This window comes from Thalia democratica, chromosome 4 (assembly GCF_965202585.1).
Source record: "Thalia democratica chromosome 4, ktThaDemo2.hap1.1, whole genome shotgun sequence".
In the NCBI taxonomy this organism is placed as follows: domain Eukaryota; kingdom Metazoa; phylum Chordata; class Thaliacea; order Salpida; family Salpidae; genus Thalia; species Thalia democratica.
Genome location: NC_139168.1, coordinates 30,898,474 through 30,965,962, shown reverse-complemented (window position 1 = coordinate 30,965,962; position 67,489 = coordinate 30,898,474). Strand labels below are relative to the sequence as shown.

Genomic DNA, 67,489 nt, shown 5'->3' with positions numbered 1-67,489 from the left:
AATTTACAAAAGAACAAACACTTTTTATTTTAACTGTACTTTACAATGTATAAAAACAGCTTAGCTAAATACTAAAACTATATTTAGACCAATACATTATAAAAGTTGAATATTTAAAGTTAATTAAGTTTAATAAATATTAAATAAAAACGAAAATGCTCAAAAAAAATTAGGCTTAAAGACCTGACTGTACGAAAACACTATCAATTAAGCCACTATCAATTAAAAACTACAATGAGCGTTAAAAGTTAACACTTAAACATAAAAAAAAATATGAAAGTTACATTTGTGTTTATAGGGTAAACGTTGTTTATATACAGCAAGTTTGTCCACCAAGTTTCAGTGCATCCCGCTGTCAGATACTCTGCTGTTTCGTACCAAATTGGACCATCACCAATGCGCGTGTAAATCCCAGCCGTGAAAACCATGACAAAAGCAAGAGTCGGTGTAAGCCTGGAAAATTAAAGTTTCGCATAAAAACGATGGTATGCATGTTTTATTATATACAACTTAAATTAATTAGTCTAAACAATTTTGTACGCCACAACTTATGTATGATATTGCAAAAAAAACGGTTTCAAAGAGTTGATTTTATTTTATAAAATATTCATTTTATATTAGTTACCTTAGATATCGCTGTAAGTACATCAGAGGAATGTTAAACGATTTTCCATTTGTTTTTGCTAGATGCTTTAAAGTTAAGTAAGAAGTAAGTAATCCCCCTATGCAGAAAAACGTGTCTACTGAAAATGAGCCATTAGCAATAGCCATTAAGGCAAACTTTTCTCTGTAAGCTTGGTACATTGTCGAAATATTATCTGAATAAAAGAAAGTTATAAATAAAATTATCAAGAAAATATAAGCAATATACTTTGTTCTAGTAGATTTTTAGTCAAAACATTTTTTTAAATAGGTTTGAATGTTAAATCTAATTATTTTTACTTTTCTTTGCATTTAAAATATTTTCCAAACTACCTGCGTAAACTAATGTAATACCAACATTATGGCCAAGAATAACCCATGTGGTACTAATTGTTCTAATTCCATTAATTGCTGCTATATTTCCCGATGCTTGTTTTGTGTTTAGTATCTTTTCACCGTTTGTGATCACAGAAAAACACAACAAGTAGCTACCTGGTTTGTTAATAATCATTTTTTTAGTTTGTTAGATAATATTTTTATTTTATTATTTAAGGAGCCTTTAAAATTGTTATAAACTAAAAAAAAAGTTAATTCTTATTAATAAACACTATGATTAATAGTATCTTAAAAAAATGTTTAGTTTATTAAAAAAGCAGTTCTAATTATAATTTGAAGGTATTTTAAAATTTGTTTTAAACTAACCAGACTTTTTATTTTTGTTTCTGATATAAAGATCATAGCAGGTTCCAACTATAGCTGCTAAAATAAAAAGTCCAGACAAAACTCTGCATAAAACAAAAAAGTAACATAGAATTTTTGAAATTATTTAGGTATTACTATAAAATAAATGCATATTAAACTTTAATTAGATAGTCTAACAACAAACTAGTATGGTATAATATTTCTTAATTTTTTAGTTATCTTATAATACAAATTTTCTTACTTTCTCACTAAGAAAGTTTATTTAAAATATTTAGATTTCAAGTAACTAACAAAGAGGCAATATCGAAGCTTGTGTATTCTTCATATTTACCAGGACACACAGTCTCAATTGCAGGTGAAAATATTTCATCAGAAGTAACTTCTGCTGTTAGATTCTTCACAATAGAAGCATCACATGAACTTGGAAAGCAAGATGCAAAAGTTATATCGACTGGAATTCCGTTGGACATTGGCTATAAAAAAATAAAAAGTAAAATATTTACTTTATTTTTTTCCAATCAGAACAACTACTTGTATAGTAGTTATATATTTATTTTTAGTTTTTAAATTAGAATTTTATAAAAAAGTTTTTGTACTAGCAATTTAAACACAAACATTTTAGAGTATTCATTATAAAAATACTATAAAATATTTTTTGCTTAGAAATTAGTAAAATAAAAAACTTTTAAATTCAATCAATTAACATTTATATTTTTTCTCTATAAAAATACTTTATAACTTTTTGATAAAATTCAGTATGAAATTTTAATCAAAATATATAAAAACATTTAGTGATTAAAGCTTTTATTATAGTTTTTTCAAGTTGACAAATGAAAAAAAAATACTTATGAGCGTTTTTTAATCATTTTAGTTTGTTAGTTTTGTTTTAATACTTAAGTATCTAAAGAAAATAAAATATTTTCTAAATATTAGATGAATTTTACTTTATATACAAAATGTATATAAAATATTTAAAACGATTTATTACAGTTCAAAATTTACTGTGAAAGTCAAATATTTTATAAACAGCCAAAGGTCTTTATATAAAATAGCAGCAACTAACAACATATTGAAAGCCGTAATAACTAGTGCAATATTTTCCACTGAAATTAGCACTGATGGAATTGATACATTCGTAATAATGTCCGGTCCATCTCACATTTCCTTCAAGCATCCCTCCTTGCCTTGAAGCCCATGAATCTCTCACTTTAAAATAATTTTAAAGAAAAAGGAAATATTTAATTAGACTACTAAACTAATAAACTAGTTAAAATGTTTATAAGGACAAAAACTGTAGTACAAAAGTTTTAAACTTTAAACTTTTTACTTTGTAAAGCATACACTTCTTTTGAATTTAGCCAAGCTTGTATATGGTCAAGACATATTTCATCTTCTATCGAAATACCACTACGATCGTACTTTTCAACTGCTCTGTTTTAAGTATTTGGTTAAAATAAATCTAGCTTAACCTAAGCTTGAATTTTACTTCAACTCAAAATTGAAAAGTTTTTTGTCTCTTAGTTTTATACTATAAAGTCATATTTGTTTATAAATTTATTCAATAACTAGTTTTTATTTTGACTTCAAACTAGCTTTTTGTACACTAGATATGTTTTATAAGAACAAATTAGAGTTCTCAAGCTGGTTCAAGAGATTAATACAACTTTATTATTTCAAAAAGTACTTTTATAAAACAATAATTCTTCCTGTAGTGTTTTATAGTTATAGTTTTATATTACTCATAAATTGCTACAACTGATAATTAAATTATAATTTAATAAGAAAATAGTTATAACTGAAGACCCTTACAAGGCGAAACATTGTTTTTAAAAAGTATTTTTACTAACTAATAGGGTTGTTTCATTATATTTTTGTTTATAGTATAATCAACAAACTTAGTTTACAAAAATTACTTACGATTTTAATGGGCTTTTAACAAAAGTTTTTGATGAATGAACAGAATCTAGCAAAGTTGAAATTTTATCAGCAAGTTTTATTTTTGCTTCTCTAAACTCATATGTGTTATTAACTGCATTTCTTGAGAACTTTTCAATAAAAGGCGAAGTAAGTCTTTGCAATCTCTGACAAAAAACTTTTTCTGACAAAAATACAATTAAAACAAAAGCTATAAATAAACGAACAAGCATTGTCTGCCGTATCTGAAACTAAATATAAAACTTAACGTCAGTATACTTTAATCACTTTTTTTATTTAGATAAGCTACACAATTAACTTACATTTATTTGCTTAATGCTGATATTTACAAACAATGCATGATTAAAAAATGTTTGCTCAGATGATTTAGCTTGGTTACGTCATCAACTATTTAAGGTTGTATAATTAAGTCGAAGTTTTTCTTTCTTTATACATTTGTAGATTTATACATACTTAACTTCTTGAAAAACTTTTATAGTGTAAATTTAAGTTAATTGTTGCAATAATTTATTTATATTAAGTAGATAAGTAGTTAGATTATGCATTTTTAATTTTTTAAACCAGTTATCTATGGCATACATAAGTTAGGATACAACAAGAACCTGATCCGGATCTAGGTAATATGAAGTTTTCAAAACTATTAATGTTAAATTTCGCTTAGAACATTACATTTTTATATTCTTTAAACGGATTAAATTGAAAAACTTTTCTAGTTGGCAGGTTAGATTTGACAGAAAAGTTTTTCGTTAGGTGGACATGTTTGAAAATAAATCTAGGCGAACTGCGTAGTTTTGGAAACGTATATTACGTTTTTTATCTTTAAGTACAAATTGCATTGAAATGATGATTTAGTAAGTATTGGTTTAAGTCTATGTCAGAAAAGTTCAGTCTGCTATGTACAAAATGCTGCCACATCTAGCCAACCTGCAACAAAAATTTCCCATTCTTGTTAAAGAACATTGAAAAAAGAATCTAAAAGTTACTTTATTTAGTTGTAAAATTTTTTATTGAAGTTGAAAACAGTACAAAAACTTGAATGAGAAAAATTTGTGTTATGAGAAGAATAAAGCGAAACTATTAGGAGTATATATTTCACCTAAAGTTTGTTGATTTAATTGAATAAGCCATATTCTGATTTTAAATAAAATGAAAGTTGAAAATACACCTTTAAATTAAAAAAATGTTTTTGTTACTTCTATACCAAAAAAAAAAAAAAAGGTTAATGAAAGTTTGTAAACTTGCAAAATACATCTATAATTAGAAATATTTCCTAAAATAATTAAAAGCTTTTAATATTCTACATACACTTATTGCTTATGCTTGATGGTTTACTTTCCAGTGAAGTTTTTGTTATAACTTTAGTTATGTATTATTTAGTGTTAAAATTTTGTGTCTACAGACAAAAGTTTACTTCTACTGCTTTCGATCTTCTAAATCTTTTTTTTAGACTAGGGTCTGGCCCAATTCAGATCTAATGAAAAGCATCAGGAAATGATAGAATACCACTAAAAACTTTTTTTTGAACTACTTTTTTAAAATAATTTATCATAGCTTTTTTTTATTTATTAGGTAAAACAATGTAATTTTTTTTAACATAAAAAGTTAACAATCGTAACTCGAATTTTTTATCGAACTTTTTATTACAGTTAGCTTCAATTTGATGTTGTACAAAAATTTAAAATAACCACCAACCTATTATCGTAAAATGTAGCATTTTAGAAAATAATTTAGAAATAACGTTAATTATTTAAAAAGTTTCGTTTAAAATGATTTTATTATGTAAATAATATGTATATATTATAAAGCATATTATATTTTTTATATATTATGCTTATTGTGTTTTATCATGGTAGGCGCTTCAAATAAGCGTATACTTCAACTTTTATTGTGTTTTTCAAAGTGAAAAATTGGTGAACAAATAAATTTAGTATTGGTTTTTTTTAAACGTAAAATCGTTTTTGTGATGGAATATAATAGTAAGTTAGCTTCTAAACAACTAAATTGAAAGTGTATAAAAAGTTTAGTTTATGTTAACTATCCTTTTGTTTTTTCTATATTGTATTAGTTTGATAAAGTAGGCAATCTTTTGTTTTAATAACAACCTTTTTTTTTTAAGTATAGTAAAGTAATAAGAATTTAGCGCTTTAGTTTTTGCTTTTATCTTAGTTTTCTAATTTAATTCTAAAAAGTATGCATTATCTGGGTAGGTGTCAAACTTGCACGAGCGGACAAAATTGCACGAGGGGACTAAATTGCACAAAGATAAAATTTCACGAAGAACTTTTGCACGAGGGGACATTTCTGCACGAGAGGACAACTTTGCACAGAGACATTTTTGCACGTTTTAAATTTTTTAATTATTTTAATTTCTTAATTATTTGATTAATTTTATTATTTTTTTCTTACTATCACTGTTACCCCTAACCCTTACCGTCGGTTGGTAACTTATTTTATTAATATATTAATTAATATATATATATATATACCTTTTTTTTTACTATCACTGTTACCCCAAACCTTTACCCTCGGTCGGTAGCTTTTTTTTCTTTTTAATTATTGTTTGTTATTTATTCTTTTTTATTTTTTTTTTTTAATAATAATTTTTATTTTTTATTCGTTTATTTTTATTTTTACTACCACTGATATCCCTAACCCTTACACTTTTTTTCTTTTTATTATTTTATTACCTCATTGTTTAGTTTTTTTTTTATATATATTTTTCTGTTTTTTTTACTCTCGTGCAAAAATACCTTTCGTGCAAAATTTTAACTCGTGTAATTTTATCCCCTCGTGCAAATTTGTCTTCGTGCTAAATTTACCCTTGGTGCAATTTTGGTCCGTTTTTGCTTTATCTATCTAGTTTAAAGTGTTTTTCTTTCATTTTATACAGTCTATGTACTTTGTCCGTTTCTTAATAAAGGAACCTTAAGTTCTAAATTATCATATATAGTTATTTGAATCTATTTGTTGTTCTATGCAATAAAATAATTTTTTTGTTATTGGTTCAAAAGTAAGCTTTTATTTTGCTCTTAGAATTAATAAAAACTTTACTGATTTATACAGTTTTGAATCTGAAGATGTTTTTAATGTTTTTTTGAACTCCCAGAAAATATATAGATCATATTAATAACTAGTTCAAAACTGATTTTAATTTTCTTCAAGGGTTTGTATACTAACATAGAAAACCTTTCTTAACTCTTCTACATAGTTTGAACAAACTTCCAACAAACAATTTTAATAGACATTTATATGTTTTTTGCCATGTTTCGGAAAAAATAAGTGTTTGAAGGTTATGTTAAAGTAGAGTTAAAATATTAAAGTGAAAAATGTATAAGTAGGATTCAAAAGCTGTTTAAGTGAATAATTCCCGCTTTTAAACCTATATAACATCAAAAGAAGTTTCAAACGCTTTTTCATTTTATAACTGGTTTTCTGTTTTTTAATTTTGGTTTATTAAATGTATTTATATTGTGAATATATAATGGAAATTAAAAAAAAAAAGTTGTAAAGTAATACTTTTGTATAAAATATCTTTTAACCGGTATTTATTTCGGAAATCACAAAGAAATTTGAGATGTTTTGAGCCATCCATAACAAATAATGAACTTCACCAAAAGGCCATCGACAACAGTATCTGAGGCAAACCACGACCGGTTTTGTCCTTATTATGACTCAATAATACCATGGAGAAGTCAAAAAATGACGAAGCTGCTCCTCGAACGCTTTTGTTGTTGGTCACGTGGTGAAGTTCATTATTAGTTGTAAAACAAGTATTTTCTTAATAGGGATTACTACAAACCAAACAACTCTTAGTTTTCAAGTCTAATAAACCTATTTTTAACAAAAGGTATAAACGAGTTATAACTACTTTTTTAAACTTTGTTAAGTTAACTTATGTATTGCGCAGTAAATATAAACGAAAAAGTATCACGTGAATAAAATTTAAATAATTTCTGATTTGTTTTTAAGTAGCTTAATAAAAAACTATAAAGCTTTTGTATATTATGCATGATTTTAATACTTTCAAAACAGCTATAAACTATTTAAAGTGTTCATCTTAGCAAAAATTTCTGAGTATTAACTTCAATTTTAATATTTTAAAGGCATTTAAACAAATTAAACGTGAAACTGATATAATAATTCTAAATTTTAGTAGAATAGATTTCATTCTTAGTTTCAAATGCTTCGTTGTATTTTCCTTCTTTATTGTTTAAACGTTCAGTAAAAAATGTTTCATTCTTTTCTGAGTAGCTTGATATTGACGACAAACTGAAATCTTCATTTTTTTCTTTCTCATTTTTTATTTTAGGTGGTTTTTTACCTGGTAATAATTTCCTGAGTACTTCTTGGCAAGGCCACTCTATCATCAACGCGATCAGAAATCCGAGTCCAAAAGATACAATAACGTGACCTTAAAAAATTTTAGACTCAAAATTAATTTTGTCCTGTCAGTTAAAATATAATTTTCTCTATAGCTTAACTGCAGTATTCCTTTTTTCTAAGTTATAGAAAATAAAAATTAATTAAGTGTTTCAGCATGATAACTACAACTAAAAACTTTAAAAAGTACTTGAACCAGTATTTAAAATACTAAAGTGTTACACCAATGTAATAGTTTTTAGAAGAAACTGCATCTAAATATTTTATTTAAAGTTTGCAAATGCACTGGAATTTAAGTATAAGTTTTTGCTGTTGTAAAGTAGTCTAAAACTGTATAGATATTTAAAAAAGATTAGATTAGAAAATTTGATTTATCCTTTTATACTAGTACTGGTAACTTTAGTAAATAAAGTATAAACTCTGCTTTGAAATATAATGCAAAAATTAAAAGTAGTTTCTAGTTCTTTCTTTAATAAAAAATATGTATAATTATCTTTGCTTATTAATAAAAATTCGTATCGGTTATAATTTTTTTTCTTTAAGAAAAAAGTCAAACTTCTTATTTTAGGATAATTGTTATATTTAGGCACTTTACTAGTAAAAAAACATTATATTGTTATAAAAAGTTATTCACAAGGACATCTGTTTTGTCGTTGTTCTAATAGTAGTCAAAAGCAAATATAAAAGTAATAAATATTCTATCATGTTTGCTTAAATTACCAATGTACTACAATATGTCATTCGTTGGTTTATTTAGCGCAGGTTGAACTTGTATATGACTTATATTCAAAAACAACTGACCAATGAAATTGTAGATAAGCCAATCATTAGAGTAATGAAAGTATCTTTCCATAACTCCGGTACGCCAGTAAATAACATAAAGATGAATCAAGTATGTTGAATATCCTAGTCTGCTCAAGGGCACAAAGAATGACCAGTTTAAGAACACAGTAACGGGACCTAAAAAGTAAAGGAGCACCACAAAATAACTCCTAATAAAACAATAGTATTTTGAAATAGTAGATACAATCTAAGAGTGACTTCAAATATTATTAAGTTGATTAGCACAATTAAGCAAAACCAGCGCAAAACTGAATAAAGAACAGCTTATCTTAGTAATTTATAATAAGAAAATAAAGTTAAGTACCTATAGTTTTACTGTACAGTTTAAATAATTTTATGTGTGAGATTTATTTTAAGAAAATAATATATTATGAATACCTCCATAACCGGAAGTACACGCAATGATGACCCAAGCAACACAAACTCCCCACAGTGGTCTACTTACGGCATTGTAAAATGCAGCTACTTGGACGGTTGTCATTTCTTGTTCACTTGTCACTCCATACAGTCCGTATATCAAACTCAATGCAACTCCTGATGCTGTCAGCCAACCAACATACACAACAACCTTAAAAATATTGTGGAAATTGTTTTATGACAATAAATTAGACAGGTACTTTTGTAGAAAATCCAAGTTTAAAAAGTTTAAAGAAAGTTTTGTGTTTTTAATAATTGGAGTCATTGTTTAAATCTTAAATTATTATTTTTTTTAAATTATAGTCCCGGTTTACCTAAAGCTAAGATTACTTATAACGTTAAGAAATGTTGACCAAGTTTAAAGGTTTTACAGTAAATTTTTTAGGAAGTAAGTATTAAATATTTCTAAAAACATCAACTTATTCATATACTCGAATAATATTAATAATTAAAGTATCATTTTTTTAGCTATAAACTATATTTCAAAAAGTAAACTTTATTTACTATGAAAGTTTTAAATTCTCTTCAAAAAGCATAAGTCACCTTCACATTTGTTAATAAATATTCTATAATGTTACTTATAACATATTGAGATGCTGATGTTTTTAAAGCAGAAAGCTTAAAATGTTCACATAAGCTAACAACCCAAATTAAACTAGATTGTTTTTACACTTTAAGCTGATAACAAGAATATTTGCTTATCAAATTTTCGACCATATTGTGATGTAAAAATAAAAGTTTGAACTTTAAACTGTAAAAAACGAGTTTTACCTTTGACATTTTTACTTTCCCTTTGCTGATATGCAAAATATATCCAGCAAAAAGTCCTACTATGTACACGCATATTCTACACCAAGGACTAAAGTAAAGGTCGGAAGAAAACTTTTCTTCGTAAGATTTATACCCGGACTCAGTAACATCAACAAATATTGCGATTATCCTAAATACTCTATAAAAATATGTTTACAAAAGTTAGGACAAAACAATAAAAACTGAAACTAATTATGTCAAACATTTTAATTGTAAAACTAACATGCCTGGGAAAAAAGCTTGAGTAACGGCCATTGCTTGTTGCTCCGAAGATTGAGACAAGTACCAAGTAGTAGCGATGCTACCGCACAAAATTGTACCTAATACGGCAATTCCTACGTACTTTTTTCTGAAAACAACCTTTAGTAGCTTTTCTTTTAGGTAAAAGCAGTTTAAATTAAACTAACTTGTAGAGAAGATAAATAAGAAATGGTGCTAGCAGGTAAAACTGCATATCGCAAGCGAGATACCACGAATGTCCAAAACACTGCAAATGAAAACGTCTTAAAATATTTTCCGTGAAAAAAATGAACAACAGTAGCAATAATATATAAAAAAAAGTAAAACTTAATGAATATTATTTTAATAATAGAAAAAAAATTAAACGGTCAAAAACATGTTTGCAACAAAAATCTAACAAAAAAACAAAGATTTTTAGTTTATTAAAATTTCACCTAAAATATTAGAAAGTAGGCTTAAATGTTATATATTGACCACTAGTTAGTTTTATGCTATGAAAACTCAAAACTAACAGTATTGTTTATAGGGTATACATTGTTGATGTACAAAAAATTTGTCCACCAAGTTTCATTGCATCCTACTGTCAAATATTCTGATGTCTCGTACCAAACAGGACCGTCACCTATGTGCTTGTAAATCCCAATCGTAAAAATCAAAACGTAAGCTAAAGCTGGAGTAAGCCTGAAAACTACTCTTGATTATATATAACTAGTATATGTTAATTAGTAGTACAAAACTTCGGTCAAACTTAATACATATTTTGTATAACAAAAATTATAAACATTTTGGTAGAAGATATTATAAAACATTATAAAAGTAATTATTAATAAAATAACAACTCTACCTAAACAAATAATTAAACATAAAAAAACCTTAGATAGCGCTGCAAGTACATCAGAGGAATATTAAACGACTTTCCGTTCGTCTTTGATAGATGCTTCAAAGTTAAATAAGAAGTAAGTAATCCTCCGATGCAAAAAAATGTATCAACTGAAAATGAACCGTTCAATATACACATCAAACCAAAAGTTTCTCTAAAGGCATGGAACAATGTCGATGCGTTATCTAAGTAAAAGTTTCATTAGAAGGGTTATTGGAAAAATGTGTAGTTACACATTGTTTTGAGAGTTACTACTTAAGTTCTATTTTTTAACGATTAGATACTTGAGTTTTATTGAGAAAACTTGTATTAGAAAAAAACTTTAAAAATATAAGTATTTTTTGAATTACCTGTGAAACTAACTGTATGTGCAACAGTGTGACCAAGGATAACCCAAGTGGTACTAATTGTTCTAATTCCATTGATTGCTGCTATATTTCCCGGCTCTTGTTTTGTGTTTAGTATCTTTTCACCGTTTGCGATCACAGAAAAACACAAAAAATAGCTCTCTGGTATCATTATAATCATATTTTTGTCAGTGGAATTATTAAGTTGCTTACTAATAGAAAATTAACTATAAAAAGTCAATTAATAGTTTAAAAAAAAAATTGATATACGCATCAATGTAATTCTTGAGCATAAATAACAAACCTAAAATCATTATTTCAGCCAGTATTTCCCAAACTCATTTCTATTATCGTCCCTCAACAGAGAAATTATAAAACAATTCGCCATTAGCTAGTGAGTCAAAATTTACAATTTTGCTCCCTTATCGATTATTGCTCGATTGGGGCAAAATTGCTACTTTTTAGTTAAAATAAAGCTTCTTACTTTATTCGAAAATGGTTTTGTAAGCATTATCTGCTTGTTCCGAGAGGCTTAAAAAAAGAGAAGATTTTTTAACTTCTGCTTAACACTATATAAAGCCAAGCGCAGCTTAAGAGAAGATTTTTTTTGCAGTTTTTGAATATTCTTCATTAGAATGTTAAAACTTGCGTCGTAGTTAAGCGTCACAGCTTTTTTGTTTAAAGCGAGTGCGCTTTGCATTTGCAGGTTCATCCGTTTTTGTTTCGGCTAGCTATCGTTGTTGGCAAGAATAGTTACAAATAGTTATAATTAAAGCAAACGCTCTTTTGTTTTAGCAGACAGTTTTTTAGATTCTTTGTGAACTATTTTTTGTTAGAATCGTGTATTGTTAGACCAAGTAACAAACAGGACCTCGAGAAACGTTTACCAAACGTGTTTCGGTCTAGTTTTGAACCTCACTTAGATTGTATTCTAGACTGTTACTCAGCATTGCACTTATATTGTAGTCCACTGACTCCAATAAACACCGCTGAGATACAAAATCAAGTGTAATTTAATTTTTCATTGATCGCTACAGCCGTTTTTTCGAGCTCTACTTTTCTACAGTGAGTTATTTCCCTTTAAGAATCGCTGAATAACTAAAGCAAGTGTATATTGGTTTGTATTTAATTCTAGCTTTCGTTGTTTTTAACAACCGTTTCTCAAGTAGAAACTTCTATTGTAGTTCAACCAAAGCGGACTTTTAGACGTTTCATACGCTCAAGTCCTAGCTTGGTTCTGACTTCAGTAAGAATTGCTATGAACTGTAAACATATGCTAATACATGTAATAAAAGTTGCCCTGCAAACAAACCATCGAGCTCTGACTTGCATGTGTGTGAATGTTATCTTTTATTGCTTTTAGTAACATTGTAAAATAAGCTTAGGAGTGCCGAACCTATACTTTTAGTATTAACAGTAGAAGGTAGTTAAGTAATTTATAATATTGATAAAATGTGTGTATCGTACTTTGTTCTATATAAGTTTATATCGTAAGGTATACGTTGAAATCACTAAGACTAAATTAAAGATTTACTTTCTAGTCTTTATTAAGATTATATATCTAGTACATATTAGATTCATCATAGACTTAGTTAAATAAGTACTATAGCTCATATTAAAAGTTTTATCAAACGTTTCATTAAAAAATATCTTAAGACCACTAGTTAAACTTAAATAACTACTATCTAGTTTAGTAACTAACAATATATTTAACTTTTATTAAGCTATGAGTACTACTAGTGAAAAGCCCAAGACGCTTTCGGCCAATAGCCTTACTAAGCTAGTTTCTAAGCACGCTACGCGTGCCCAACCGGCCAAGAAGATGTCAGGTACTAGTAGGAAGGTAATAGTACGTAAAAATAATCCAAAGCTTGATGCAGTTCCTGACCAACAAAATGTGTTATCAGACGAAACTGTAACAGCAGAGGTTAATAGTGTTAACTTTTAGAAGTCTTAAGCTAACTGAAAATTTGTTTTAAACTTACGAGACTTTCTATGTCTGTTTCTGATATAAAGATCATAACAGGTTCCAATTAAAGCTAGTCCAACAAAGAGTCCAGACCAAACTCTGCAAAAAGAAATAACTTACGCATTAAAAAAAGATAACTTTTTCAAAAATTACAAACTTACTGTTTTAGCAACACTAATAAGAAAATTTTACGAAAAAGAATTATGGCATAATTTTCAACGATTTAAGTGTTACAAACATACATAAATTTAAATTATGAATCATTTTTTAATTACTTATTTCTAAGAATTTTTTAAATAACTAACAGAAATGCGATATCGAAGCTTGTGTATTCTTCATATTTACCAGGACACACAGTCTCAATTGCAGGTGAAAATATTTCATCAGAAGTAACTTCTGCTGTGAGATTTTTCACAATAGAAGCATCACATGAACTTGGAAAACAAGATGCAAAAGTTATATCGACTGGAATTCCATAGGGAATTGGCTGCATTTAGTAATAGAAAAACTGTATAATATATTTTGGTTTTAAGAAAACAAATAAAGAGTTCTCAACTACTAGAGGAGAAAAAATGAATTTATTCTTTCAACAATTTATTTTTCAAACTAAATTTTGGTCAAATACCTCGTCAGTGCTTAAATAAATCTAAAAAGATATGTGACAGTCATGGAAAATAGTATTTAAACAATAAAAAAAAAATTTACTCGATGTTTTTTTACTTAAAAATCTAAACAAGCTAAATTTTAATATTAAGATTAAGTTTAAGGTAAAGTTTAAATTTTAGTTTAGTTTTAATATCAATATAACAACAATAATAGTATTAAATGCAGTATGTAGCTTTCTTTTTTCTTCTAGTTAATTTTCAAAGTAAACATTGCAGTTAATAAAGTGAGCTTAATGTTGGGATGCATTTTAACGTAGCTTACTTTAATAGTGACGTAACTATTGAAAATTTAAACAATCTTGTGCTTGTAATAGCTATGAAAATTTTAAATCCTGCCCAAATGCTTTATATAAAAACTTATAGTTAAAACAAATGTTTACCTAAAAACAAAACAAGTTAAATTATAACATGAAAATTGAATATGTGGCAAAGTTTAAATTTTAATTAAGTTTCAAAATCAAAACACAAATAATAAAAAAATCTGTATGTAGCTTTCTATTTTCTTATAGTTGATTTTCAAAGTAAATATTGCTTAAATAAAAATGTAGTTAATAGTAATAAGTGAGCTTAAGTTAAGATGCATTTTAATCAAGCTTTTAATCAATTTTATTGTGACTTGACTATTGAAAAATTAAGTAATTTTGTGCTTGTAATAGTTACAAAAACTTGAAATTTTGCTTGGATTATTTTTATAAAAAACTTTTAGTTTCAAGAAAATTAGAGCTACACAAAAATTTATTAAAATCATCCATAAAACCTGTTTTAAGGGCAATTTAAGTTTTGAAGTGGAGTTTTTGGAAGTGCGGGCAGGAATAAAAGAGCTCGTTTCGTTTATTTAGGTTGTCGTTTCTGTCTGCTTTGGCGATCGGGACCGTTTCTAATATGCAAAAACTGCAAATGCTCTGTGGGTTTTTGGCTTTGCCAATATGGTGGATATTTTCCCAGTCTATTTTATAGTCAATGTTGTTATTTTTAAGCTTCCATATACACTTCGATATTTCTGTTCCGTTCTCTTTATAGTTTTTAAAGTTACTAATATGGTTGTACTATCTTTTTTTGAAAATGCCACCAGTTGAGCCCAAATTGTTTTTTTGTTTTGTTTTCCGATCTGATTGTCACTTTATATATTACACTTTCAATTAAGCATTTATTCTAAGGAGACATTTGTTTTTTGTTCGACAGGTGCAAAGTGTTTCATTTTGTTCATGGTTTTTTTGTTTTTAAGTTTTTTTATGTATATTACATACAGCTTTTAATATTATTATTGTTATTATATTGATTTTAAAACTTAACTAAAATTTAAACTTTTCCTTAAACTCAATTTTAGTATTTGAATTTAATTTGTTTCGTTTTTAAAGTAAAATTTTCGGGTAAAATTTGTTTTTATTTTAATTTAATCGTTTAAATGCTATTTTCCATGACTGTCACATATTTTTTTAGATTTATTTAAGCACTGACGAGGTCTTTGACCGAATCTTTTTTAATCATTTTTTCATAAAATAACTAATAGTTCTACAACATACTACTTTCAATTAGTCGTCTTTAAGATAACAGAAGTTTAAAAAAAAAAAAAGTTATTTTTAAATATATTTTTTACAAAAGAAAATACTATTGCTAACAATGAAACAAATTATTACCAACAGACATTATTTTTTGACTACAATTTTTTTTCGTTTAAGTTCATTAAAAAAAACAATTTAATTATTTTAAATCGTGTTAAATTTTAAGCTTTGTGTTTATAATTAAACGTTTTATAGATTACAAAACAATTTTCAAAATATTAAAGTAGTTTTTCACAATAAATAAAAAGTTACAGAGTACCACAGAATATCCAACTGATACTTATTTCATTTTACTTCTTTTCAAATAAACTAGCTGTTATCACATAAATAAAAGTATAAAACATAAAATAACAACAACTAACGACATATTGGAAGCCGTAATAGTTAGTGCAATATTTTCCACTGAAATTAGCACTGATGGAATTGATACATTCGTAATAATGTCCGGTCCATCTCACATTTCCTTCAAGCATCCCTCCTTGCCTTGACGCCCATGCATCTCTCACTTTAGAATGAATAAATGTTTAAGAAAGAGAAAATGTTTTAGTTTACATCATAATGTTGTGCTTATTATTTTTAGTGCACGATAATTCAAGTTTAAATAATTCTGAGTTATTGTGAAATTTAAGAAGTAGTTTTTTCAACTTATTTATACTGTTGCAATCCTAGTAATCAGACTTAAATGAACTTTTTTTTGTGATATATAGCTTAATCATAGTTTAAAACTTACTAAATTACGGCTAGTTTTATTAATTCTAAATTTTTGTTGTTGTATACATTATTAAACAAAGTTTTGTTAGTTAAAACTTCATACGGTTCTCTTAAAACTTTTTATAAGAAATTGAATTGTCAGATTTTCAATTGTCGCAAATTGAATTGTTATCAAGCCGACATCTTTATTCCTTTATTTTTCATATTAGTATCTAATAGCGTTTTTTCAATTAGATGTAAGTAGATAACTAATTTTGTCTATTTTTTTATGTTTGAATCGCTTTTAATTTTTTTGCGAATAGTTATAAATAACAAAATATTTGAAAAACATATTAATAAAATTATAATTTTATTAAAACTCAATTTATTACTTTGTAAAGCATACACTTCTTTTGAATTTAGCCAAGTTTGAATATGGTCAAGACATATTTCATCCTCTATTGAAATACCACTACGATCGTACTTTTCAACTGCTCTGTTTTTTTTAAATTTGCAACAAATTAAGCTAACAACTTGATTTAATCGCTTATAAACTGTATAAAATATAACATTCGTTTTATATAAACAAAACTTAATTTTTTTGTTTGAACTTTTGAACAGCTTTTTTATAGCTTGAAGTTCTTCTTAAGGTTTATATTAATCTGTCAAAAATATGTAATGAAATCGTAAAATTGATACATAACGAAAATTTATTAGCTTAAAAACAACTCACTGAAAATTTATAATAAACTTACTCTAATAATGGATTTTTAACAAAAGTTCTAGCACGATGAACAGAATCTAGCAAAGTTGAAATTTTATCAGCAAGCTTTATTTTTGCTTCATCCAACTCATATGTGTCATTAATTGCATTTCTTGAGAATTCTTTTACTAATGGCGAAGTAAATCTGTTCAACTTCTGACAAAAAACTATATCTGACAAAAATATATTAAAAAGGAAAACTACTAGCAAACGAACTAGCATTGTTTCCAGTAATTGAAATAACACTTTTTTTTGCTTTCAATCACGATATTTTATTTAACAAGCTTTGTTGAGCAATTAACCTTTGTTTGCTTAATACTGACATTCACAAACAACGCATCATTAAGACATATTTGCTCAGATGATTTAGCTACACTAATTTTAAAACGTCATTAAATGTTTAATGTATCCTAAAAAAAGTTGAACTGTATCGTTTTTAGACTATTGCAAACCTTAAACAGATTTTTATTTTTAGTTTTTTTAATATAAGATTTGTTGCAGTATTAGGCATATCCTGGATATATGCGTAAATGAAGTTGTTTTTATTTAAGTCTTAAATCTTCTCTTATATTAAAGTACTCTCTCAAATTTATCTAACTTTGTTTATATAAGTTATTCAGTTAAAAAAAGTTTACTTTTTATTCAAACTATGAAAAACGTTTGCCAATTGAAAACCTAAAACTGAAGTATTTAAAGACCTTGGAATTTTTATTTAAGATAATTTAAAATGGAACCATCACATTAACTATATTTACCGTACTGCATCAATTTTATCTTTTCAAATTCTAAAAAGCTTTATATCTACGGATTTAATATTTCTTAAAAAATTGTACCTAGTTTACATCCGTCCTAAGATGGAATACAACACACCTTTATGGTCTCCATGTTCTATAAAAGACATCAACCAACTAGAATCTATTCAAAAAAAATTTACGAGATTAATCTTTAATCGGTGCAACATTTCATATACGTCTTACAGAGACAGACTAACAAAGCTTAATATAAAAACTTTAGAGTACATAAGACTTGAATTTGATCTAATTACTTTTTTTAAACTGATTAACAATGAAACTACTATTGATTCTCAAACTTTCTTTAAACCTTATAAAAATAATTACTCACTCAGAGGTAATAATAGAAAATATACATGCAAATATCATTTCAACAATGTTGGTTGGCACAAATCTTTTTTTTATCGTTCGGTAAAAATGTGGAACAAACTTCCAAATGAACTAGTATCGTGCAAAAATCTTAAAAATTTTTGATTAAACTTAAAAAAAATTGATTTAAATAAAATATTTACCAGTAAAATTTATAAGTAATTAGTTTTTTTCATCTCTTTAACCATTGATTTGGTGTGTGGTATGTAGTTTATTGGTAGTTTAACATGTAAGCTACACCTTGCTCTTATAGATCTTAAGTACTTTTCAATTTTGATTTTTTGGACGGTCTATTGTTAATGTGCTTTAGGCTTTAGATTTTGAAATTATTGGATACTCAGTTGATTCCTAAGCTAGATTTGTGAATTGTTGCTGCCACATGTTTAAAGTGATTTTTGACTGAATTTGCCGTGGTGAAACTTTGAAAACATAACGAATGGCGAATAGTTGCTGAGATCAATGTTCTGCAAGATGAAGATTTCTGTCTAAAATGAAAATAAATGCTATTTTGAAAGTTCTTGTTTGATGGAAAGTGGTCCTCAAGATGGTTCCTAGAGTTTCGAAACAGGCTCTGAAGAATTTTGACAGGAGATGCTTGTTACAGGGATTTGTTGCTTTGGAATGTATAATTGGAGATTGGTGACTTTGGAATTGTTGAATATTTTGGTTGTGAAAGTTTTAATTTATTCAGTTTGTGCCTTGTATAAGTTTTATGTTTATGTTTATTTAATCACTGTAATTTGTTTTTTTTTTCCTTTTATGTTAGTGTCTTTCAGTTTAAGTGGCTTAGGTTCTAATGCCTAGGTCCTTCGTTTGACAATAAATTTCAATAATAATTGTAACGAAAAGTTTTGATTTTATTACTACATTAAGCTTCAGTTTAATGTTTAAAAAAATTGAATCTAGCCACTAACTTTATATCGTAGGTTACTTTGGAAATATATAAACTAAAATAACTATTAACCTATTAACTTGACTTTTATATAACTAATAACTTACCAAAAATGCAAGTAGCGACACTTTTGTACAAACCGAAACGTTTTTAATCACAAAAATACGATTTTTGATGAATTAGCATACATTTTTTAACTATTTGAAAACAACGTTTCAACAAAAATAACTATTTTTCTTATATTTAATTAGGGTAGTTTAATATTGTGAAAAAGTGACGCTTCGTGCAAAGTTTATACGTTTCCACTTTTAATGGTATGCTACAACATGATTTATTATGTTTTTAAAAAATTAATGTTTAGATTTAATTTAATTAATTTTGTCAGTAGACAAACTAAATAGGTCATCAACATTACTATGATTTCTTAAAACTAAATTCTAGTTTATAAATGATATAGCTTTAATAGTATGAATGGGTATTGTAAAGAAATTATTTTATAAATACTTTTTTTTGATAGTAGAATAGCAAAAGATTTAAACATTTATATTAATAATTATATGTATTTAATTTTTATAATAGGATTTTATAAGTTTGAGAACTCAAGTACACTCTTTTTTAATAAACAAAAATAATTTAGTATATATTAATTATGGTAATACTGTCTTTACATTTGTTCTGTAATTTATTTATACCATCAGAATAGTTTAAAAACAGTTTTAGCTGTGGAACAGCGCTTTAAAACTCATAAAACATTCTTAAGTAGTTTTATGCACTTTTTAAGTAAATTATAATTTTATTTTCTTCGCTTTTGTTTTGTTCCTTTAACAATATCATTTATGTCTACTTTATGAGTAAATTTTTATTTAGCCTTTAAAAGATCATACACTAGTTTTTGTTTTATTTGATGAGTATATTAAAGTTTTACATTTCAAATACTACGATTTTAAAAAACTTTTAACTTTGAAAAACCTTACTTAAATAAAATATAAACAAAAGCTTCTCAATGTTGTCATTTGTCAATTCTGACAAACAAACTTTTTACTTAAAAAATTCAATAAAATTCAATAAAAGCAAGAAAAAAAAATCATATTAATAAAGCTTAAATAATTTCTCTTCTAATTTAAAAAAATCATTTTTTTATACTATACGATCTTTAACTAAACAAGAGTAACTGTAAAAGTTTCAAAGTGTCTATTTCAGCAAAAAATTAAACAGTTTTGGACTTTACATATAACTAGTTTTTAACCATGTTAAATAGATTAAACATGAAGTAATTTTTTTAACTTTAGTTGGTTAGTTTAAAAGAGTTGAATAGTTTAAAAAACAAAAAATCAAAAAAAAAAAATTGTTTTTTGCCTTTCGTATTTGTTGTGTAAATTATAACAAATAAAGTTGTTATAAGAGACAAAAGATATCACGCTAATAAAGCTTACTCACGTTTATTTTTTTTTAAACTATCAAAAATAAAAGTAGTCATGTGTTTTTCATTGTAAATAGTTTTTAATATTATGAGAACTCATAAACCATTCTTAAGTAGTTTTATGCACTTTTTAAGTAAAATATAATTTTAATTTTTTTAGCTTTTATTTTGTTACTTTAACATTATCATTTATGTCTACTTTATAAGTAAATTTTTATTTAGCCTTTAAAAAACGCTAATAAATTAATCTATAAAGAGTTTAAATTGCTCATTTTAGCAAAAATTACAAATTTTTAGCCTTATGTTTAATAGTTTATAAACATTTGTAAGATTAGACATAAAGAAAAAAAGTTTCAAATTTTAGTAGAATACGTTTCATCCTTAGTTTCAAAAGCTTCGTTGTATTTTCCTTCTTTTGTGTTCAAACTTTCAATGTACATTTTATCATTCGAGTAACTTGATAAAGACGACAAACTGAAGTCTTCAACTTTTTCTTTCTCAATTTTTATTTTAGGCGGTTTTTTACCAGGTAACAATTTCCTGAGTACTTCCTGACACGGCCACTCAATCATCAATGCGATCAGAAATCCGAGTCCAAATGATATGATCACGTGACCTTGAAAAATTTTGCAATTAAAAAATGTTGGTAATTAAAACTGCTCCATGTTTACAACACTTGTCTGCAATATTAAAATTTTTCTTAGTACTTATTTAATATAAAAACTGATCAATTATTAATCTTTAAGTACGAAAAAAACTAAGCACCTAAAAAAAAAACATATATTTAAAGAGCTGAAATGTTTGATTAGTTTTGTCTTTTTTTTACATTTAATGTCTTTTCACAAGTTAGAAAATGCATTTTAATGTTTGATATCTCAGTCAAACGAAGGTTTTTGCTATTTTAAACGAAAACTTTATTTTTAAGTTAAACCAAATGTAAACTTGTTTACAAAATTTAATTTAATTTTATTATCATTACCTGTTATTTTAACTAATAAAATATGCATTTTAGCTCGGAAAGATAAAGAAAGTATTAAAGTTGATTTTATTTTTGTTTGGATACTTTATAATTACTTTAGCTTATTAGTGAACAATGTTCACTGATCATTCAAATCATAGTTGTTATTTTTCTACGAAAAAAACAATTAGCAAATTTTTCATTCAACAATTATGATTTTGAGTTACGTAATAAAGTTTAGAATATTTTCTCATTGGGAAACATCATATTCTTGTTTTTAAATGATTACAAGAAAAATATTTTTTAGTGATTTTGTTTTTATCTATAAATATATCTGGATATAAAAGTATTCGAAAGCAAATAAAAAGAGTAAAAAAGACCATTAAAGTTAAAAAATTATTACAGATTTTGAGTTCTGAGCTTTGGTAGATAAGGGTTAAATTTATGTGATTTTGTCATATATGTGCTTATAAAAGTTACATACCAATGAAATTGTAGATAAGCCAATCATTAGAATAATGAAAATATCTTTCAATTATTCCAGTACGCCAGTAAATAACATAAAGATGAATCAAGTATGTTGAATATCCTAGTCTGCTCAAGGGCACAAAGAATGACCAGTTTAAGAACACAGTAACGGGACCTAAAAAGTAAAGGAAATTCAAATGTTTTAAATAGTAGATACAATCTAAGAATTGTTTTAATTTAGCACAACTAATACAAACAAGTTCGAAACTGAAAAAGAAAAAAAAACTTACTCATAGATTTATAATCACAAAATACCTCCATAACCGGAAGTACACGCAATGATGACCCAAGCAACACAAACTCCCCACAGTGGTCTACTTACAGCATTGTAAAATGCAGCTACTTGGACGGTTGTCAATTCTTGTTCACTTGTCACTCCATACAGTCCGTATATCAAACTCAATGCAACTCCTGTTGCTGTCAGCCAACCAACATACGCAACAACCTTTTAAAGTTTGCTAAAACTATTTCAGTTGAAAAAGACATCAGGTTAAACACATATACTTTTTGTAAGCAAACAAAGGTCAAAGGATAAGTTATGTATTTTTAGTTATATAATGACTTTTGATTTTACATTAACTTAAACTATGTTTTTTATTGTCATGGTTTACCTAAAGTTAAAGATGTTATAAAGTTGAAGTGCTTTAACTATGTTTTAGGTTTCGAAAAAAGTATAAATAAATTATATTTTATTAATCATTTATTCATTCGTAAACTAAAAAAAATATTTAAAATTTTAATGATATACTATTTCATTTATCTAATTTTTTTTGTTTGACTATTAATTTTATTTTTTTAATAAAGTTCACATCATATAACGTAAAACTAACTTAAATTTTGATGTTTTGAAACCGAAATCATAAAATATTTGTATAGGCTAACAATTCTCTTTATAACTAAAAAATTAGTCATATTTGCACATTAAACCAATAACAAGAATGTTGACTTAGTGACTTGTTTAAATACTATATTGTGGTTGAAAATGAAAGTTGGACTTTGAACTGTGAAATACGAAATTTACCTTTGGCATTTTTACTTTTCCTTTGTAGACATGCAAAATATACCCGGCAAGAAGTCCTACTATATACACGCATATTCTACACCAAGGACTAAAGTAAAGGTCGGTTGAGAACTTTTCTTCATAACTTTTATACCCGTACTCTGCAGTCGGGTCAACAAAGATAGCAATTATTCTTATTATTCTAGAAAAAATGTTGTTAAAAGATTTTTGAAAAAATTACTGTAAAAATAGTTTAACTCTGAAAAAAAATAAACAAATAAACTAACATGCTTTGGAAAAACGCTTGAGTAACGGCCATTGCTTGTTGCTCTGAAGATTGAGACAAGTACCAAGTAGTAGCAATACTACCGCACAAAATTGTACCTGATACGGCAATTCCCACGTACTTTTTTCTGAAAGGGATGTTTAAATAAGCTGTTGTTCTGCTAGTATCAGTTTAAATTAAACTAACTTGTAGAGAAGATAAATAAGAATTGGTGCTAGCAGGTAAAACTGCATATCGCAAGCAAGATACCACGAATGTCCAAAACACTGTAAATTAAATTTGTTAAAACTTTTTTTTTCTGTGAAAAAAATAAATTAATAATAACTGAAACGTATAACTCAGGTACTGTTATTAAAAGTTTTAGAAAATTTTTAAACTTAATTAGACAGGCACATACAACTTTATAGATATTGGCGAACTATTGAAAGGGGACTCTTTTTCTAATTTAAATTTAGAATATTAAAAGTGAAAAAGAATACTAATTTTAGAATTTTTATAAATCTTGTTTTGCTTTTCAACTTTCTCCTAAACTAACATAATTGTTTAAAGGATACACGTTGTTTATGTACAACAAATTCGTCCACCAAGTTTCATTGCACCCTATTGTGAAGTATTCGGCTGATTCATACCAGACTGGTCCGTCACCGATGTGCTTGTAAATTCCAATGGTGAAAATCAAAACGTAGGCGAATGTCGGTGTGAGCCTGAAATTGTTAGTTTTTTTTGTTCAATTTGTGATAAAATATATAAAACATTAGTGCTTTGTTTTTACAGTTAAGAGAGATTTACAAAAGTTTTCAGTACATCGTTCAATACTATATGTTTAATAATTATAATTGAACATAAAACTGTTAAAAAACGTTTATTAATTGAAAATTATGTACTTAAATTAAAAAACCAACATTCTTTATAAATAACCTCAGATAACGCTGTAAATACATCAGAGGAATGTTAAACGAATTTCCGTTCGTCTTTGCCAGATGTTTCAAGGTTAAGTAGGAAGTTAGTAATCCCCCGATGCAGAAAAATGTGTCAACCGAAAATGTTCCGTTCAATACACACATCAAACCAAAGTTTTCTCTAAAAGCATGGAACATTGTCGACACGTTGTCTGAGTAAAAACATCATTAGATATTTCTTATCAAGGTTTTCAAGTTGCACTTAGTTTAGAGAAGGAATTTGTTAAAACATTTTAAACTCTATCTTCTACTTTAGATTTGATAATTTAGTTGTTTTAAAAAGGTTGTAACAAAAAAAAGTCTCAAGATAACACATGTGCAAATTTTACCTGCGTAAGTAGCTGTCAGGGCAACGGTGTGTCCCAAAATAACCCAAGTGGTACTAATTGTTCTAATTCCATTAATTGCTGCTATATTTCCCGGTGCTTGTTTTGTATTTAGTATCTTTTCACCGTTTGTGATAACAGAAAAACACAACAAGTAGCTCTCTGGTATGATAGTTAACATTTTTTTATAGATGAGTAACTGTCTCATAAAAATCACAAACTCTAACTTTTTATTATAGAAAACCAGTACAATGTTTAAATGTTGTCAAAAATAAATTACAATAAAACTTTACTTGAGAAACAAGCTCCTTATTTATTTAAAAATATATTTCAAGTTTGATAACTTAAAGTTGACTTAAAACTAACGAGACTTTTTGTTTTTCTTCCTGATATAAAGGTCGTAACAGGTTCCAATCAAAGCAGCCGCAATAAAAATTCCGGACCAAACTCTGCATAGAATTTACAAGTTGTAAATGGTTTGATATTGAATGTTTAAAAAGTTATTAGTTAGTGTAATCAGTATTGCTTTAACAAAAAGAGTTTATAATCTATTTAAAAACGTAAAATAAAAATAGTGTTTCACAATATTGAAATAAAACTAAAACAATTAGTTTTTTATTGGAAAAGGTTATCTAAGTAGTGAGTTATAAAAATATATTAAGTAACTAACAAAAATGCGATATCGAAACTTGTGTATTCTTCATATTTATCAGGACACACAGTCTCAATTGCAGGTGAAAATATTTCATCAGAAGTAACTTCTGCTGTGAGATTCTTCACAATAGAAGCATCACATGAACTTGGAAAACAAGATGCAAAAGTTATATCGACTGGAATTCCACTGGAGATTGGCTTAAAAGTAAAAGAGGATGATTTTGCATTAAAACTAAAGCTTTCTAGTAACTGTACCTATAACCATTTTTTTGCCTAAAATCGAAATTTCGCATATTTTTAATCAAAATACTTGTTAAAGAAAATTTTTATTTTTTTTTTAGGTGAGAAAGTTTATCAAATTAGATAATTAAGTAAAACAACATAACTACTTAAACGAAAACTATGATGTACATTTCTTCAGTATAAAAGTATGTCATGATTTTTTCTAAATAGGGTAGGCAACATTTTTAGTCAGTTGGCCATCGGTTGTGAATAAGTTTGGTTCTCGGCTGCTAAAAGGGGCATTAGTTTCGTTTAATTTGTGTAAATTAGTCAACTATCCATATCGCTTTGTAAAAATATTAATTCTATGAGTACTTTTTTCATATTAAGTGAATGTTTTAAATTTCTCGTAAATTATACCTGAGACGCGTTTAGCCATTCATTTTAAATCCAACAATATCTAGTGCGAGTTTCAAAGTTTGGTTTAGTCAGATTTACATGTTTGCGAACCGCAGTTTTACCTTTTCGGGCCGGATACCAATTTAAATTTTCTAAACATTGTTAGGCCATTAATTTTTACTCTACAGGCCGGATCCGAACTGCGGGTCGTACGTTGTTAAACACCTATTTCTAGACAACAAAAAAAATTGAGTAAAATATCTTAAAAAACTAGGGTTACAGCTTATCTTTAAGTTTTTTGTTAGTTATATGAAAAAAATAGCTTTTTTAAGAAAAAATTATTACAAAATCATAGCAGATGACAATATACTTTAAAGTGTACTGAAATAAGCAAACTTTTTATCAACAAAAAGTTTTGAATTTGATAAATATAACAAAAACAACGAACATAATATTTAAAGCCGTAATAGTTAGTGCAATATTTTCCACTGAAGTTAGCACTGATGGAATTGATACATTCGTAATAGTGTCCGGTCCATCTCACATTTCCTTCAAGCATCCCTCCTTGCCTTGAAGCCCATGAATCTCTCACTTACAATAAAATAGATTATAAAAACAATGATATCTAATTAACATTTTTTTGTTGTGCTTAATACTTTTTGTTTCATTTTTTATGACATGTTTATCACTTAGTTTTTTTGTTTTGATTTTGTTTCTCGAAGAGTTTAACTAACTTTGACTGAGTTTTTTTTTGTAACAGTGATATAACATATATAAATGTTTTTGAACTCAGCTTAAGTATGTGTAACATCACACGAATAAAACAAAAAAGTTATATGTATGTAACTAATTACTTTGTAAAGCATATACTTCTCTTGAGTTTAACCAAGTTTGAATATGGTCAAGACATATTTCATCTTCTATCGAAATACCACTACGATCGTATTTTTCAACTGCACTGTTATTTAAAATAGTTAAAACAAGTTAAATTTTAAACATAGTTCAGTCCACTAAAATATTTTAAACTTCAATTGCTACAAAGTTAGTTTTGTGTTTGAACTAAAAAAGCAAATAATTTTTTATAACTTACTAAAAAACTAGTTTTTTAATTTATCTATTTTGAAGTTGTGCTTAAGGTTTTTATTTAGTTATCAAATTTGTTTTATCGCCTTCAAATTTTTATAACGGAAACTAACTAATTTTTAGACAACACGTAATTAAAATTTGTAACAAACTTACGCTAATAATGGATTTTTAACAAAAGTTTTTGAAGAATGAACAGAATCTAGCAAAGTTGAAATTTTATCAGCAAGTTTTATATTTGCTTCTTTAAATTTATATGTGTCATTAACTGCACTTCTTGAAAATTTTTTTACTAAAGGTGAAGTAAGTCTTTGCAACTTCTGACAAACTACTATATCTGACAGAAGTAAATTGAAAACAAAAACTACAAAAACTCTAACAAACATCGCAAGCTTCGTCTAAAGTTAAGTGATAAACTTCAATCTCAGTTTTCTATTTAAATAAGCTTCGTTAACCTTATTTGTACAATATGGACATTTACAAACAATGCATGATTAAGAAATGTGTGCTCAGATGATTTAGCTTGATTACGTCATTAAAAACTTAATGCTATATTTTAAAAGTCTGAAACTTTTTTTTACAAGGTTTAAGAAGCTGTTGCAGTAAAATTTATTCTGGGTAGATGCCTAGTTGAAGTTTGAGTTAAATATTAAAGTTTAAAACATTCTTAAAAATTGCTTCGTACAGTTTGTTTAAACTCTTGTAATCACTTGTAACTCAGTTTTTGTTTGTCCCTTTAGCTCTTGCTTAGTCTATTTTTTTATAAGTTGAAGTAAACTAGCAACCTATTATCGTAAAATATAGCTAAAACACTTTAACATTTTACTATTTTCAATAGTTCACTTTGATATAAGTTAATAATTTGTTTATCAAAACAATATTTTAATTCAAGTTAACAACATTATGAAATTAGATAATTGATAATCATCTAAAATGTGATACTCCAAAAATCAATAACAAGCTCACACGGTTTACAAAAATAACTATTTATAATACTTGAAAAATTAACAACAGCAAATGTAAATAAATCACGTTTGAGTATTTAAAAAAGAAATACTAGTACGTGAAAACCTTCACAACTTTAATAAAACAAGGTATTTTGATATATAGCAAGCTTTAAATAAATGTGCATAGCGTCACTTATACACAGAGCGTAAAGTTTGCTCTCGTGTTGTTTTAGTTATATAAAAAGGTTGTCAATATTTCAGAGTTTTTAATAACTAAAAAAAACTTAATAATAAAAACCTACAATAATGGGTTTGGTTGAATTAAATTAATCAATTATATACTTAAAATTTTTCTTTAACTTTCAGCGAACGTACTGTTTAAAAAAAGTCAAAACTTTAAAAACTAAGTTCCATAGGATCAAGATGTATACAAGATTAAAAAACATTAAACAATTAACATTGTTTTATTTTCCTTACTTTTAATAAAAGTAATCATATAATCTAAGAAACTGATGTTTTAATCTATTAAGATAACTTTAATAATTAGAAAACATTTTTAATTTAATTTTATACGATTAAACTTCGTATTTGATAAATAAATTTCGATATGTTTGAGTATACTTTAACAAAAAATGTTTAAACTCAGAATATAAGAAAGTTCTTCAAAATATTTATGTTTTAACATTGAAACATCTTTTACATAATTAGCGACTAAAACCCAAAAGATCATGATTGTGTGCAAAATTTTTACCCTTTTAAAAGTAACACCGTCCATATTTGACCCATTCGCACTAAAACTAGTACCCCTAATCGTGTTTTAGCGCAACTACGTATTTTGTTTTGTTTTTACTACTTACGTTGTATAATTTTTAAACGAGTTAAAAAATTGAAAAAATATATAAGCATGTAAGAATACTTTAGAAATATGTTTAAACTTGTATAAATTTAAATTTCTAGCTAAGTTTTCAAATAAGTATTATTCCAAAAAGTTTATCTATTACTAACATTAAAGTACAGCTTTTTTTTTGATTACACTCAAAATAAAATATTAAGAATAAACAAAAATTTTTATAAGTCGAAACGTCATCAATTAAATTGTCTTGAAAGTTGAAATGACATACTGGTCTCTTGAAGAAAAGAAAATTGACTTTAACAGCACACAAGACATTATAAATATTTAAATCTAGTAGTAAACAAATAAAAATAATAAAAAAAGTTCTATACTAGACTTTAAAAATCATGCAGACTTTTCTCAATGATTACTTTATTGTTAACTTTGGTTAACTTTCAATTCAATACTATTTAAATGTAGTTTCAATTTAAATTTGATAAATCTTTCACGTATGGCTACATAATTAAAAATCGTTTTTAGCATAAAATATTATATAGTTTTAGTTTGTGTTAAGTTAGTTTTATTTCAGTTTCACAATTGTCATCTGTGCAAAATTTACATCGTGCAAAGTAACGCTCCAAGCAAAAGTGACGACTCATACACAAATGACACCAATTGTAAAAATGCTGACTTGTAAAAGTAACGTTCCTTACATTTTTGACTTCCTAAAAGTAAAGTAAAACAACTTTAATGTCAGTATTTTTTTTCTCTATAATAGTTGACAAAAAGTTACTACTTAGAGTGCTAGTTTATCAACTATTTATTAGATTTTGCTTCATAAAACTGAGCTTAATATGATATATTCCTAAATGAACACTTTTACTTTTTTATATGTTAATTTTTAAGCTAAATATACTTGTGCTAAAAAAATTATAACAAAAAGTTTAATTTTTTTTGACTCTTAAATTTTTTTCTTACAAGATTAAAGATATATAGTTGTTTTCTTAAATCTGAGACCCGTTCTTATTGTAACTTATTAGTCAGTGGCAACAGAAAAACTTGTAGTTTCCAATCTTCAAACGGTTTATTTTGTTTTACGATGAAGCAACCGTATGTTAGTATTGATCAGTGACGTCAGCTTTGTCTTGTGCCGTGCAACGTTTGTTATATTGTTCACTAGGATTGGTACGATCAAACACATTTGTTAACTTGTGCTTGTCTCACAGCATGCAAAAAACCGTGCCTAGGCTCTAATTAGACTATCGTCGATTATTGTAACCAAAACGGACCAAAACGATCATTTCTAACCTGCGGTATTTTCAACCCGATCATCTCTAAACAAACAACTTCTAACCCGGTCATTTCTAACTCGATTATTTCTAATCCGATTATTTTTAACCAGATCATTTCTAACCAGATCTTTTCTAACCGGATCAGTAAAGGTTTGACTGTTTTAGATTTAGACTTTGACTCAATTAGTTACCATTATTGACAATGGCACTCACTTTCTACTACACTACTCAAGATCAGGATCTGACCGGGTCACCCTGTTTTCTACTGAAATGAAATGGGGACCGGTCTGTTTTGCACGAATTTCAATTTTGCACGGAGTCACTTTTTAACGGGTGTAATTTTAGTACGGTTGGCTTGTTTGAGTTTCGCAACAATCGTCAACTACCGCTCGCCAAGCCGGCAAAAAGATCTGCTTACCGACCAAGGGTAAGGGTTGACAGTAATGGTAAACCACCGCTAAACCACCGGGTTAGAAATGATCGGGTTATAGATAATCGTGTAAGACATGATCGAGTTAGAAATGACCGCGAGTTTTAAATAATAGTAAAGTTTTTGAAAATCATTAAAATCACTTTTAATCCTATTTTTAATTATAAAAAAAGTTTTATTTTGTTTACTTTGTCTCTTAAACAAATACTTTTTTTTTATTCAATGTGTTTATCTATTTAAGAAGTAAAGTTAAAGTTTATTTTCCAAAATATCCTATTTAAGTTTTTAATATAAAACATGATGATATTTATAGATCAATTAGTTTACAATTTTTCTGTAAATAATCAAAATTCAATAAAAAATACAAGCAACTTGTTCTTGTTTTTATCTTTATGTTGGGATAAGTGAAATTTTGTTTTACAGATTGAAAAGCAAAAAAGCATAAGAACAAAAACCAAACACTTTGTATTTTATAAAATATTTAGAACAAAAAAAAATCTTAATTTTATTTTAACACTAAAAAATTAGTTTTAAAAAGTTTAAAGTGTTTATTTAAGCTACTTTTAAGTTTTATAAAATTTAAAAAAAACTTGATGCGAAGAAAGTTGTAAATTTTACTAACAGTTTATACAAATTTGAGAAATTAGACATTAAGTAATGGTTTTAAATTTTAGTAGAATACGTTTCATCCTTAGTTTCAAAAGCTTCGTTGTATTTTCCTTCTTTTGTGTTCAAACTTTCAATGTACATTTTATCATTCTTTTCCGAGTAGCTTGATATTGACGACAAACTGAAGTCTTCATTTTTTTCATTCTCAATTTTTATTTTAGGCGGTTTTTTACCTGGTAATATTTTCCTGAGTACTTCCTGACACGGCCACTCAATCATCAATGCGATCAGAAATCCGAGTCCAAATGATATGATCACGTGACCTTGAAAAAGTTTAAATTATGTTGGTTTTTTATTGTTGACTATATTTTATCTTGTCTAAAAGACGTATCTACAGTTGTTTACTTTATACTAAGCTTTAAAAGTCTATATCAAAAGTTTACAAATCTTTTAAGTATGTCAACATTTGATTAAGTAAAAACATGGTTACTAAGATAAGATCATAAAGTGAAGAAGTTTATGACAAGTATTGTAGTTCTTAGAAAAAATTACTATAAAAAAACTTTATAAGTTTTCGAATGTATCACAGGTTTCTGTACCTTCGTCAAGTTTAAACACTGCTGGAATTAACGAACGCTCAATTTCTACGCTAGAAAAAAACTTTACAATAATTAAACTTTATTTTCTTATCATTACTTGCTCCTTTGATCAATATAGTACAATCATTTGTCTTGAAATAGAATAAAATCATAGAAAATTTTAATGCTGTTATTACTTATCGTCAAATATAAGTCAAATGTTAGTAGTTACTCAAAAATAAGTTTTTATTGATTATTCAACAAGTCTTATTTTCTTGTATGGAAAAAAATACTTTATACTAAATACAAAGCTATGTAGTTTAAAAAAAAATAATTACGAGAAAACATACGTACTTAAAACTGTTTAAGTCTTATACTTCAATATATTTAAAATCAAAGTATAGTCAAAAAAATAAAAAAAGCTAAAGACAACAATATACATGATCAATTAAATTCAAAAAGTGACTCGAACCACTCTGCTTGCATAACACATACATGAGTCTATCTGTGTTTTATAATATATACAACTTACCAATGAAATTGTAGATAAGCCAATCATTAGAGTAATGAATGTATCGTTCAAGAATTCCAGTACGCCAGTAAATGACATAAATATGAATCAAGTATGTTGAATATCCTAGTCTGCTCAAGGGCACAAAAAATGACCAGTTTAAGAAAACAGTAACGGGACCTAAAAATTTAAGGAGAAAAATGACTTTAACTGCAGTGTTTAAAAAGTAAATAGACGCAAAGAATTATTTTTAATCGAAATAATTTATTAAGCATCACTAACTAAAACCACCAAAATTTTTAAAATATTATCACTTAAATAACTATTGTATATATAATAAAAAATAACCTCCATAACCGGAAGTACACGCAATGATGACCCAAGCAACACAAACTCCCCACAGTGGTCTACTTACAGCATTGTAAAATGCAGCTACTTGGACGGTTGTCAGTTCTTGTTCACTTGTCACTCCATACAGTCCGTATATCAAACTCAATGCAACTCCTGTTGCTGTCAGCCAACCGACATACGCAACTACCTTTTAAAATTTTTTGTTGAAATACTATTATTAAAAAACCTTTAAGTATACACTTCACGTATTAAAAAAAGTTAACAAAAAATTAAGCACTTACTTTAACGTTTTAAGCCGTTGTTTTCTATTTGAGAACAAATAGAAAAACTAGTTTTAATTGCAATGGTTTACTTGAAAATATTTTTAAATAATTTAGAAAAAAAATCACCACAGTTTTAATTTTTCATAGTAAAACTTTAAAAGAGAACAAAAAGGTTTATAATTTAATGTCTTATTCATGAAGTTGTGCAATACAGGTTAAATTATATTATCGAAATAAACAACTTCAGTGTCAACTAAAAAGTCTTAATAGAACTTTGAAACGTAAAATTAAAATAATACTCTAAAACTTTTTCGGGAATCTAAATATTACCAAACATTTATAAGAACATTAACATTAATTTTATTAAATTTCTTTTATTTTACATTTATTACATAATGCTAAAAATTACAAAAACACTAAGTAATAACAAACAATAGATGTTTGTTCAAGCCTAAAATTCTCTACACTATCACTAAACCTCATCATACTTGCACTTTAAACTGATATCACAAATATATTTTTACGTAACTTGTTTGAATAGTCATAATTTGGGTTAAATTGAAAGTTTTAATTTTGAACTGTGAAATACGAGATTTACCTTTGGCATTTTCACTTTCCCTTTGCTGACATGCAAAATATATCCAGCAAGAAGTCCTACTATGTACACGCATATTCTACACCAAGGACTAAAGTAAAGGTCTGTTGAAAACTTTGCTTCATAACTTTCATACCCGTATTCGCTCAAATCAACAAAGATAGCAATTATTCTGAGTATTCTGAAAAAATACATAGTTTAAAATAATAGATAAAAATATTTAAAGTTTAGATTTACAAGAATAGATCATTTAAATTGCTAAAATAGTAAGCTAACATGCTATAGGAGTACGCTTGAATTACAACCATTGCTTGTTGTTCCGAAGATTGAGACAAGTACCAAGTAGTAGCAATACTACCGCACAAAAGTGTACCAGATACAGCAATTCCTACGTACTTTTTTCTGAAATAAGTTAATTTAGTTACCAGAAAAATTTTTTGCGACTAATTTTAGTTTAAATTAAACTAACTTGTAGAGAAGATAAATAAGAAATGGTGCTAGCAGATAAAATTGCATATCACAAGCAAGGTACCAGGAATGTGCAAAACACTGTGAGCAAAAAAGTTATTAAAATGTTTTGTTAGTATAAGTAGTAATAAAAATAGAAATTAAAACTATAGTTTCGACTCTACAAAGTAATTATAACTCATTTAGACGAAAGACAATAACTTTTGTTGATAATGAACACATTATGGAATGGGCAATTGTTATGAAGTTAAAAGATACTAAAAAAGTGTTATACGGAATAATTAAAGCTTAATTTTTTGTTTTAAATTTTTTTACTGCACACTTAAATAACTTACATAATTGTTTAAAGGGTACACATTGTTTATGTACAACAAATTCGTCCACCATGATTCATTGCACCCTATTGTGAAGTATTCTGCAGATTGGTGCCATATTGGTCCGTCGCCAATATGCTTAAAAATGCCAATGGTAAAAATCAAAACGTAGGCAAGAGCCGGTGTAAGCCTTAAAAGTTATTACATTGTTTACAAAAAGTTAACATACATTAGCTTAATATTGATAAAGGTTTTGTATATGTCTCATATAAACTTTTAGTTAGCAAATTTTTGTACAAAAATTCGATAAAAGACTTAACATGTATATTTAATTTCCGCGTTTAACTAATCAAACGAACATTCTATATTAGTAACCTTAGATAGCGCTGTAAGTACATTAGAGGAATGTTAAACGATTTTCCATTCGTTTTTGCTAGATGCTTAAAGGTTAGGTAAGAAGTTAGTAATCCTCCGATGCAGAAAAACGTGTCAACTGAGAAAGTACCATTAGCAATAGCCATCAAACCAAATTTTTCTCTATAGTCATGAAAAATTGTCGACACATTATCTGAACAACAAATGTCATTATATATACAACATTTTAGTATAATTTCAGTTTATATTTAAGTTGAGAGGTTTTTAGTCTTAAAGAAGAGACTTTTTAAACGATTAGATAATTCAGTTTTTTGAAAAAGACTTGTACAAAATACCCTTTGAAAAGTTCTTAGTATTACCTGCGTAACCTGCTACCATAGCAACAGTGTGACCAAGGATAACCCAAGTGGTACTAATTGTTCTAATTCCATTAATTGCTGCTATATTTCCCGGCGCTTGTTTTGTGTTTAGTATCTTTTCACCGTTTGTGATAACAGAAAAACACAACAAGTAGCTCTCTGGTTTGTTTTTAAAATCAATCTTTTTTAGTTGAACTTTTGAGCAACTTACTCATAAAATCATAACTTATATATAATAAAACAATAAAATTATGTGTTCCTAGTCAATTAATGGTGATAATAAAATCATAATTAAAAAACATACGACTTACTTTTGTAAAACTTTTGTAAAAAAAAAAACAAACTATAAGAGGTATTTAGTTTTTTTTTTCAACTAACGAGACTTTTTGTTTTTGTTCCTGATATAAAGGTCGTAACAGGTTCCAATCAAAGCAGCCGCAATGAAAATTCCTGACCAAACTCTGCATATAAAACAGGTTAAATTTTATATTTTTTGATAAAAACGTTTGAAAAAAAAAACAATTTACTTCAAGAAATCCTGTTTGAGCAAAACTGTTGGGATTTTCGTTTATAAGTGGTGTGGCACAGTATTTGTATACAATTACAAATTAAACGAAAACGTACTTGAAATTAAAGAGAAAAAAAAAAGCTATTGACTTACTAAAAAACTACTTTTAAGCAACTAACTAACAGAAAAGCGATATCGAAACTTGTGTATTCTTCATATTTACCAGGACACACAGTCTCAATTGCAGGTGAAAATATTTCATCAGAAGTAACTTCTGCTGTTAGATTCTTCACAATAGAAGCATGACATGAACTTGGAAAACAAGATGCAAAAGTTATATCGACTGGAATTCCGTTAGAAATTGGCTGCATTTTTGAAAACATTAAATTTAATTGAGTATTATTTTATAAATTAAAATATTTTAAGTACCTTCTTTTTTTAATCAAACTAAATGTTTCTATAAACTTGAACTACTTCACCAAAAAAAGTAGTTATTTTTTTAACTGAATAACTACTATAATGTTTTATAACTGAAGTAAATTAAATATCTGATTTGTTTCATAATATTCTTAATAAGTGTTTTGGTTAACATTTTGTAATGCTATATTAAAATAGTTTTTAACAGACTATATCACTAAAAAGTTCAGATTTAAAGAAACTAGTTATAACTTTCATAACACACTGACTTTGCATATTTTTTATTTAAACAACAAATTTTATTAAAACAATAAAATATTATTTAAGTGTTTAAAAATTAAAGTTAATTTTTGTTGTCTTAAACAGCAGCAACTTTTGAGTGAAAGGTATAAAAAGAGTTTCGTGATTAGAATTTTTCTTAAATTTGTGTAAGTAAAATGAATAATAACATGGTAACTTAGGATACTTTTAACCTAAGTAAGTGCTTTCTTTCATTTTTACACCTATAGTATATGTAGTAGGTAACAAAAAAAGAGTTTTTGAAAACTTCAAAACAATATAAAATACAAAAAATTAAAGTTTTTTAGAGCCAACAAACTACTTATCAAACAAATAAAGGTAAACAAGTAAAATAGCAGCAACTAACGACATATTGGAAGCCGTAATAATTAGAGCAATACTTTCCGCTGAAATTAGCACTGATGGAATTGATACATTCGTAGTAATGTCCGGTCCATCTCACATTTCCTTCAAGCATCCCTCCTTGCCTTGAAGCCCATGAATCTCTCACTTTAAAACAAATAAAAAAGTGTAATGAAAGGAATAGAACTTAGTTTATATTTTTTTGTTTGCTTAATACTTTTATTCCCTTTTCTCCATAACACTATGCCTTGTAGTGTTGTTTTCATTTATATTAAAACAATCAAAACTTAGTAAGTTTAGCTCAAGTCCGTGTAAATCATATCATTAGAACAATATAGTGAAATTTATTTAATTAATTACTTTGTAAAGCATACACTTCTCGTGAATTTAACCAAGTTTGAATATGATCAAGACATAACTCATCATCTATTGAAATACCACTACGATCGTATTGTTCAACTGCTCTGTTATTCATACATATATATATTAAAAACAAATTAAACTCAAAACTTAGATTGTTTTTTATAAACTTAAACCGCAATTAAGTTAGTTCGTACTTGTTACTTTCTGTAACTTCTTTAAACGTTCTGAAATAACTGGCTTTTTAATTTGTTTATCTAGTTTAAAGTTGTGTTTGAGGAATTTCTTAAGTTATCAAATATGTTTATAAACAACAATCAAACTTATATAAAACTAAATATAGTTAACTAGGAAAAAATCATTTTAATTATTTTAATTAAACTGACGCTAATAAAGGATTTTTAACAAAAGTTCTAGCTGAATGAACAGAATCTAGCAAAGTTGAAATTTTATCAGCAAGCTTTATTTTTGCTTCTTTAAACTCTTCTGTATCATTTATTGCATTTCTTGAGAATTCTTTTAATAAAGTTGACGTAACCCTTTGCAGCTTCTGACAAACTACTATATCTGACAAAAGTGCACATAAGACAAAAACTACAAACAACCGTATAGACATCATCACTATCTGCTTCTGAAAATGAGTGATTTGTGTGCAATCACAGATTTTTATTTAAATAAGCTACGTCGGCTACTTAACTTTGTTTGCTTAATACTGGTGTTTGTTTTCAATTTAAATAAGCTTCGTTAAACACTCAAACCTTATTTGGATAATATGGACATCTACAGAAAACGCATGATTAAGAAATGTGTGCTCAGATGACCTAGCTTCGATAACTAAAAGTAATCAAAAAATAATTGTTTGTACAATAAAAACCTTTATCAAATTTCGATATCTAAATATTTTGTCCAAACCTGTTTATTAAAAACTGGATGCTTAATTAGCTGTTACAGTTTTAAATTTATGCTTTTCAGATAGTTTGAATATTTTTAAAAGCTCGTTATTACAAAAAAAGCAAATAATAGTTTTATTAGTAAAGTTAAACACATAAGTAACAATTATAATAAACAGCTTTGAGCTCGAAAAACAAACCAACAAGTTTGTCTGCTTTTAAACAAATTTAGAACAAATTCGTACAGAAAGTCGAAAACTATCATGTAAATGAATTTGCAAATTTTAATTGCAGTTATTAATTGAGACTACTTAAATTAATACTATATTTCCTTTAAAACTAGCTTTAAAGAAAGATGTTTTTGAAGAAAAAATTAATAAATTAAACGTTTTATTTTGTCTCTTTATTTTTCTTTCTTACATACAGCTTAAAAGTACTATTCTTACTCTAAACCGTCTTATTATAATATAGTGTGTTTTAGTTAGTTATTAAAAATAACTTATCAAATAAAAGGCATGTTTAATATTTCGTTTAAAAAACAACGATTTAACAATAATAAATGCATGATTTAGTATTGCAATAAAAAGCTGTGGTGCACAGTAAGTACAACGATAAGGTACGCACTAAATACCAAAAATTAATAAAAATAAAGTTAAAAATAGTTTTTAATAAGCAAGAATAGGCTGTAACTTTATAAAACATGTAGATATTAGCTATTATTCGGTGTAAGAAGATAAAAATCAGTCTCAAACCTATAAGGTTCGTATGCTTGCCTTTGTTCAAGATGCGTATTTTATTAATGTCTGTACTCTACGTTAATTTTTTATTTAACTTTTCACAAAACTTTTGCTCAGTTTAAAATCAAAGTGTTGAAAGCTACAAAAGCAGTTTTCGCTTTATTAAAAAGCAACAGCTTGCTTTTGTTATCTCATATTTTCAAATATTGCAAACTATTACTTTTAAAAAATATTCCAATTTAATTCAACTTTTATTGGTTGCAATTTAGTATTGTAATATTTTTATGACTTTACGATAAGCTTTTAAAATCAACATAAGTGGAGCTTCCTAGTATTTTGCCGAAAAGTTATAACAACTGCTGTTTCTCACTAAATAAATAACTTGTTGTAATATTCCAATCTACTTATATTAGGTTACTCATATTTTAAGAACCTTATGAATTCTTAAAAAAATCAATAATTAGGCTAACAACAGCTTATGTGGTTTCATAAGTAAACAAAGAAGAAATTTTTCTGCATATGTAACTTTATAGTTTTTATGAAACTTATTATTTTAGGTTAATTTTGCAACAAAATAATATTTTAAAAATTAAAATTGCTAAGGACACAAAGTTCATAATCTAAAATGTTTATTTAATAGAATAAAAGGAATTAAAAAAAAATTATATGTATTTGAAAATCAAATTCTTATTTATTTTGTCTACAAAATATAAAGTATTCAATTTTCTGTATTTTACAATAAGAGTAATTAATCAAAAAGTTTTAAGTTAGATCCTAGAACCATAAGTCAAAGTTTTTTTTTATCAAGAAAATCGTTTTATCTATCATAGGTTTTTTAAATTCATAATTATTCAAACGTAGCTAGGAAAAAATAAAACTATTTTTTTAAGTTGGTCAACTGTTGGAATATATATATTTACAGTAATTAAAAATATATAGATATAAAACGAAAGCATGTTTTTTTTTGAAAATTTGAGATGATTTTATTGCATTTCTAAAGTACTTAAAAATTAAATGTTTTAAAAAACCTCATTGTTCTACATTTTCCAAAGACAAAAAATGAACAACAAAATTATCTGAAAAAAAAGTTTACTTCTGTTTGTAAGTATTGTTTCACAAGTTTTTATACTCTGTCAAAGTATAAATGCGCTCAGACGACAGACTGTTTTGTTCTTGTGGTAGCCACAACTTTGTGTTACGTCACAAAAATTCATGGTGGATTTAATAGTAAGGAGCTACAAGCACAAATAGACACGCATGATCACAACTCGCTTTGTTTTTTAAGTTTAGTTTAGATAGTATTTGACAATCGTTTACAAAACTTAGGCTTTTAGTTTACTTTTATCCCTTGACTACCAACAGTTCATTAAAAAGTTTAGAACAATTATTTTTATATTATTTTAAACGGTTTTAATTTTTGATTAAAAAAGTAAAGTTAGATACAACGTAGGAATAAGTAAACAAGTTAAGGAGTTTTTTTTACAACAAACCATTTAAACAACAAGATTTTGCATTTGTTATCATAAGCAGTCATAATTACATTTTTTCCAACTTTGGTTTACTAATGCATATTGTTGCACTAATTCTTATGCATATTATTTAATACAGCTTATCTTCAGTACAAGAAAGTTTTTAATAATTTACATTATAAAAATTATTTAAACGTAAAAAAAATATACAACATGACTTCAAACTTTAAAACAATAAAACTAGTAATTAATAACTTTAAAAAACATATGAAGCCTTAAAACAAAAGATCAGCTTTGAAAAACGTTATCTGTTCAAAAAATTCACAAGTAACCTTTGAAGCGTACTGGACGTTTAGAATCTCAAGTCGGGGGGTGATTGGAGAGAGACTGGAAGCAATCTTCTTTTCCACCGCTTCGGGCGTGAGGGCAAGGAACGGCACGAGGATCGAGCCAAAATTGAGCCAATCAAAATTGAGATAGAACATATATATAACTCTCGGTTTAAGCGCGACATTTAAGTCTAAACCAGGGTTTCTTAAAGTGGGCGATTTCGCCAACATACAAGCGTTTTTGGCTATCAGGAAACAAAAAATGTTTACGGAGAGAAGAATAAAATAGGTTGTTAAGTAGTAAAAGGTATATAATGTATAGTAAAACCCGGCGGTATTTTTAATAAAATTTGCCAAAAAGGCAATTTTGACAATGAACTTGCAAAACCCTATTTAGAACGAACATGATTTTGTTTTAAAAGAATGTGCACGTTGCAGTTATAACGTAATTTTAAATCTAACTAAAAAAGTAGTGACTTGTGTAGGGTAGGGAGGCACTCCAATCGTACTGGATTGGTCGAACAACAAGGACGACCAGAACTGCGTGATGTGGTGGGAGGCGCAGGGTGGTCGGACACGAAGTGACGGCGAGGCAGAGTGTCCGCCCTATCTACGGAGGATCTGTCAATTAACGGGGGATCTGTTCATCTGCGGAGGATCTTCCTGTCCACGGATTTTGCGAGTTCAAGCTTCACGACTGTTTGAACGACAAGAAGCTCGTGCAAAGTTTAGCAAATAATAATGGTATAAAAGCTGTTTCAGTTTTTTTTTTCCAATGACAGTTTTTTTTTTATTAAAGCTGCTTTATTTGTTTGAGTGAGTTTCGAACCTTATAAAAAAAAGTATGCACATTATTTAGTAATTCTGCTAAAAAATAATTAGCTGTCGTAGAACAAAAAGCGTTCATTTGTTTTTAATTATGTAAAAATTTAATTGCTTAACTAGATGTTACAAGCCGTAAAACAAACAAAAATTCTCTAACTTTAAAAACTTGATGACTCATAAGTAATTCAGATTTTTACACATCATATAAAATTGAAATTAGTTTAAGTTCCGCCTTCAGTCTTCGTTGATGTTTTTGCTAAAAACAGAAAAATATGTTGATTTTTATCTTCTAGTTTTTAAATTTATACTCCTCAATAACAACATTTAGTTTTTAGCTGCATATGTTTAAATTATTACATTGATGCATTTCTTAATACATTAAACTGATCATAATTAACAGTTTAACAAATCAAAACAATAATATCTAATAGAATCCAATGATCTTTTTAGATATATTCATGTTGATATAAAATTATCAAGTCAATTATAGCTGAACTATACTCTGAATGTAAATTTGTTATAACTTACTATCAAAAACTTAGAATAAAAGTTTTATTTATCAATTCAACCGACTTTGTCTTAGAACTGAAGTCGGCAAACTGTGGACTGCAGGTCAGATTGAGCCCACTAAACAGAGTTCTGCAATACACAGCGTCCGTTTTTTTCAAAATAGCTTTTAGAAAAGTCAAAACAGCTTTTTTTAGAAAATATTTAAAAATAATCTCGTAAGTATGTTTAAAAATAAAAATTCACATGATTAATATAAAAAATTGTGACTTTAAAGAATCGTCATAATCTTTAGTTCAGTTTTATAAAATTTCGGCTCGCATTTTAAGAAACCTGGTCTATAAAAAGTTATAAATTTATTATGTCATTTTGCTTATAATCAGTTGTCCTTCCATGTTTAACAGCGTTAAGCAAATCACGCAAAGATTGATCTTTTTAGGAACAAAAATAGTTCTATTAGAGTAAAATAAAGAAAAGTTTGCCATGAAAAAAGAAGCGAATAGTTATGAGATAACTTATTAGGTGTACTATAAAAAAATGATTGATGCTTTTTTCATTAAAAGCTTTTGTAACTAGTATAGTCCAAATTAAATTTTTTATTCACTACCAGGCTTCTGTGGTACACAAAATACTACCTTGTCAAGTATAACAAAATAGTAATTTGCAGTTTGATTTGGGTCTGGTAAACTATTATCAAGTTTGAAATACTTCTTTAATTTTTCATCTACTGGTTATAAAACAGTTTTTTTTTATTATTAATTACATAATAACGATAATTTGAAAAATAAACTGTATTTACTTATTCAGTTTTTATGCGTTGTAATAGTACAATTTTGTTTAGTTTTATCACTGCTTAAGAGCCAAAAACGATAGTAATATTTTTATCCAGTACACTAACAATAGTTTGCACACTTTGAAGAAATTTAACCTTAAAACTTTCAGTATAAATAATTTTCAAATTCCACATATCTAAAATGATTTACAGACAATTCCCACCCGCGATCATTTCCAACCCAAAATATTTTTTTCATTTTTTTTATTTAGTAATTTTGTTTTATTATTTGTTTTTTACTATCACTGTTACCCTTATTCCTTGGTCAGTAAGGATTCTCGAATTCGATCGGTTTGGAATTGTGCGTGGTTCCCATTTGAAATATATGAAAGATCGAGTAAATAAAACTATTTTTTAGACAAAATTTTGATGATTTTTTTTGATAAACTTAAAATATTAAAGTTTATTTCTAAAATCATTTTACTTAGTTTGTAGAAATAATAAATAAGAGTATATAAAAAAGCTCTTTTTACTTAAAAAAAAGAACTTTCACTTCTATAAAAATTTCTAAACTTTAACTATTTTCAAAAATTAAAAGTGATGCTAAACTAAAATGAGGAATAAAATATAATTACATTAAAAGTTTAACTATATATTTACACACTATTAGAATATTTAATAAACAAACTACTAAAATGTTACAAAATTATAATCTATTTTAAAATATAAAATCTTTTATGATAGATTTAAGAATGTAAAAAATCAAGGCAACCACAAAAAGTGAGGTAATTTAAATTGAAACTTGCTTGTAATATATAAATATATCAAATTACTTCTGTAAAATACTTCTAAATGTTTTATAACTGTGAAAGTAAAAGAAAATTCTAATCTGCTATCTATTTGAAATAACTTAAACAAAATAAAAAAATAGACTAACATTTAATAATTTAAACAATAAGAGCAATCAAAAGTGTATTTTTAATACTTCAATTATACTTTTTATAATTTAAAAAAAAAGTTATTAAATATATATTGAAATACTTTTTATCCTGGCAATGCTAAATATGTTTTATAGAACTGAAGTGTAAACTTTTTAACCTTTCCAAAGAAAAAACAATGTTAAGTTTAATATCATTTAATTTAATGTATAAATTTATTTTGTTTTACTTGCTCTCTTGCATATGATAGTTTGTTTACTATTATAAATAAATACAGCAAAAAATCAAATTCAAAAACAAATCTAGCACGGATTTTTTATTCTAGATTTGTATTTACAATCTACTATACTTTACTACATACCTTTACTGATAAAACCAGTAAAACTTAAAAATTATGTTACACTTGAAATACTTTTTTTTTCAGTATTTTTATTAAAATTTATTTAGATTCTACGTAGTGTAAGTAACAAAGTAATTGAAAAACTAAAGTATAAATTAATTGACTATATCTATATATAAGTATATATGACATAAAACTTAATAATTTTGAAACTAAATGAAACTTCCACTCGTATTGCTGGAAATTTTTTATTTAAAAAATTTTACAGTTAAGTAATGAAACTAACACAAACGTTGTTTTAAAAAACAGATAACAAATTTAACATGAATTTTATTTAAAACCAAACAAAAACTTAAATTGCACAAATCTTAAGGTTTTAATCTAACGAAATCGCTTATATAATCACTATGTAATTTATAATACAAAAATATTGAAATTATTTTAAGTAAACTAAAAACTTAGTCATAAATAAAATATTTTGAGTCAAAATTAACAGTCAATAAATACTACCTTTGAAACAGTTTGGTATGTTTTTGAAAACATAATTTTGTGCAAAGTTTAGACTCAAGAAAAAATTTAGTTAAAACCTATACACATAAACATTATATTAGAACAAAAAATAAGTACGTTAAATAACAAATGTATTCTGAACAACTTTGAAAGCTTGAATGGTACTTAAGTTTTATAAAAAGCATTGAATTTGCAATAAAGTCACAGAAGTGCATTGTAGAAAATGTTAATTTATTATTAGTATTATATAATTAAAAACATATTGCTGACCTTTTCTTGTTGTTATTTTTAGTCAACAAAATTTTCAACTTTTTTTATTCAGACTCACAGTTTTGAAGTAACAAACAAGTTGTAAGAAAAACTTTTATTTTTACTGTAATTTTTGCCATACTTATTTTCAACTTATTTTTGAAGTAGTTGAGCAATGCTTAATGGTATAAACTTTGCATTTTATCTATCAAACTATATTGTAACTATTTTAAAGAGTCAAACTTTTCTCAACTTAAAAATTATCTTCAAAATTTCTTTATTTTATTTGTATACATAAAAGAATTATGCTTTATTAAAAATCAGACTAGCTACTAGTATATCAAATATACTTAAACTAAACCATAAGAACATTACATACTAACTAAATTATTATTAGTGTAGGAAATATTTAATAAATTCTACAAAATACTTACCTTTTTAGTTGATTTGTATGAACATGATCGTTAACATTTTTATTCAAAAATTGAAACAAAACTTTTTTAAATTTCAGCAGAATAATACTTATACGGCTTCAATATTAATTTGGCAATTAACTAGTTAAAAAACAACTAGGTTTAATTATAAAGCTTTAAAGTTTATATGAAAAGTTTTTTAAATCACAACTGCAAAAATTTTTTTCATAATCGCTCACTTGGTAGAAAAAAAAAACCATGCAATTATACAAAACATCGCCCGTTTGCTAGCTAACTACATTTATACATTTTCACCCATTCAGCAGTTATTTTCCCTAATAGCCTAAATACCCTACTACATTGCCAACTTTAGCAAAAACAGATTTAAACACTAAACAGGCTGCATTTCAACAGCAAAAATAAGTTGGCGTTCAACCTAAGCACTGACATCGGGTTTTATTGGAACTTGCGCGAACGATCTGTAGTACCCGTCCTCTTCTTTGGCGTGCGTCATCGACAGCAGCTGGATCCGGTCCACTTCCACCTCTCCGAAACAAACTTCCTTCAGATCTTCGTAGTCAACGTCCAGCTTCTTCATTTTCGTCTGAGTGATTTCACGTAAACAAAACAACTTTAACTTAAACAGATTAAGCTAAAAATAAGAGAAAACTTAAGATACTTGTTATAGCGGTTAAAAATTTATGAAGTCTAAACCAAAAAGGTGTTTTTTTAAGAGGCTTTATTAGACATATTAATATATCTGATAATTACAATAATAACAAATTTAAACAGTACTATTTCTTTATTACACTAACACATGTTTAAAATACAAAACAAAATAACAAATCATAATAAAATGATGGACACACATGAAAGTTCGAAAAATACTGATTCATAGGAATAAACCGTCGTTGAACAATGGAAAAAATTAATTTAATAATTACGTCACAATATTACGCTCCAATAAATTAACATTAAAAAAAATCTTATGAATCAGTATTTTCTGAGTACTTTATATTATGATTTGTTATTTTATTTCGAATTTCCTTTATATTATCATAATTTTGACTTAATAGTTACAAATATTATTTAGTTTTAAGTAAAACAAAATTATTGTTAAAATATAATACTGCTTCTACAGTCTTGAAAAAAAAGTATTTCAAAAAGATTTCATAAGTCTAAGAATGTATGCTGGTCATCTCAATTTAAAACTTTAGTAAGATTCATGAAATAAGAAAAGTAATTGTTCCCACTTCCAAAAACATCTTTCACAAAACCAAGTAGTATAGGTCAATTGCTGAATACATTTAGTTGTATAGCTAAAAAGGGAAGCAACGTACCCACCAATATGAGCAAAAATGCAAAAAGTGTGCATTATGCGGAAAATACAGTAGTTATAAAGACATGATAGATGAGAATAGTTACATAAAAACAGTTGAAAACATAACAATAGACATATAACCAAAATTAAACTGTAAAAGTTACAGAATATATTCTGCTAAGTGTTCAATATGCAAGGAAATCTATGTAGGTCAGACTAAAAACAGTTTTAACATAAGATGGAATGCACATAAAAACAACTGGAAAAAATTCCAATGAAATTTTAACTTGGTTGGTAAAGGAGACGAATCTGCATTATTTAAACACTACTTTGAGAATCATCATAATGATATTGAAAATATAGGATTGGACAGTGCCTACAAGATAAAGTTTTTAGAAAAACCTGAATTTAAAAATTTAGACTACAAATAAAGTTTATGGATAAAGAGTTTAAATGCAAAAATTAACTTAAATAAAACAATTTGTGAAGAATTAATATTTTAGAGCTTGGTATTTTAGGATTTTTAGGAAAAGAGCATTTTTGTATATTGTGTTTTGGCTTGTTTACTTGTATGCATTTATGAGTCGTTAGTCGGTAAAATTTTAGTTTTAAAATTTTGTATGACAATTAATTGTTTTTTATTATGTAATTTTTATAAATTTATATAGCCTAAAAGTTTAAGTTTTAACTTTTATTTTAATTTTATTACTTTATAAATTAGTTACTATTAATTGTGTGTTTACAATTTCAGCCGTTTATCGCTTGATAATGTTTTAATAAACGAAAGTACTAGTGAAACGAAAGCGTGTTATTTGTTCATTTTCAAGACAGTAGAAGCAATATTGTATTTTTTACAATAATTTTGTTTTACTGATTTATTATTATTTACTACCTGAACAAAGAATCTCATCATCTTGGAAACTGGAAATTAAAAACGGTTTAAAATTTATTATATAGTTTTATAACAGTTGGATTTAATATTATATATTGTGTATATTAATAACTTTTAATCTACAATAATCAATAGTATGTAATCTTTTTTTTTTAAATCACATATATATACCTACTATAGCTTCTATTCTTTCCTTACAGTATTTATTTTTTACAGAGCTCCGTTGAAGAAACAGAAACATACTTTAGTGTAATAAAAAAAAGAGTACTCTTTATTTTTTTATTATTTTGTATTCCGGTGAACTTGTTTCGCTAGGATCTTTATTAGCAAACGATCTTTAAAATCTGAATAGTTATATCTAATAATATATATAAACTACATTGATAAGAGCTAATTTACACAGCTTTTTTTTTAAAATAGCTTACAATAGCTGAACTGAAATAAAAGAAATCATGTAGTTATAAAAGTTTTTTTTTTCTAATACACACTAAAATTTAAATAAATTAATCTAAGTAAAACAACAAACAATTAATGTGTTAATACAGCAGTTCTTAAAGTAAGCTAATGAAAATTTGTTTTTTTTTTGTGCATTTTTTAGAAGAAATTTTATTTAAATTTAAACAGAGATTCAAAACTTTAAAATATTAAAAGTAAAGTTACAATATAATTTGTAATTTTCATTGATAGCTTTATAACAAATATTATCAAGAAAATCACATACTTTTTTCCTTGTTTTCTGTGTGATTTTGAACAATGTAACATGAGGATTGAATTTGCGCTTATCAGTTTCATACTCATTCAATGATCGGGAAAAACTATCTAAAATGCGTGAAAATTAGAAAAATCAGTATTTTTATTTTTTTATAAAAATTAATTTAATTCTTAATTACCTTTACTATAAAAGTAGATCATCGAAATTAAATTACAAAATATATAAAGTTAACAAAAAGTTGACTATTCTATAAGTGAGTCAAAATTGTAGGTTTTAATATTTATTTTATTATGCTAAGTCTTATTTCAAGTTAAAGTAAATGTGTCTCATATTAAGCAGTATTACTCATGTCGACGAAGAATAGTTTTTACGTGTGACAATTTAAATGAAATATTTTACTCCGAAAAAAACTGACCTAATAATTACTAGAAATAAAGTTTAAGAAAAAAGTTAAAAAAGAATAAAACTTAAACAGTTTAGTTATTTTTTTATAAAATACAGTTGAATTTATTAGTGGTTGATTAGTGTTTAAAAACTACTCTTTTTATAACAGACAGTAATTAAGAAAAACATATGTAATTATAAGTAAATGTATTCTTAAGCTTAAAATTTCTTATCAAATAAATAAAAAATTATAATAAAAACCGCTTAAAAAACAACGTATTTAAGCTAAAAAATTAGCAGGCAATTAAAGTCTTAACCATGTCTTTTTGAAATATTTTTACTTTTAGCGGGTTATAAACGTAATAAAATTATAAATTAACAATTAAATAACACAATATATTATTAAAAAAATAGAGATAGGTTAAACAATCAAGAAAATTATAACTTTCATTATTTTTCAATACTTAACTCTAAGCCAAATAATCCTGAGCTAATTAATTGTTAATTGAGTGATTTAATGAGTTAATTATTTAATCAATTAGTTAGAGGATTGCATACACTAATTTATTTCTTTGCTAGCCTGTTTTAATTCAACATTACAGGGCAGGGGTCGGTAAACTGTTGCCCACGAAAGGTAAACCTGCAGCACACAAAAGAAACTTACACTAGATAATCTGGAGTTTGAGATTAAGAGCAAATAAAAGGTCTTAGCTATATTTAATATGATATGTGAAACTTGAGCTAGATATTTCTGGTCTGTTATGAAGAGTAAAAATTTAAACTATAACTACAGCCCGCGAGTACTTTCGAAATTCTATTCGCGACCACAAAATGCCTGCATACCCCTGTTCTAGGGAAACTAAAGTTTTGTATTACTTTTGTCTTAATCAAATTCGAAAATAAAACAACGACCAAGAATTAACAGTAGTTTAATTAAGCGTGTGTTATATAAATTTTCTAAAGCTTACTTAATTTAAAAAAAGCAATGTTCTTAATAAGTCAATAAACTATGTAAGAACCGAAAATAAACCAAGATATTGTATGTATTTGTTTTAGAGTATAAAAAAGTTACCTTTTATTTTTTGAAGAGTTTCAAAGTGGTGGTTTTTGCTCACATCAGCAAAAATAACTCTTCTATCAAAGTTTCCCAAGTTGTTTATGTTTATTTTAAAAGGTTCAGCCGTAATCTGCTTCAATGGTTCATTGGAACTTTCAATAATTTTCCTGGCTCTGTGATGTTATACATTGCTTTTACATACATTTCATCTGAACCTAAGTTGTTTACAAACTATATGTATTTTAAGCCTTATTAACGTATAATAACAACACAAAAAACAGCTTATAATTATTAAAATTTATAATTACAGAATCTAATAACTTATATCTTTTACTTTGCAAAAGTCTTATAAGAAAATAGATACAATTATGTGTGAAAATTTTGCAAAACATTCTAAAATTTCAACATTTTGATATTGTGCTATAATCACTTTTGAAAAATAAAACTAAGTTTAGTTAAATAAGTTTTTAAGTAAATTAACATAAGTGCTTACTACTATTTTTTTTGCTTCTTAGTAAACTTCATTTTTTTATATCTCTTCCATAAGTTTTTATTTTTACTGAAATTTTACAATTTTGAAACAAATAATTTTCAAGTTGAAATTATAGTTTTAAAAATATTTTAATTATTTTTTACCATTTGAAGGCTTTGGAAAATAAGGAATTTTGTAAACTTGAACTAACGAAATCTGACGTTTTGTTCAAAACCCTTATTTTTTCCTGACTTTTCCTGACCTTGTGGCAACCCTGTTTTCTTTCACTAAAAACTTTTACTAAAAGTATTTATTAAAACAATACAATTCTAAATTAAAAATACCTTGACTGCTAATGAGTAGATTGCAGATTCGACATATTTGAAAAATAACAAATTGAAAAGATTTCATAAGTAGTACAAGCTTTTACGGACAATCACCATTTATAAAAGTTTGAATCTTACTTTTCAATTGCTTCTTCATTTGGCAAGTGTAGCACGTTCAAAGTGATGTGAGAAGTTTGAATATTTACAACTGCATGTTTCAAATTGTCATCTCTTGATATCAATTCATCTTGTATTTCTTTCAGTTTATCTAATAAATAACAAAAAATAAATAAACTAATTTAATATAAAACAGCTATAAGATTTGTTTAAATTTGTACGTAAATACTATTGTTATAGGTAAGATAAAGTCTTCTCAAACTTGCTCTTGAAAATTATTACAAATATTTTTAGTAAAAATCAGTGAGTACCAAGTGTGGTAGAGTTTTTAATTCTTGCAGCTGTAAAAAAGTTAGGAATTATTCGTTTAGGTTTCTTTGTTTCTTTTTCAGTTTTATTCTTTTTGCTTTTACCTAAAAAAACAAACATTTAACTTGTAAAAATGAATTTCAAAACTAAGCAAGTAAAAAATATGTATAATTTTAAACAAATTTAGACCTTTTAATACAAGTTCAATAAATAAAAAAATCAAAGATACCCAAGAAATATCATGTAAAACTAAATTTTAAGTAAACACCTTTTAATATCAGTATGTAAATTACTTTTTAGTTTTTTTTTTTTTTTCTGAAACATTTTAATAATTATAGTGTGAAAGCAAAACACTATGAGTATAAAATTATAACTAAGTATTTTTTTTTAATAAAAAAGATCTATGTTGTTATTCTTAGTGAACAAAAGTGTACTTTAAATAATAATTTTTGGTTTTTAATCTTTACAGAGCTACTATCAAAGTAAACTTTTCAGTTTTTAATTTTAACTGCATTAATATTTTTTATTTTTCATAGCTCTATAGTTTAGTATACTTTAGAATTCATATAGAAAAATTTAAACTAGATCTTCTATGTAAGTATTCTTTTTATAAAAAAGTATATTTCCAAATCTGTTCAATGATTTAAGTTCGGTATAAAAAACTTTTCTAGTCAGAGGCCAGATTTATTGGCAACATATTTTTATGGGTTAGTTGTAAAAATGATTTCGAGTAATTCTACATCACATATACTTTGCATAGTACTACGATTAAAAAACTATTTACGATCTAAATTTTAAGCTATCGATCATCTACCAAGTTTAAGTAATGAAAATCATATTACGAGCACAACTAAAAATTAAAATAATATCATTTTGCTTTAATGTAGTACTCCTATTTTAAGGTGTGCAAAAATCAATCTGAAACTTGTAAACACTTATTTCAAACTAACCTATGTTAACTTGAGCAAACGATTTATAATATCCATCTTCTTGCTTAGCATGTTTCATCGACAACAGCTGTATTGAGCTAATTTCTTGTGTGCCAAACTCGAAATCTTCAAACTCTTTGTAATCAGTTGTTAGTTTTTCTATTTTCATCTAAATGTTAGTTAAAGATCATTAACAAACCAAACGTATGTTTTTTTTTGTGTCAAAAATATTAATTTATCATATCGGTCGGCTGCAGCAGTAAAGTTTTCATAAAATTATTCATAATATCATGCTTATAAGTGATACTACAGCAGACTTCATATTTTTTTACTAAACATAGTAACAACATTTTTAGGTCAAGTAAGTCCCAAATTAAACTAAATCAGCTACAAACTTCTTAAAATTTTAAATAAAAACTACCTATAAAAACGTTAATTTATTTAAAAAGATAAAAACTTGCTTGAGTTCATAATGAAATAGTAAATTTTTATTTGACTGAAAAATAGGGGAATGGAATAGTAAAACTAAATAAAGACAAGCAGAAACAAAAAACTCTTTATAAAAATTGCAAACAACTGTATCACCCATTCAAAATAGATTAAAATAAACATATCTTTCAAAGTTCCTAGAAGAACTATACATTTTAAGAGCAACATGTTAATGAAAAGATGTATCATTTCTCAGTTTAACTGTTCTTCCATGATTAAATTTAAATTTGATAAAACTGACAATTCTAACAATTTTGAAAAAAATTGTTCAATTACTAAAACAAGTTTAGTTGTAAAGAAAACGACTTAAAACAAAATTACTTTTAAATTAACTATATTCATAACAAACTAAAATATGTTTACGTTCATTGTTTTAATAATAACTAGAATGAATTAAATAAATCAATTGAAAAATTCATAAATTATATAATATTGAAATGAGTTTCATAAGTTTATTGTTTACCTTTTTCTTTATACTATTTGTCAATTTAAACAAGGTTAAGTGTGGATTAAATTCCTTAAATTCATTGACATCAAATTCTTCTAAAATTTCAGAAAAGAATTCTGTGTATTGTTTTTTGATAATTTTGTAACAGCATAAATGCCAAAATACTTTAAAACATTTTTTAAGTACAATACTTAAAATTTTGATACAATTTTTATATTTAATTTTTTCAATGAAAAAATTGTTTAAGACAGCCAACAAACTTAAATGAACCTTTTATATTTTTAAGGACTTCAAAGCTATAATCTCTTCCCATATCTGCATAAATTACTTCATTATCAAAGTTTCCTAGTTTTTTGATTCCCAACTTGAAAGGTTCTGTGACAATTTGGTTCAAGCGCATTTTTGAGCCTTCCACAAGCTTTTGCACTCTAAAAAATAATCATTGTAGTAGAAGTGTTTTTTTTTAATTTTTATTGAAATGAAAGCTTTGTAAATGTGTTTTATTTAAACAGTTTTAGATTATATTATCTATAGATTATGCAAAGTCAAAGTTTTTGTTTATTATTTAGTTTATACTTATTTAGTTAACGCACTATTTTTCAAATATAAATCATTAAGAATTTAATTTCTGTAATTTTAGAACAAAATTCTTTAAAATGAACACTAGAAGCAAAAAAAGGTGGTAACTATAAAATTTTGAAAATATATCCTAATTAAATTAAAAACAAATAACATGATAGGTAATAATTTAGGCAAACTGTTAGTCTATGTGAAATTTTCACCCATTTGTATGTAGACTAATAAAATTTTAACTAAAATCTTAAAAATGAGAAACTTAAGACATTTTTATATTGGGTATAAAACAGACACTTGAAGTTATATTGGTTGAAGTCAATGTTTTGAACAAATACAGGTAAGCTATTACTAATAGAATTATTCAAACAAAAACAACATTGTAGTAATTATTTTTATGTCTAAAGACTTTTAGTTGCAGTCCGGTATACAAATAAAAAATATTGTTTTACAGAACTGTTGAAAAAAAATTAAACTAAAAACTTAGACAGTTCTAAAACTTTTGAATACTTTCATCAAGTCGATTTTTTTGAATTGTTCGTTGATAATACCACTTTGTAGAAAAATGTTCTTTAAAAACAATCTTTATCTTTCAGTTTTATATCTGAATTTAATTTTAGAAGCAAACATTTAACTCTTTTTTTTACTTTAGAGTAAAACCTTAAGTAATGTGCCAAGGTTATTAGTAAAAAATATTTGACTCGACTATATTTCTGGGGCCTTGCTATTTGGTTATACTTGTAATTTTCTTTAATAGAATGCTAAATTTACCATAAGTAAAGAGCTAGACTTTCTTATCTTATTTTGTCTTTCTAAATTATCAGAGATTATGTAATATTAGAGATTTTTAAGTTCACATGAATTCTGATTTTTAATTTATAAAATCACCATTTGCTTTCAAAACCAGATGTCATTCTTTTAAACAAAGCTTTGTGTTTTTCCTGACAAAGACTTGTTTACTTTCACAACAAGTTTCTAACTTAAGTTGTAGTCTATGTTCTCTTGTTTTAGTTTGTAAATTAGTTTTGAGAGTTCTGTTGAAATGAGGTAAAACTTGCTTAAAAGTTACAGTTTAAGACTTGTTAATAACGATTTTAACTTTGACTCTTTGTATTTAGATTTTTGATATCATGGCAAAACCTTATATACTAAACTTTAAATAAGGTTATTGTTCTTCAATATTTTAAATAAATTTATTTAATGTTAAAACAACTTATCTAAAATATTTTTCAACTGTATAAACAGCTCCAATCGTATACATACTTTGAAGTTTTTTTATTAAAAAAGAAAATATGTTTCTTCATTACTACAGTATTTTTAAACTGGTTTATCATTTACTATTAAATCAAAACTAAAAAAGATACTCTCATTTAGTTTGGTGATACTCAACTTCCTATGAAAACTGTGTTAACCTTAGTTTCAAATTATCCATAGTTATTTATTTACAAAATTAGGATGAACAAAACTAGTATGAACTAATTAAGTTTAAGTTAACACACTAAAGTCTAAAGACTATAGTAAAACATAATTTTAATTGTCTATGCTTTCAATTATTGCTTAAAATCTTAATCTTCTTATGCAAATATATTAAAAGTTTTGAAGAACCATGTATAAGATTGCATCAAATAGCGTTGGATTTTAACTATAACCAACTATTTACAAATAACTTTTAAACATAATATTTTTTATTTAGCTAACGGTTTACTTTTACAAAAGTAATGTTAACATTAAGTATATAAAATTAAAACTACAAAACAAATAAGAAATAAAATAATAATTAAACACTATTTACAGGAAGCTCACATAATTAAAACTTTTTAGCAATTATTTCAAGGCATTTTGAACTTCTACAGGAATTTTAAGAACAAAATATTTTTAACCAAGGATTTTTTACCTGGTTCATGTAAGGATTATAAAATTCTAGAACAAAATAATCAAAAATTAATGCTTTCTCAAAAGTATACTTATAAAAGTACTCACTTTTTAACTGTTTGATTGTTTGGCAAATGTAAAACATTTAAAGTAACATGTGAAGTGTCTAGATTTACAATTGCGTGTTTCAAGTTTTCGTCTTTTGCTACCAATTTGGTTTGTACATCTTTCAGTTTTTCTGTATAAAATAATTAATTTTTAACAACAGTATAAATTACATCATACAATTACATACATAACAAATAAGATTTTAAAAGATTCTTAAAAAGTAAATAGTAGTCTACTCTTAAAGTTGAAATTACAAAATTATTACAACTTAATAGTTTAAATATACATTTTCACCTTTTTTTAACAGACTATTACTTGGCTATTCAAAGTATTATTTATAATTAGCTAAAAGTATTTTTAAACACACTTTAAATATTTCAATTAGTCTTTTAATAAAATCTACTAAGCAGTTTAGATTTGTCAAAAACTTGTACAACGGTATTACTGTTTACAGATTATCAAAAGGTTTTCTGAAGTTTTATTCAAGGTTTCCTGAATTTCTTTCTCGTTTTTTAAAGAATAAGTATTTGGCTCAGTTTTAGTAATAATTTAAATTTAAGGTAATATAATGCCTTAAAAAGTATAACAACATTGAGAAGATACTGTAAACTACTTAAAATGTTTTATTTTAAATATAAAATGTTTAATGATACAAAAAAATATCTTTTGATAGATTTTTTGTATACATTCGAAATTTCTTTACTTAACAGTAAAAATAGATAAAAACACCATTTTTTTTGCTTAAATTGTCAAACCCCAGGTTTTTTGGCAAACCTGTTTATATTCAATTGAAAAATGTGAGTTTTGTATAAATTTTCATTTAAATTTATGTAAAAGCTATAGATGAGTTACAAAAACTTAATTTTATGTCTTTTAGTAAAATTACAAAGAAAACTTGTAGAAAATTTATTTTATTTTTTAGAATTAATTGCACATATTTATGTTTTTTTTTAATTACTCTAGGCCAGGGTTTCCCAAAATAGGCATTTTCAGAAATTTAGGAGGCCATAAGCTGCAAACGGGCCAAAGGGGGGCAATGGGCCCAAGTTTGAAACTTCACTAGAAGTAGATGAAAAAGAGCAAAAAAAATGTCTCAGGCTTATTTAAAGGTAGTTTTGAAATTTACACTAGATAATTTTGCGTTGATGATAAAGAGCAAGGGTAGTTTTTTGTCAAAGGCAGCCATAGCTTTTTTAATTTCTTTAAGGGGAACTTTAGAAAAGAAATTTAGGAAACCCTATTTTGGCTTTTCCAATAGAACTTTTTTAAATTAAATTACCTGGCTTTGAATATTAAATTTATATATAATTTTTTATAAATGTATTAAACCTTCCAATCCAAAAATAGAAAATACTTTTATTTGTGCTGAGGATTGGCTGCTTATCAATACCTTTACCAAAACAAAGGCATCTGTTTTATAAAAGGATCAGCTAACTGTGACATTCAGGCTATGATTTGTAAAAGGAGGGCCTGTAAATTTTTGAAGCTTATACTAGATATAATGGAATCTTAAATAAAGAACATAAAGGGTATCAGATACATTTTATAGGAAATTTAAACCTATGCTAGATAATTTTGGGTCTAGAATTTTCAAAACATACACTACATATTCTGGATGTTTAAAAAAAGAGTAAAAAATAGGTCCTAAGTATAATTGAATAAAGGTTTTTAAAAAGGTGACTTACAACTAAAACTACAACTTGGCCCATAAACTTTTATTCTTAAAGTTTAGCTACAAACTACCAAATACCAGCTGACTCCTGGTTTAATTTGACAGAAGCAATTCTGATTAATTTACAACCAAAAATGGTGTTAGGCAGCAATGCATCATTGGTTAAACTTTTTTTGAAATTTTGTATTTTATTTTATAAAAGGACTTTTTATACCTAAAAACTTTAGGTGTTAAGATGCATAAGAGATTTGATGGTGACATATTCAATTTTATAAATATAACAATAAAGCTAAAAACAGAAAAGAATACAATACAGTATTTGCTTTTAGCTAAAGATACTACCTTCATAGCTCACTTTGCTGAAAACTTGCAGAAAATTTTGAAACAACTTCTGTCTGCATGCTCAGAATTTAGCCTAGTCTTCAGTGATAAAAATAAAGTTCTAAGCAAAGAAACTGGTGTTCGACCAATATCAAAGATTTATAAAAAGTATGTCAAATGTTAAAAGTTTTGGTTTAAGTATTTCAACAAACAAATCAATATATTTAGATTCATTGTTTAATCGATTAAGATTCTGACACTTTGCCTTGACTATCAATAAGATTTTTGGATTTCTTTTCTATGTCGAACTCTGCTGTCTTTAAAGCAAAAATTTTGCTGTGAAATACAGATAGTAGTTAGGCAGTATTACACTTTAAAGCTGTCATGATAATATAATATCACTATCAAAGACCTATAGTCAATACTAAATAACTGATTAGAGTTTTTAAGACACTTTTAATAAGTTTTAAATGAATAAATTTTTTGGACTTGTGATATTTTATTATTTACTTGTCTTTTTCAAACACACCTATACATGGAATAACAAAAAAGACACTTTTGACAGTCATTGTACAATAGATTTAATGTTAGAATTTATGCATACTGTAAACTTTTAAAACTTTTTCTTTTTAGTTTACTACAAAAAAAGCATACCAAGTAAAGCTGAGTCCGTTAATCTTGCTGCAACAAAATAGTTTGGAAAGTTTTTTTTCATTACATGATATATTACTATTAGTCCAACTAACTATTTCTAAGCTGAAAATAGTTGTCTTTTGTCAATAAAGCTTTGTTAAAATTAAAACTTATTAAGTTAAAATAATAAGTTTATCAATAATTAACTAAATTTAAAATGTTTTTTTAATAAGTTTATTAAGTAGGAAGCTTAACATTTTATTTTCTACATTAGATAAAATTAAAAAAAAAATTCCCATTTAAAAATATAATTTGTAATAAAAATGATATAAACCACTAAAATTAGATTTTTGATTTCAATAAATATTTCAAATAAAAAATTATTTAGCATTATGTAACTTCAAAACAAAATTAAAACAAATGAGCAAATTAATTTTTAAAACTTCTTCAAAAAACATTCAATACCCTTAAATTGTAGAAAAACATAAACTTTATTATTTTAATCAGATTTTAAAGAGACTTAATGAGATTTTTAAAAAGATTAATTTAAGAATCTTTCTGGTCAAAATAACTATTTTATAAAAATATATTTTCTTGATTAAACAAAAGGGTTGATCATGCCAATTTGATCATCAGAACACAAGCCTTCAGTAGACTAAGACCGGCATTGTCCTTATTAGGACTCATCAGTCAGTCACAACCAAAAAACTTACAGTCTTCCATCTACAAACGGTTTATCATGCTTTCACATGAAGCAATCATTTGCTGGTATTGATCAGTGACATCAGCATTGTCTATTGCCGTGCAAGGTTGTATACATCTTTCACTAGGCAAGACATCTGATACACTCGTATTAAATACAATTAACAAAAACATCGGCAAAAGTCTGAAGAGCAGAAGCCTGGACTTTTGTATACTGTGAGACAAGCTCAAGTTTAAAAAAAAAAGGTATGATAAACTACAACATACCCTCTTAAAACTTAAGTTTTAGAATTTAATTTTTTTTTTTTTTTTTAAGTTTAACTAAAATTAAGAACAGCTTTTATAAAGGTCTTTTAAAGATCATATACAAATTTTCATAACTTTACCAACACAAGATTGTTAGCTAAAACATACTTTTATTGTGAGGTCATAACTAGGGTATGGATTGATATAATTGAAAGAAAAATGGGAAGAGTGTTTGAATAAATCTTTGGTGGCATATTTAAATCTTATAGCTGTATGTGCACTGTGTAGTGCAGTGACTTTGTTAAAAATAATATTTAAAACTCCATTCTAAATGATTTTACTTAATAATTGTATACTGGTATACTATATATAGTTTGATTTTAGACACTTAAAACTTATTTTTCTGATTAAAACTATTTTCAAAGATTTTCTTGAAAAAGTTTGGAAAACTTAATATATTTTAGCACAACAAAGCATTTTTAAGTACAAATTTGTTTAATATGCTTTTGTAACTATTGATGTATATTAATCAACAATTGAGAGTTCACTTAGTGGCTGTGATTACATAGTTAAAATTTTAATGTTCTTTTTTTTTCATAGTTTAACACTTTCTTGGTAATTTGAGCTTCTAGTTCTTAATATACTAAATGGTTCGATGGATCACCTTTAACAACTTTTGTTTAATTGTAATGAATGACATACATACCAAACATTCTTCATTTATTGTAAATACTAAAAAAATTGTTTATTTATAGTATAATATTTTTTTAACTTCACAGTCAAAATACTTTTAAGAATACTTTTTTTTTCAAATATATAAAAATTTTTGTTAATGAATCACTACATACTTTTTTTTTCATTTGTAATGAAAAACATAATAACTTTGTTTTATTTTATTTAAATACAGAACAACTTATTTATCACATATAAGACTTTATCTAGTTTTTTGAAACCTTTAAAGTTTGATACTTTAGAACTTATTTATTTATTGATACAGTTACAATAAGCAAAAGGGATTTTACTCCACAAACAATGTATAAGAAAAAATAATCTGAATTTTTAAGTTAAGAAATAGTCATATAAAGTATTAGATTGAAAATTAATTAGTGCAGCATTTACAAACAATAAGAAACTGTTTGGTATATTTTTATTACAAAGAAATCAAAGTTGTAGGTGCTACAAGTAGGTTTAATTTTACATCAAAGTTAAAGATTTTTTTTCTTAAAGTTTAATCTTGGTTATCCGACACTTTTACTGCTTTAAAAAATAAAATTAACCATCCAATAGAAAAAACCAACTTCAGTGATTTAATCATTTACTTATGAAGACCAGAATCAGATAGGACATTAATTTTAGATTATAATCTGGACACAGACTCAAATTTTGGTTGGAAGAAAAAACTTAGAAAGTTTTCAACAGATCCTGCTGTAACAATCAGTCTGATTCAGTAGACCACAACTAAACATCTTTTAAATTTTTTAAGCAATGTTTCCTAAAAAGTTTAGGTCTTTAGCTCAAAATATATAACATTATAACAAAATTTAGTGCATTCAGTTTGAATGCATTATACCAAAGTTGTCCAATGAAATAATAAACCAAACTAATATATACAATTTTCAAAGCTTTCATTATTAATTGACATTCCAAATGATTAAAACAGCTTTAACAACTTAATTGTTTAAATTAAGTAAAGGTTTAAAAATTCTAAAAAATTCAGGATGAAAAGACTGTGGTATTAAAGATTAAAATCTCAAAAGTTAGGTAAACTTATACTATTTAAGACCTTATTTTTAATATTTTAATAGTAAAGTAATTCAAGATCATTTAATAATTTTGAAAATACAACCAAAATTGATTCTTAGCCTTATAGTTACATAAAAAAATGTTAACTAATAAAGTAATTTGAAAAGTCGTATGTCTAAAGTATCAAAAAAAATTCAAAATTAAATAATTCCAAGGATAATAAACTTGAATTAGTAGTAAGGGGATACAGTGTGTAAATGAAATTGTTAATATTTATGAGACTTCATTGAATTTTGTGTGCTACTACTCATTTATTGTTATACTTGTCCAGGATTGCTAAATATATTAAAAAAAAGTTTAGGTTTTCTGATTTTCCTCTAGGTTTTTGAAAGTACAATTTATTTTTATTTATTTTTGGTATACTTAATAAACTTTTGGTAAAACTGTCTTAAATAGTATTAAAATATTGAAAAATACTGTAAAGCTACTTTAAATGTGGTTTTTGTAAACAAACTTAACAAACTTACATAAACTTAGTTTTTACATGTATATCAAAAAAAAATTGCTAATTCCCTAGGATGATGTTGCACCAATACCAAAGAGAAAAATAGTTTCACTTTGATATTGGTACGACATCATCCTAGAAAATTACCTAAAATTTTAATTAGATTTAAAAATATATCATATATACTACTTTTTTTTGTCATTTATTTAAAATTTCAGTTTTTATGTTTTTTAAAAATTTCTAAAATTCCAGATTTTTCCAGGATTCCAAGTTTTTGGTAACCCTGAGCTATCGTTTGAAAACTAAATATACGTTATCTTAAAATTCGTTGTTTTAAACAAAAAGAATTATTTATTATCTGACAAGAGAATTACTTATAGTATTTATGTTTAATTCAAAAGAAAGGTAAGCTGTGCTGTATTTATTTAGCATGCATTTGTATTAAAAACTAGTTATCTGCATGGGGAAAGTACCAACTATAAGTTGTTACAGTTCCAATCAATATATTTTTTGTAGTTTTAAATTTTATTGTACATGAGGCAAAAATATAATTGGCATAAGTATAGTCAACAGGTGTGTTGTACATCTTATCTTTTTTCGACGGGCTAGGCAGATTTCAGAGAGATAAAAATATAACACTTTGAACTATATGCCGCTTATCAAGTCCTGGACAAGACCTTAAAAGGTACCCGTGGTGTGCGACTCGATAACCGAATGATTCTTCATGCACTAGGTCCTAGGATGAAAACTTTGGGCGTTTTTTTTGTCGCTCTTTGTTAAAAGCTTTTAAGTTTAATTTTGTTACCTATACTTTAAAACAAACTATTTATAAATTTTAAAGTTTAAAACAGTTACAGACCTCAAGCACTTAATAAAACAATGTTTATTTTTACGCTAATTTTTAATCCAAAGCTAAAAATATATTTCCAAACTGATAAATTGTACATATTGTATAATCTCTGTTGAAAATGTTTTTGTGTAATTTAAGAGACTTTGAAATAATTCAAAACATTAAAAGTGGATACATTATTTCACTACTTTTTATTTTTTTTAAAGATAGTTAATGTACTAAGGGTAGCTTATAATCTAATTAACTTTTTGATGAACTAGTGTACAGTACACATGTCTTAAGAAAAGTATTTTAAGGTTAAATTGTTTTACTTTTGTGAAGTATACTATATACTTAGTTACGGTAATGCTTTTTTTATAAACAAAAATAGTTTATTTTTATGGCAGAAAAGTAAAATTTGATTAAAATATATGAAAGTTGTAATTTGAAACAAATACTGAATTATTCAAAAATTTATAGGTACCGTTGTTGTATCATTTGGACTTGGATTTTTGATCGCATTGATGATAGAGTGGCCGTGTCAAGAGGTACTTAGGAAAACATTGTCAGGTAAAAAACCACCTAAAATGAAAAATGAGAAAGAAATATCTAAAAATTTCAGTTTGTTTTCTTTATCAAGTTACTCGGAAAAGAATGAGAAAATGTACATTGAAAGTTTGAACACATAAAAAGGAAAATACAACGAAGCTTTTGAAACTAAAGATAAAGTGTATTCTACTAAAATTTAAATTTGTTTTAAAACAAATGGTATAAAAGCTTTTGAAATAAAACTTCCACTAATAAAACTTTTAGATTTATTAACTTTTTTTTTTCAAATATTACAATTATAAGCAAAAGTTCAAAAAAGTTTTTTAATTCTTTTATTTTTGAAAACCTTTGTTTTGTTTTTTTAAACAAGTTTGCGTCTTTTTTTTTTTTCTTTTTTATTACAGAATTAGTATACCGTTTTAATAGGTGGTCCAGAACAACAACATTTACCTCAAATGTTACATTTGTCGATAGTGTTTATAGTAAAATATTAATATAATTATGTAATTAAAAAACAGTTATTTAAGGCTGAGGAGTATGTAAACTAAATGTAATTTATTTTATCAATACTCTTACGACGTAAATAGTGTCACTAATTGTTATATTCGAAAAGTTAGTTGTTGAAATAAATAATTCTTAGAACTTCATTAGATTTTTTTAAATAAAAATTGCACTTTGATTGTTGGTTGATGAGAAAATTTATGTTATAATTTTACGGTTTGCTGTTAAGAGTTACAACTGTTTTATTTGTATAGAATAGATAAAACATTGCATTTCTATACTATAGATAAAAGGTCCTTAAGTGTAAAGGTTGTGATTCTAAAAAATATAACCAAAAAAAAATCTAAAAATGAAGGAATCTTAAAATATTTGTTTTATTAATGTCAAAATGCTCAGATGTTTATTTTAAGAAAAAAAGTTTCACTACTTTGTCAAAAGTTCTATCACGTGATTGCTGACTTCCGCGCAATAAGATAGCCAAGTTTAAGCTTGTACAATACTAAAAAAATCATTTTTAATTTATAATAACTATAATAAATAGAACATTAAACTATGGACACATGAAATTGGTTTTTTTTGTTCTTTTTTAAACTTACTTTTTGATTTATTAAGTTGAACTTTAAAACATTAAAACAAAACTTTTAAAAAGTATGTGTTATTAGTATTTTTATTTTATTATTATACTTAAAGAAAAAAAAATTGCTAATGCTGAAAATTAAATTTAGCTGAAATGGTTGTTTTTTTTGTGCTTAATATTTTTTTAATTTAGTTAAGTTTTTCAAAAGTTTCAAATTGTACCTAAGCTACTTAAAATAGATTAAATGTATTTTAGCACGAAATACAATTTAACAAAAAAGAGTTATTTTCGAATTTCATTTTAACATCTACGAGCTACATATTTATGTAACTTTTGCTAATCAAAAATTTGAGTGTGAGTTATACTTAGAAGAGCGTATTTACTTAAAAATAACTAAACTAACAATTATATTGCCTTTGTTTTGTTTAAATTATTTTATACATATTCCACACTTTTTAAGTTTATTAATGGTGACATTTAGACACAAATTTAATGAAAGTCTCTGTATTTTTTTTATATTGTCAGGTTTCATTTCTAGAATTAATAAAGTTTACCACAAATAAAGTGTTGATTTATTAAACTTTAAAAGCTTTGAATAGTTGTCAGTAGATTTTATACAGAAAAAAATCATTTTCAATGATTTATGCAAAACTCTATGAAAAACAACTAGTAAATACTACAGCAAATAAGATTAAGATTAAAAGTAATAGTTATTAAAGTATAAAAGCCTAATAAGAAAAACACTTGTGTTTTGTAATTTGTAAACACTAATTTAATTGACGATTTTTACCATCAAAATCGCTTTTGAAATTTTGTAAATCTAGGTTTGGTGCTTAAAAACTTAACATTATATGTAAGTTATACTTTTTATGCTTTGCATTGTTTGACCTTTTCATTTTATTTTCTTTACATAAAGCTATTAGAAAATTTGTTCGACGTAAACTTCACTTACTAAAATTATTAAGTAATTTTAGTAAAATTTTTTCAAGTTTTTTTATTTTACTAGTTAGGTATTGGTTATTTAAATTAAAGAAATTAAATTTAGAATTTAGAATTGTTTCAATTGAAAACTTTACGTATTATCGTAGTTCTTTAGATTAAATTCCAGTAAGTATTCTATAAAGAACGTGATAATTAAAAGTTTCTGCGTTTAAATTATACATTACAAATTTAATGTAAGCTGCCAATGTTATTTGTTTTCCTTTGTAATAACACTAGTCATGTTTAGTCATATATATATATCTATTTCCTTTGTAATAACACTAGTCATGTTTAGTCATTATTACTTTATTACTTTTATGTTCATATGCTACAGTTATACACAGTCAAGCAACTAAGTGGGAGACAACTACAGCTAAGATTAGCTATAAAAATTAATTGCAAGACCAACTTATTCAAAGTTTCAAAAGTTATTATTGGTGAAAGAGGAAGCGTACTTGGTATAAACTTTTTAACCTGTTGTAAGTTTGTTTCGTATTTTTTTACACACTTTTTCTTACTAAGTTTTAACTAATTTCTAATATCAGATAGTTATTTTTTACAGTTACAAAAGCTTACTAAAGTTCGCTATAGCAATTAATCATATTTTTTTATTTTATAAAAGGCTTGAAAATTTTTAAAACAAAAGAGAGTTACCTTTTCATTTGCTACTTTGGATTTGTACATTGTTGCTTGTTCAAAGAAAAGAAAAGCGACTTTAAAAAATATTTTTTTCAATTTTCTAACTACTTTAAAACATCAACAGTTTGCAAACAACTGATTCATCCAAAACAACCGCCAGCATGTCCGTGATTCAAAGCCAGAAAAAAGTTCAAGGTCGCCGTGTGTTTGATGTTGATCTTTCAAAACGGCGTTTTTGCCGACTTCTCTTGCAAATACGGGATCAAAGTGGGGGGCGCGGACGGGTACAATGGAGATCGTGAACCGAAGGATTTCAATTGCAAGACAGGCAAGACGTGCTTGCGTGCGGAAGTCGACGAGATGACAAACCCAAACGGAGACACGAGTGAGTTGCTTTTTTTAACAACACATGTTTGCAAACTTCAAAATATTTCTTAGTGTTCAGTTGAAACTAAATCTGCAACACTTCTCCACGCTTTGAGTACGCGACTACACTTGAAATGTTTATTCACTCACAGGCGTTGTAAATGCGACGTGAGTGAAAAGCTTTGAAGTCGTGACGCATTGTATTTATGCGAAAATATATGTTTGACTTTTGTAAAAGGAATTTACCAACACTTCGTGGAAGTCAAAAAAAGAGCATCACCTCTTTAAAGTGTTTGTTTTTATAAAGTAAAAATTATTGCAGTGCAAAACGTAGTGGCAATGGATTGCATGGACCCACTTTTATGTGCAAAATATTACGAGGACTCTGACGAGGCAACTATAAACAGGTGGACGGCATTGCGTGTTGGCGATTTTCTTGGCCAAGCAAATGAATATAACCCGGGAAAAAAGTGAGTTAGAACAGTTTTAATAGTTTATTAAAGCACACCGAATGCAGGTAGGTACGTATTTTGAACATGCAACTTTTTTTTAATTACCTGATAAAAGTCACAAAAAAAAGCTGGAATGCATTTAAAAATCATAAACACTTTAAATCACAAGCGTTTATTTCAATTTATTTTCTTTAAACAGAGGAGCATGGGCAGTTTGCTGTGAGAGCGATAACTGCAATTCAAAGGCGATAGATAGGACGATACCTGATCCGAGTGACCCAGAAATGAGCGCTGGAAGCAAACTTGCGGCTCCTTTGAACTTGCTAGCAGCCGTTGTTGTGTTAATTTTTTGTTAATATTGTTGCGTGGGGTGAAAGAAATTCGTTTTTTTTAATGCTTTACCGATTTGGCTTAGTTTAGCTTCTTTTTTTATCGAATTTCTTAACACGCGTAACAACAAAGTTTAACCTTTAATCATTAGATCTGAATATTTTTTTGTTGTATAAATACTTTGAATGCTTTCTTTTTTTCAAAAACTTTTTAAATATCTAAACAAAAAGTATCTAATCTTTTTTTTTTCTTTAATTTATTTTCCACAACGTAAACTTTAAAATTTAATAAAACCATTGAAGTCAAATGTAAGCAAAATGTTTAAATGTTTAGACTTTTAGTTAAAAATCTCTAAAAATGTAAGACAATTTTACTTTTAAAACAAAGGCTTCTATAGATAAAGAATCAAATTTATGATTACACGTAACTAGTATTTTTATTAAAAAATATACTTAATTTAATAGTAATTGTAAATTTAATTGAGGTAAATAATGAAAGAAAAACAAATATAGTTTAAATAATTTAACGAAAGTAAAAAATTGTACCTTGTTACATGTTTTGTTAATATTACAATATTTTTAAGGTTATTTCTAGGTTATTAAAGTTTTTTACGAAGCTAATGGTAATTAACACTTGGTTACTTTGGTAGTTAAAAGTAAATTTAAACTAATACACTGATTATTAAATTATTAATTGTTGTGATTTACCTTCCTAAATATACTTTACTAAACTTTTAACAACTTAAATTCTTTAAACTTGTCTACTTGTGTATTTGGAAGCACACGAAAATTGACTAATTATGACGTATGATCTGATAAAAGGAAACTGGGACGTCAAAATTGTCCATTACAAAGAATTTTAATTGTTGTGTTCATATTTGTTTTGTTTACGATAAATTTTAGTTTTTAAACTGTATTGAATTTCTTAAACTTCAAAAATTTCTGAAATTTTAAAAGTAGTTTTAAAAGTAATTATGATGTCAAAAAACTTTTTTCAGCTCATTATAAATTAATTGAAATATAAATGTAAAAAAATATAAAGCTACTTGAAATTAAAATAAGACATAAAATAAAACCCCTTAATATTCTTTTGTTTGAAGTTTTTATAACCTAAGGTGATTAGTGTAATTTATTTGAAAACACAAAAAAAACAGTTAAAACTATTTTTCTTTTTACTAAATTTTCAGCACACAGTATAATATTTTTTCTACACACTTCTGTGCAAAGATTTGACTAACTATTAGGTATGTTGTGACAAAAGAAAATTACTTTAGTTTAATCATAAACGCTGGCATTTAAAAGAACTGTCAGTAACATTCTAATTGTAGTTCAACGCTCTCAATTTCGAAAACAAATAGTTGTTTTAAGTTTTATAAGATGAAAAAACCATTAAATACAAAAACCCAGCAGGTTTGAGTTTCTCTGCATAAGTGCTATTACATTAAACGATGATTTGAAACATTAAAGAAAAGACATAGGTTTTGTGATAAACATTGTGAAATTCAAGCAGAATTAATTAGTGGTATATAAAATTATAACTCATATGTTTTTTTATTAAGAAAATTAAATAGATTACGTATTTCCAAAAAAAAATCAATAGTCCAAATAAATACATATTTATATATTCTTAGTTTTTAATACATTAACGCTAGTTTTTTTCCTCAGAGAATGCAATTTTTTATAAGTAAAGTAAGATAAAAAACAGCTTATTTTTTAGAGGTACGGCTTTTAAAGGTTTATTTCACTTTACTTAGTAAAAAAATATCTGTTATATGTTTGTATTACTAAGTATTGAATATCTATGTTTTACTTATTTAATAAGTTGTTTTATTATAAAAAATTATAATGGTATTCTTCAAAAACTTTTGACTTT

At 26.0% G+C, this 67,489-nt stretch overlaps 5 protein-coding genes across 6 annotated transcripts in view; all 5 read right to left on the bottom strand.

Annotated features, from left to right (window-relative positions):
- LOC145833240 (nose resistant to fluoxetine protein 6-like) overlaps positions 1-4,223 on the bottom strand; it is an 8,834-nt gene extending 4,611 nt beyond the window's left edge. Inside the window, exons 1-8 of the mRNA XM_082940433.1 lie at positions 4,204-4,223; positions 2,672-2,775; positions 2,408-2,550; positions 1,636-1,817; positions 1,345-1,427; positions 976-1,134; positions 626-818; positions 285-453 (exon numbers count right to left, since the gene is read on the bottom strand). Coding sequence (XP_082796559.1) covers positions 285-453; positions 626-818; positions 976-1,134; positions 1,345-1,427; positions 1,636-1,817; positions 2,408-2,550; positions 2,672-2,775; positions 4,204-4,223 — 1,053 coding nt within the window. The remainder of the gene's footprint in view (positions 1-284; positions 454-625; positions 819-975; positions 1,135-1,344; positions 1,428-1,635; positions 1,818-2,407; positions 2,551-2,671; positions 2,776-4,203) is intronic.
- A 2,663-nt stretch (positions 4,224-6,886) lies between these two features.
- Positions 6,887-11,368, bottom strand: LOC145833239 (O-acyltransferase like protein-like). The gene is made up of 10 exons (XM_082940432.1): positions 11,200-11,368; positions 10,842-11,034; positions 10,482-10,662; positions 10,137-10,216; positions 9,953-10,078; positions 9,691-9,868; positions 8,881-9,070; positions 8,461-8,619; positions 7,550-7,690; positions 6,887-7,056 (listed from the first exon to the last, which is right to left on the bottom strand). The coding sequence occupies exons 1-10, from the start codon at positions 11,366-11,368 to the stop codon at positions 6,887-6,889; spliced, it is 1,587 nt and encodes a 528-aa protein (XP_082796558.1).
- A 2,089-nt stretch (positions 11,369-13,457) lies between these two features.
- Positions 13,458-26,208, bottom strand: LOC145833238 (O-acyltransferase like protein-like). The gene is made up of 14 exons (XM_082940431.1): positions 26,098-26,208; positions 25,045-25,226; positions 24,741-24,823; positions 24,378-24,536; positions 24,008-24,200; positions 23,625-23,793; positions 23,276-23,355; positions 23,091-23,216; positions 22,825-23,005; positions 22,059-22,248; positions 21,760-21,918; positions 20,745-20,933; positions 15,755-15,897; positions 13,458-13,652 (listed from the first exon to the last, which is right to left on the bottom strand). Exons 1-14 carry the CDS (start codon positions 26,206-26,208, stop codon positions 13,458-13,460), a joined length of 2,160 nt encoding a protein of 719 aa, XP_082796557.1.
- A 4,688-nt stretch (positions 26,209-30,896) lies between these two features.
- Positions 30,897-40,164, bottom strand: LOC145833237 (nose resistant to fluoxetine protein 6-like). The gene is made up of 12 exons (XM_082940429.1): positions 40,005-40,164; positions 36,228-36,370; positions 35,348-35,529; positions 35,035-35,117; positions 34,657-34,815; positions 34,298-34,490; positions 33,978-34,112; positions 33,417-33,542; positions 33,144-33,321; positions 32,280-32,469; positions 31,953-32,111; positions 30,897-31,165 (listed from the first exon to the last, which is right to left on the bottom strand). The coding sequence occupies exons 1-12, from the start codon at positions 40,162-40,164 to the stop codon at positions 30,897-30,899; spliced, it is 1,977 nt and encodes a 658-aa protein (XP_082796555.1).
- A 4,461-nt stretch (positions 40,165-44,625) lies between these two features.
- Positions 44,626-57,322, bottom strand: LOC145834681 (A-kinase anchor protein 7-like). 2 transcript variants are annotated; one of them, XM_082942176.1, is made up of 10 exons: positions 57,219-57,322; positions 54,572-54,701; positions 52,289-52,446; positions 52,034-52,134; positions 51,103-51,250; positions 50,155-50,256; positions 49,865-49,994; positions 48,944-49,101; positions 47,497-47,594; positions 44,626-45,166 (listed from the first exon to the last, which is right to left on the bottom strand). In XM_082942176.1, the coding sequence occupies exons 1-10, from the start codon at positions 57,277-57,279 to the stop codon at positions 44,999-45,001; spliced, it is 1,254 nt and encodes a 417-aa protein (XP_082798302.1). In that variant the 5' UTR covers positions 57,280-57,322; the 3' UTR covers positions 44,626-44,998. The 2 variants fall into 2 exon arrangements, with proteins under 2 accessions (XP_082798302.1, XP_082798303.1); XM_082942177.1 differs by lacking the exon at positions 44,626-45,166 and adding an exon at positions 47,042-47,119.
- Between the last annotated feature and the right edge of the window lie 10,167 nt (positions 57,323-67,489).

Excerpts from the sequence above, each read along its gene's own strand:
- LOC145833239 (XM_082940432.1), bottom strand. The coding sequence starts at position 11,368 with ATGATACCAGAGAGCTATTTTTTGTGTTTTTCTGTGATCGCAAACGGT. Across the intron at positions 10,079-10,136 it reads CTTATTTATCTTCTCTACAA|AAAAAAGTACGTAGGAATTG; the intron begins GTTAGTTTAATT and ends GGTTGTTTTCAG. Across the intron at positions 8,620-8,880 it reads GTGTACTTCCGGTTATGGAG|GTCCCGTTACTGTGTTCTTA; the intron begins GTATTCATAATA and ends TTTACTTTTTAG.
- LOC145833238 (XM_082940431.1), bottom strand. The coding sequence starts at position 26,208 with ATGCTTGAAGGAAATGTGAGATGGACCGGACACTATTACGAATGTATC. Across the intron at positions 24,824-25,044 it reads AGTTTCGATATCGCATTTTT|AGTTTGGTCCGGAATTTTTA; the intron begins GTTAGTTACTTA and ends AATTCTATGCAG. Across the intron at positions 13,653-15,754 it reads ATTACGGCTTCCAATATGTC|CCAATTCCCTATGGAATTCC; the intron begins GTTAGTTGTTGT and ends TACTAAATGCAG.
- LOC145833237 (XM_082940429.1), bottom strand. The coding sequence starts at position 40,164 with ATGTTCTATCTCAATTTTGATTGGCTCAATTTTGGCTCGATCCTCGTG. Across the intron at positions 34,113-34,297 it reads TACTTACAGCGCTATCTAAG|GCTTACACCGGCTCTTGCCT; the intron begins GTTACTAATATA and ends ATAACTTTTAAG. Across the intron at positions 33,322-33,416 it reads CAAGCGTACTCCTATAGCAT|AATACTCAGAATAATTGCTA; the intron begins GTTAGCTTACTA and ends GTATTTTTTCAG.
- LOC145834681 (XM_082942176.1), bottom strand. The coding sequence starts at position 57,279 with ATGAAAAAAAACTTTCCAAACTATTTTGTTGCAGCAAGATTAACGGAC. Across the intron at positions 54,702-57,218 it reads AACGGACTCAGCTTTACTTG|AAAAACTGAAAGATGTACAA; the intron begins GTATGCTTTTTT and ends TATTTTATACAG. Across the intron at positions 47,595-48,943 it reads AACTCTTCAAAAAATAAAAG|ATAGTTTTTCCCGATCATTG; the intron begins GTAACTTTTTTA and ends CACGCATTTTAG.